The sequence below is a fragment of the Phodopus roborovskii genome, unplaced genomic scaffold (assembly GCF_943737965.1).
Source record: "Phodopus roborovskii unplaced genomic scaffold, PHOROB, whole genome shotgun sequence".
NCBI lineage: Eukaryota > Metazoa > Chordata > Mammalia > Rodentia > Cricetidae > Phodopus > Phodopus roborovskii.
The window spans coordinates 8,594,628-8,666,106 of NW_026125506.1; the positions used below are offsets into that span (position 1 = coordinate 8,594,628).

At 48.3% G+C, this 71,479-nt stretch overlaps 1 protein-coding gene across 2 annotated transcripts; it reads left to right on the plus strand.

Annotated features, from left to right (window-relative positions):
• The first annotated feature begins 2,353 nt into the window (after positions 1-2,353).
• On the plus strand, positions 2,354-44,372 carry Tbx5 (T-box transcription factor 5). Of its 2 annotated transcripts, XM_051176543.1 has the most exons (8): positions 2,354-2,534; positions 4,199-4,293; positions 6,269-6,388; positions 7,167-7,314; positions 10,372-10,524; positions 16,800-16,891; positions 32,158-32,384; positions 42,409-44,372. In XM_051176543.1, exons 1-8 carry the CDS (start codon positions 2,388-2,390, stop codon positions 42,981-42,983), a joined length of 1,557 nt encoding a protein of 518 aa, XP_051032500.1. In that variant the 5' UTR covers positions 2,354-2,387; the 3' UTR covers positions 42,984-44,372. The 2 variants fall into 2 exon arrangements, with proteins under 2 accessions (XP_051032500.1, XP_051032501.1); XM_051176544.1 differs by lacking the exons at positions 2,354-2,534; positions 4,199-4,293 and adding an exon at positions 5,783-5,874.
• The last annotated feature ends 27,107 nt before the right edge of the window (positions 44,373-71,479 follow it).

The window sequence follows — 71,479 nt, forward strand, 5'->3', positions numbered from 1 at the left end:
ACATCTAGAGTGAGGGTCCTGTAGCGTTTGGGGCGGTATCTAGTGGGAACACAGACAGGGTGGTGGAGGAGTGGGGGAGAGAAAGGAGAGAGAGACAGGCAGACACACAGAGTTGGGGAAGCAATGGCTATACTTTGTAAGCATCCCAGCTGAGTTAGATTGGGGGGGAGAAAGGGAGAGAGGGAGGGAGGGGGGAAGGAGGGAGGGAGGGAGAGAGTGAGAGAGAGAGAGAGAGAGAGAGAGAGAGAGAGAGAGAGAGAGAGAGGCTCATACCTCAAATTCTGGAATTCTAACCCCTGAAAGCGTCTCTCTGAAGGCAGCTGGCCAATTCCCAAGGCTCTCCCAGGTCCCCAACTCGCCAATTTTTCTTCTCCGGGGGTGCAAGGGCAGAGCAGGGCCCTGAGATCGTATGGTATGGTTTGGAGTTGCCCCCGGACCTGCTGTTTAGTTTTGTGTTCTTCTGAACCCTTCTGGAGCCTGACAACTTAAAAGCATTTAGGCTAGCGAACAGCCAGCGAGCTGTGGAGGAGGTGTGCGCTAGAGGTGGGCAGTCGCTGGGAGGCTCCCGTGCTGGGTACTTCTTCGTAGCAACAGTAGCAGCTAGCTTGGGCAAGCAAGCAGTCCCCAGCACAAACTCCAGAGTCACCATGCCCACACCCCCACCTGGCCTCCGGCTTTCCTGCTAAGAGGAAGAGGGGTGGTGGTGAATGCATCCCGCTGCAAAGACCGAGGTAACGGTGCAAACAGATGGCCGGGCGGGAGCAGGCGGCTGGGGAAGCGGAGAATGGCGGACTCCAGCCCGGTCTTGCATTCCGTAGAGTCTGGCTTGCAGAGATTTTATTCGGGCCTGGACCTTTCAAGGCGAGAGGGGGCCGGGAGGCTGCCGAGACTGTGGGAGCAGCACTGAGGCTTGCAAGGCACACGGCCTGGTTCTGTCAAACCACATCTTGCTCGCCTCCGCCATCCCCCCCAGCTTCCCGGGATCCTGGCAAGGGCTAGGGTGGGTTTCACCCCATGGCTGGCCGTGAATGGGAGAGCGTGTAGGGCGCCAGTTTTGTTTTCCTTTGTTATGAGAAGACTGTGGGGCTCCCATGGCAGTCTCCCCCAACTCCAACTCAGAGCACTGGGCCTCAGAAGCTGGCCGCGCCCCCATTAATGTCTCAGACCGCTACAACCAAGGTTGGGATCCAGTCTTCTTGCCTAAGAAGCCGTTAAAATTGTGTGTGTGTGTGTGTGTGTGTGTGTGTGTGTGTGTGTGTGTGTGTGTGTGTGTAGCGCGGGGGGGGGGATCACTTTCGTGAACTATTATGGTGTTTTGAGGTGGAGGCCGTGGCAGAAATCTTTCCTGTAGGAAGGAGGCTGATTGAAGAACTTCAACTGCTTCATCTTCCTCGGTTGAACCCCGGGGCTGCCCTAATAACTGCGTTGGTCCCTGGTAGCCCATTCAATGCTTGCAGCCCCGGATTTGTCTGGGACCGATTTTAGACTATCCAACCAGGAGCCAGGCCTGCAGTTTGAGTGAGCCAGCTCTGAGCGAAGCCTTTTGAGTTCCGTTTAGCCCGGCTACTCCACGAAGAAACGCCTTGCCCGCCCAGTTAGCCCCAGCCAGAGGATCTGAAAGAGGGAGGAAGGGTACAGCCCACCGGCTCGCACTGGAGAGCCAGCAGCAGAGCTGCTGGCCCCTCTCCGATCTACCTCCGGTTCTTCCTCGTCTTTTGTTTTAATTTAAAAACAAAACGAAACACAACTGGTCTTGCTTAAGGTCTGGAGAGGGGAAGACTTTATTTTTTTAAAGGTGGTTGCATCTTAAGGCCTGAATGAGACAGCGAGAGGTCCACTATTCTCCTTCATCCCGGTGTATCTCTTCAAGTCCTTCCTCCCCTGCCGTTTCTTATTTTTGCAAGACGCGGGTCATTCTGGGCCTTTTGCCTATTGTGGGAAAATAATGTCTCTTACGGGTTAAAAAAAAAAAAAAAAAAACCTGGTATGACCTCCTGAATTTGACAAAGACCATTTCTCAAAGGGGCTCTGGGATTTTGTTTTCTGTTTTGTTTTGGGTTCCTACCCGATGGCTTCCAAAAATACCGACGCCTTATCTTTATTGGCTCTTCCAGGAGTTCAGACAAATTTGACGGACAGCTCTCTTATCGCTCAGAGCCTGAGCAGGGGAGATGCGGGAGGCCTTGCCGCCTCCTCCCTGTCTGAAACGGGCATTTCGCAAGTGGTGGTTCTGGGTCGGAAAGTGAAATAATAAAAAGACTTTCCGCAGCCTCTTTCAGCTGGGAGTGGAGGGTCAAACGGCTGCCCCCATGTCGCTAGACACTCTCCAACTCTGTCTCTTGTCCTCAGAATAGAACCTCAGGCCGGCACTGGTCCCTGGCCACACCATGGCGGATGCAGACGAGGGCTTCGGCCTTGCGCACACGCCTCTGGAGCCTGACTCCAAAGACAGGTCCTGTGATTCAAAACCCGAGAATGCTCTGGGGGCTCCCAGCAAGTCTCCATCATCCCCGCAAGCCGCCTTCACCCAGCAGGTAAGAAAAGCCTACCCAGAAGCTCACAACGAGGCCTGAGCCAGGCTGGCTCCCAGCTAGAGGTTACTCCTCCTCCTTTCCTGGCTAGTCTCATTCAATCCCCCTCAATTCTACTCTATTCCAACCACTTTATCGAGGCGTTTATCTTTATGGCCTGCGTATTTTAGAAACCTATTTACATTATTGGAGAGCTCTCAATTATCCGACTATTTGGGGTCAGCAAACAATGGCTCAGATAATTCTCTCCCAGCTGCCCTGGGTATACCTTATTAAGGGTCGGGTCAGCGGCCGCTTCAGGCCGGCATGAGCGATGGCTTGACCCCCCTTAGATCTTTCTTAGCCTTCGCCTCCGCCTGCCGGCTCTGCGCAGCCCGCCGTGCCCCTCATGCTGCACCATTTATCTTGCTCTGGGGCCTGGAGGAGCGCCCTGACCCGCCGAGGAGAGAGCACACAGGGGCTGGGACCAGGGCACCGGAGCCCTGAGCTCCGCCTGCCTGGAAGCTGGTACGGAGTAGAGGGAGGGGAATCTCAACCTGTGCTCCGCGCCCTGAAACGGCAAGCGCTTTGGGTGCTCCAGGTGGATTTAAAAGCTAGGTGTCACCAGGCACTGAGCAAGGAGGCTTGACCAGAGAGATGGGTTTGATGCAGAAATCCTTCCTGGGAAGTTCGATCCCCGCCCCCAGGCTCTCTCTTTCGCTTCATGGTTCTAAGAGATTGTGTGTGTGTATGTGTGTGTGTGTGTGTGTGTGTGTGTGTTAATAAAAATCAGAGAGGATTAAGGATAGTTGGGGGAAATTTGCACATTTTTTTAAAAGGAAAAAAGTCCACTTTTCAGTAGATTAATAAATATTTCAAAATGAAGGTTTGTGTCTGACTGCTTTGGTATCAGTTTCTGAAAATAAGTTCCAGTGAAAGGGAAAATGTTAAAGTCTCTGGGGCTGCTCCAAGTCAAGGCTGGGCAGCAGTATGGTGAGGGCCTGCCTGGGAGGATTGCTAATATAGACACTGAAAATTAATCTTTGTGTTTTGGTCTTTGGGGGAAAAAGGAACATTTTAAAATTGAAAATTCCCATATAGTGGCCCACATGTTCTGGAATCTCAGTTCTTGGGAGGGTGAGGCAGGAGGATTGCCATGAGTTTGATACCAGTACATATGCTGTGTAGTTAATTTCAGGCCTACCTGGGCTGCAGAGTGAGACCTTGTCTCAAGTAATAATAATAATAATAAAAAGACTGAAACATCCTTGTATGTTTATATTCACACCCAGGGATGATCAACAGTAATGTATTTGCATAGATGCGTGTTTTGCATTTGGATGACTATACATGAATATCCTTGTGGGTTTTTCTAGACTGATTCCCCCCAAAACCAAATCTCAGCTAAGAAATGGATCAAAATTAGCTGTCCTGGTCCTCTATGGAGGAGACCAGTGGTGGGAGATGATTCCCTGGCCTCTAGCTGATGGAGGAGACAGCAGGTACCTTGAGCAGAGAGGATGCTGGTAGCAATCTCAAATCTGCTTAGTGAATTCTAGGCAGGCAGATGCCTTGGGTTGCTCTGGAGTTTCTATCACTCAGCAGAAGTCAGAACCCCCTTTCTTTGAATTCACAGGCTTGGGGGGGGGTAAGATGTATCACCATTTTTTTTTCTCTCTGTCTCTCAGGGCATGGAAGGAATCAAGGTGTTTCTTCATGAAAGAGAATTGTGGCTGAAGTTCCATGAAGTGGGCACAGAGATGATCATCACAAAAGCAGGGAGGTGAGCTTGCTCCTGACACAGGAGGGCAGTCATTGGAGGGGAGAAAACAGGGAGGCTAGGCAGGGAGAAGAAAATAGAACAGAGATAATAGTTAATCAGAGTCCGTTCTGGCTAAAGAGTCTTCAGCAGGATGGGGACCTAACACTAAGGCTTACCTCTAGGTGGGTTAGATACTCCTTCCCTGTCTTATAGGAAGATGAAAGCACACAGGAGCAGGAGCTATCTGAACAGGTGGGGGGGGGAGAGAAAGAGAGAAAGACGGGGGGGGGGGGGGGGAGAAAGGTGTAGAGAACGAAGAGCTTGAAGAAGGACTTTGAGTTGTTAGATTTAGACTTGATGCCTTGTCCCTATCCTATTCCCACCTTCTCTGACCTAGGATAATTCCAGGGTCCCACCCCAGGATAGCCAAATCCTGAAACTGTTGAATGTATTCACTACCTCTTTCGTTGTTTATAGAGAGCGGGTGAAGCCTTTGAAAGCGAGCAGAGGGCTCTTCGGGGCCCTGTACACAGACAGGGATAAACACAGCCGATCAGCCATTGCGCAGGGCTCGAAATCGCTCACAAGGGGCAGGAGTTTCAGCTAGAAAGGCTAGGCCTGGGGGAAGGGTGACAGAGAGGTGGAAGCCTGCCTTTGTGTTTCCCGGCCTGGGGAACCAACTCTTTGCTTCCCGAACGAACGGCGACCCTGTAGAGATCCCCAGCATCTGAGAGCACCTAAGAGGTCGGGAGTCTGGCTAGAGCCAGCGTGTGAACAGACAGAGGCCAGGCCAGTGGGCCGGAGCTGCCGGGTGTGTAAAGGCAAAGGGTGGAGTTGATTTTTCCAGATTCTGCGGGTTCTCCAGCCCAAGCCGCCCTCAATAAACTGACAACGGTGACGTTTATTATTTCTTGAAATTAAACAATGTCGGCTCCCCCGCTCAGCCCAAGGCCCTAGTGAACTAGAAGGCGGTGGGTCTGTTTATATCTGACATCTGAGGTCCCCTTTCCCATCCTGCCCAGCAAGGAAAGTCCCAGCCGGCTGCTGCCTTTCCCCCCCTCGCTGGAGCCGGGAGGATTTAACTATAAAAGGTTTGCAAAGTCAATTTCTTGCGCCTCTGCCTGCGGGTCAGGCGCTCTTCCTGAGGCAGATAAACACGAGAAGGTTCGGCCTCCTCGCCTCTCTTCTCACGCTGCACCAACCCAGGTCCAACGTCTTTTGCTGATGCACAAATCCTCGGATCCCCTGCTTTCTGAGGCGCTGTCCTCACCAGACCTTAAGGAAAAATTTCTCGTGGGGCCGAGGCATGGGGGGAGCCCTAGGAATCCGCGTTCCGCACCAGTTGTTTGCCATCAGCTTTCTAGTGCAGGCTTCGGCTCTCTCTAAAACCGAATCTGGAAGGCTTTGGAATTTCTTTCCTGAGTGCCTGGGAGTTTAAGCTCCCCAGGGAAACCTGCCAAGCTCCGGGAGGAGAAGTTACGTTACAGGTCATTTCTGAAAATCCCGCACTCTGGCGATGCGGGACTGGTCGCTAACCCAGCGAACTTGAGAATCGCTTTGGCAGCCACAGTTAACCTGCATCTCTAAGGGCAGAGGACTAAAGTTAGTATCTAAGGTGATGTGTTCCCAGGAGGTGCCCAGAGTGAGATGGCCGCTAGCTTTGTACTGAAAGAGCATCCTCCTCGCCCTCGTACCAGGTCCCCCAGAAAGTGAGTCTCTAAACATAGAAATCTATAAGCAGCTCCCCCAAGTCCTATTTTCTTCCTTGGAGCCTACGACCGACCGCGCAGCTGCCTCCCTTCTCTGAGTTCTATTCTCCTCCCAGTAACTTCAGGGGAAACCCGGGGTGGATCTCACCGGGGATGGAGTGGGGCCAGGGCTCTTCATTTCTCCAGGAATTGCTAAAAGATCAGGAGTGGCTCTTCTGAGTGTTGGAATTAACCACCCTCTTCTTTCTCTGTGTGTGTTCCCCTCTCCATCTCCCTCTCTTTCCCAGGCGGATGTTTCCTAGTTACAAAGTGAAGGTGACTGGCCTTAATCCCAAAACGAAGTACATTCTTCTCATGGATATTGTTCCCGCGGACGACCATAGATACAAATTTGCAGATAATAAATGGTAGGCGTTCCAGAGGGCAGGAGAGCTGGGAGGGAAGTGCAAAGTCTATCCCACTCCCTGGGAACTGTTATTACTATTACTATTGTTATTACTATTACATTGTTATCACTATTACTATTATTATTATCTTCTACTAAGGCTCAAGACTTGTGTGCCTATCCTATTGCATAAAAGGGGGCTGCAGCAACCAGCTCCCATTTCACAGGCCTGAACACTGAGGCTGCTGGGGAAAGCGAGGCTGCCCGTGTACTCAACAACCACATGGGCTGCACACTTTATTTTATTTTATTTTTGTAAAAAGAGCATTGTTACCAAATACTGAATATATTTCTGGGGGGCACAAAACCATTTACAGTTATTTTTTATGAGTTACCTGCTTTGAACGTGACTTTTTTTTTTTTTTTTAATGAAACTGCAAAACTGGCCTGAGGCTTTACTGGTGAAGCAGGAAGGTGCAGCGGTAAAGCCAAATCTGGGCTCCACGGCATTGCTCACTGCTAGGAGGCCAGGAGAGGATGGCTCCTTTGAAAGCAGCTTTTCACTTCTCATCAAAAATTTGTGGGCAGCAGGGGCTTCGAGGCCCCATATACTCCTGGCTCTGAGCTGGGGAAGGGATTGAAAGTGTGTGTGGGAGGGGGGAGGGGGGGTCGTTGGTTGGATACAATGTGGAGTGCAGGGTCGGGGACGGGCCCACAACAGTCCCCTTAGAGCAGACCTCTTCAGGCTGGCTACCTCTGGGCCATGGAAAGCCCCACAGCTCCTGGTGTCCTTCACCCAGGTCTGTCACCGGCAAAGCTGAACCTGCCATGCCCGGTCGCCTTTATGTGCACCCAGACTCCCCTGCAACTGGTGCACACTGGATGCGACAACTTGTCTCCTTCCAGAAACTGAAGCTCACCAACAACCACCTGGACCCATTTGGGCATGTAAGTAGCCTTACCCCATCAATGTGTGGGACCCGATCACCCTCGCTCCCCACCCCCTTTCCTTCTCTCTGGGACTCTATCTTTTGGCTTCTAAACATCTGTTTCTGTTTGTTTGTTTTGTTTTGTTTTTGGTCTGCCTCCATACTTCCCTAGTTCTCTCTCCAGGATTCCATTTACATAGCCCCAAGCTGTTCCCCCAACTAGTCGGGACCCTCCCAAAGGCTGAAATTATCAGCAAGAGCTGACAAACCAATCCCACCCTCTATCTTTCTGATCTGGAAATTCCTGTCCCACCTTTCAACCTCTGGTTCTAGGTTCTCCTCTTTGTCACATTCTCAATTCAGTCACACCCCTGGCCTCTTTTCCTTCTATTTCTCTGGCTCCATCACTCCCCAGCTGAGGGGACACTCCTCTATCTTCCTTGTGGTTTATCCCAGGGTCTGTCTTCCCCTTTCCCTGAGTGGTTGGAGATGGGCTTCAGGGTACCCTGTTTCCAAGCCCTGAATTATAATTGAAGGAGAGTTCTGGTCTCCTGCCCCATCTTTTATGGGTGGCAAGTGAAGCCTGACACCAGCACGTCCTTTAAGTTTGTTGTTCTTGGGTAGATAGATTTTCTTTTGTCTTACTATCCAGTCTCCTTTCCATGCTTAGAGGGGCAAAACTAGACCAGAATCCTAAATCTGGAGTCAGTTTAGCTCTAGGAGAGAGCCTGGTGAGTCCCCAGACAATATGGGATATAGTGAGTATGTATAGTGAGTGTGTGCAGTGAGTGTGGATCATTAATGTGGATAGTGAGTGTGTACAGTGAGTGTGAATAGTGAGTGTGGATAGTGTGTACAGTGAGTGTGGATAGTGAGTGTGTACAGTGATAGTGCCTCTCTCTGATGATTCATTGTTTTCAGTGGATTCCCAGCCCAGCCTCACCCTTCTTTACCCAGAACACAACAAAGCACTAGCTTTTGGGGGAGAAATAGCACCAGATCTCTCAATTGCTCTAACTTTGAATTCTGCATTCAGAGCTCTTTGCTACATGGTTCTAATGTGCTCATCTTTGGGAAGCTGGTACTCGAGGTTGCTTTTGCAAGAGGAAGTAGGGGGAGGGGGAGAGGATATGCCCTTCGATATAGTTTGTTTGGGGATAGGGACTCACCAGGGAGGAACTGGGTCTCTAGTTTAGGGAAATGAGGTACTGGGTAGGACAGACTTGGAAGTAAGTTCAAATGTTGAATCTGTTCTTTCTGGGTGGCAGCGACAGAGGCCAATTGGGTCCTGGGGAGGGTCACAGAATGGACCACTGAGGGGTTCTGCATATGGGGAGAAGGCTGGATTGTAACTCCAGTACATAAATGTCCTGGGGCTCTCATGGTGCAAGGTTAGAAGGTTTGGGGTTTCCTGTGGTTACAAACCAGGTACAATAGATTCAGGGTCCCTCGATGCCCTGCCTGTCTCCTTCCTCTGGCTGTACCCTCATGTTATTCTGTACCCCCTGTTATTCTGACAGTGCTTTTTGGGGTCACTCTGGGGTAGATATTCAGGAAAGGTCTTTGGCCCTATCAACAAATAAAGGGCACTTGGCATTTTTGTTTTGTTTCCTTTCAACAATCCAAGGAAAACGAGAAAAGTACTCTACTCCAACTTTTAATCTAGAGTCACCCTGATGGAATTAGAGGCCATTAGATCACCCTCTTTCTGAAGTCTCCACACTGTCCCTAGCTGTCAAAGCAATTTGGTTAAGCCGGGACGATGGCTGTGCTGGCCCAGGGGCTGTGGCATGTGGCAGTCAATCCAGGGGCCCCAGTGTGTCTGTCTCTCTGTCGCCACACCAGCCCAGGTCAGCCATCATCAATATAAGCTTGGGAGGTGTGTGTGTGTGTGTGTTTGTGTTTGTGTGTGTGTGTGTGTGTGTGTGTTATTAGAGATAGATGCACCCAGGCAGGAACCAAGGGGTTACATCTCTGAACCTTCCAAGGGCTTCGTTCAAGGGTTGGGCCAGGGATTCTGCTAGCCAGGGTCAGCAATGCAAATAATCAGAGACACCAAGTGGAATCACACTGCTGCTGGGGCTTGGGATCCTGTGGGGAAAGCAGGCCAGGTTCAGCATTAGAAAAGTTTTGGTGACTATTAAACAGCCACCCCATCCCACCCCCAGCATCAAAATATGGGCATCATCTGGGCGGCAAACTGAGTTTTATTACTATGGATGCTTATGCAGGAGTCCTGACTCCAGCCACAATATGCAACCAGGGATCCTCCTCCATCTCCTAATAATAGTAATGTGATTGTGGCAACAGCCACTGCAGCAGAAGTAAGCCCCACCCAGAGTACCCCTGGAAGGGAGAACACAATACCCCTCCTGTAGATCTTAGAGCCCCAAATGTTAGAGAAAGAAAGCCTCCAGGTTAACCAGCCTGCCTCACTGCCTCAGTCTCTCTCTCTCTCTCTCTCTCTCTCTCTCTCTCTCTCTCTCTCTCTCTCTCTCTGACTCCTTTTCATTTTCAAAACAAAGGGCCTAGGTTTGAGGTCTTTCTGCCTGGAGTTTCATCAGCCCTTGGCCTTCCTCAGGAGTTTGAGGAGGTGTGTGTGTGTGTGTGTGTGTGTGTGTGTGTGTGTATGTATGTGTGTATGCACACATGTTCTTCCTGTCCCTGGCAGCCACACTGCTGTCCGGCTTTCCCAACCCCCTCTGGGTCCCGCCTCCAGACTTGCCAAGCTCCTGTTGGGGCGGGAAGTGCCCTTATACACAGAGTTAATTTATTAAGCAAACTTTATTAAGAATTCTGATTTACTGCCGTGTGTGCTTTGGGTGGGTTCCTGGAATATTACCTTGACTTTCTTATATGGAAATTGTCATTTTTGAAATGTTTCTTTTAAATGAAATCACTGGCCCCTTTTCAAAACAGAAGAAAAAAAAAGGCTTTTTTTTTCCCCTTCCTGAGAGCCTATATAATAAAGCTAATTGGCAGTGCAGATGGGGGAGGAGCAAGGATCTAGCTGGAAACAAAGGGAGTTTTGATTTTCCCCCCTTCGGACAATCTCATTTTCTCTGTTATTTTTTAGATTATCCTGAACTCCATGCACAAATACCAGCCCCGATTACACATCGTGAAAGCAGACGAAAATAATGGATTTGGTTCAAAGAATACTGCGTTCTGCACCCACGTCTTTCCGGAGACCGCGTTTATCGCCGTGACTTCGTACCAGAATCACAAGGTAAGCCCCACTCTCCGGGCGCCTGCATCGGGGGGCGCGCCTGCTGGTTTACATGGACGCATGCGCTGGGGCTTCATCGTCGGAATGTAGTCCTTTAAGGCTGAGGGTGGGTCCACAGTCCTGCTCAGGCCTCAGCTTCTATTCTTTCCTCCAGGGGCTGGGCAGAGGTCGAGGTGGAGCTGCTTGCCTTATATTCATGGTGGGGGAGGGCGTCTCTCACCCACCCTTTTCTAGTTAGAACCAAACTTGTCTCGCACTTAAAATTGGTGCAAGCTTGTGGGAAAAAAAGGTGCTAGGATGCCTGGCTAATGCTACCGTTGGAGGGGATTGCCCTTTCTCTTGAGACTAGTGTCCTGGTTTTTAGAGGCCCCTCACGTGGCAGTGGGGCAGGTGGCTTAGCAGAGGCTAATGGGGGAAGGGGCACTCCATGTGAGCTCAGTGAGGGTCGACCCCCTCTCTCATAGACCCTGCCCCTCCTCATTCTGGGTGAAGTTAACTGTAGGTTTTCAGGCTGGCAAGGCGGGCCAAGGAAGGGTCATAGGCAGGTTTAGTTCCAGGTTGTCCAGTGGAGGTCATTCTGGTGCTCTGGTGCTGGCTGGGTGGTAGAGAATGCCTCAACCAATCCTGTTACAACTCATGGCCTGTAGTCTCTGAATCCAGACTGTAAGTGGCCTCACCGTGATGGATGATTCCTTCCAGATCTAGGGAGAGCTTCCTTCCTCTGCACCAGAAGAAACCCCAGCCCCCTCCCCAATACAATTACTTTTTAAAGGGGAAAGAACAGAGCTGACCCCAGCAACGGCAAATGGTGAGGTCAACTGCTGTGACTTAGCAAAGTCTACCCTGAATCACACTTCCAGAGATAGGCTTCCTCGTGATGCTGCAAACCCAAACCCTTGGTTAACTGTGACCACTATTTGCTTAAAGACTCCCAGACTGGACACAGGGGCACAGATATATCTGCCTCCCACTCAGGCAAGCCTAGGTTCATAGAGGAAGCGTCTCTCTCTCTCTCTCTCTCTCTCTCTCTCTCTCTCTCTCTCTCTCTCTGTGTGTGTGTGTGTGTGTATAAAACAATCTTTCAAAAGTGGGTCCTTGGATCCTTGGCATGTTCCGAGTTCTGTCATGTTAATGTTATGACATATGCACCATGTGCAATCTGTGGACATCTACTGCCCCTTCCTTCCCATCTCTGTCTTTAGGTTCATAGCACTTTATTGTTTATTTGTTTATGTGTATGCTGGTGTGCCAAGCACACATCCTGCCACTGAGTTGCATTTCTGGCTTCTTGAAGACTGCTTTGTCTTGTGTGACATGTGGACATACCCCCGCAGGGTCATATTTCTCTGTGTGTTTGTGGGGTAGTGTAATACATGTGCTATGGTTTGCTTGTCCAGGCCAGAACACAAGAGATGAAAGTCAGCTCTTTCTTTCTACCTTTTTGTGAGTCCTGGGAATTGAACTCAGGTCTTCAGACTTGCAGGCAGGTACCCTTACCTGCTGAGCCATTTTGTTGGCCCACGTGTGAATTTGGAGCCCAGTGTAAAGAACCATGGGCTTAAATGTTCACAGACCTGCTGGTGTGGGTCTCCAGCCACGCATTTGGGCGTGTGTTTGATGTCTGCACAGAAATTGCACCCACAGGGATTGCTTCCTGTCTTAGTTGGGTGTGGGACTCTAGTTGAACTGCACAAGAAGGCCTTTTTAGCCAGGTGGAGAGATTTTGAACACATGGAAGAGGGGTTCACAGGAGACAAGTTTTTGCCCTACCCCCATCTTCCACCGGAATCACTCATTTTCTATGTGAAGAGCCCAAAGTGATACACTTATTTCCCAGCCAAGTTCAAGACCCTAGAAAACATTCCTCGGGTGGATATACGACGTGTGACTTGAATAAGCTGGGCCATGGTTTCTCATGATTTATTGTCCCAGCTGGAAGGGGTGTTGAGAAGGCTGAGGGCATGGGTAAGCCAGCTGAGAGGTTAACACTGTGTGGATTAAGGGGCCTACCCCGTGGAGGGGGGAGGGGGGGCAGGATCTGACCCAGTTTTCCCATCTGTAAAATGGGACTCACAACAGCATCCACTTCTTGAGGACCTTTGGAGGATTTTTGTAAGATAATCCCTGGGAATGGCAATGGCGTGGCTCTAGCTACTGGTTTGTTTTCGGGTTAACTCTGTTCAAATTTATTTATTTAGTGTGTGCGTGTGTGTGCATGTGTGTGTGTGTGTGTGTGTGTGTGTGTGTGTGTGTGTGTATGTGAATACTCTGCCTACCCACCATCACTCTTTGGTTATATTAAAGTCTGAATGACTGGCATTTTAAAATTGGGTCTATCATTGTGGTTAAAAGAAAGTAACTAGGGTCTCTGTGATCTCCTGGGTTCATTGCCAGTGAAGATCTTACTTGCTTCGTTTTGGATGAAAGAGTTTGGGGAAAATATTCTGGGTGAGTGGACAGTCGGGAATACCTGAGGAATGCAAGCTGCTGTTTGGGAAGGGGATCAAAGAATTCAGTGTGCCAGGATGCTTTGTCCAGGTGAGCCAGGTGCAGATAGGGATGGATGGGTGTGTGGCAGGGTTCCTTCCTTAGGCGATAAGGCACACACATAACCATTCAGCACAGGATTCTTAATGGCCAGCCATATTTCCTCAGCCCAGCTGTGATCTTAAACTGGATTTGGGAGTTATTTCCCCAGATGTTTGACAGCCTGAAAAAAAAAAAAAAAGAAAAAAAAAAAAAAGATATTTAAAAGCGCAACTCTTCCCTAGCTAGCTAGGATGGACGTTCACTCCAGGAAACACATTTTTGTTTGGATTTTCATAGCAGTTGTCAGCAGCTCCCAGAACACTGCCTAGAAATATGTAGGTGTTAAACACAAGCCACTCAGGCATTTCATTTCCCGGCGGCTCTTACAACAATGGCTGTGTATGCAAGCATGCTTATCCCCCAATGGTAACTGACTTTTCCATCCTGACATGCTTTGCTCCCGCTCAAGTCCTAGTGTATGCAGTCCATATTTATGAGGTACTAGCTTTCTGGTCGGGACCAGGAAATGAAGCCCCTAATAGAGAGACATAATTAAGATTTTTTTGGCCCTTGTAGGTTGTGTTTTTTTCCCCCCAAAAGCAAGAATTTGCAACAATTATTTTCATTAATTTTTACAACCGCTGTCTCACCAGTTGGAGCCTGCATTTATATTTGCCCCCCACCCTTCCACTCTCTCCCTCCCCGGATATCCGGTTTTATGCTGATTTTGGAAGGGAGTGTATTTGTATGGTAAATAGAAGTAGGTTTCCCTGGAGCTTTTTGGTAGGCTCAGGGCTTCCAGGTGTGTGGATTTGGGGGACTCATAAGCTGATATGCAGCCTATAGTTTATAGACTGGTTTATAGTGTATGAAGCCGTGTGCAGAATAAGATATTTTGCCATCTAGAAGGGTTTCTCAAGGGTGATTCTCTGTGTGTATGCACATGTGTGTGTGTGCACATGTGTGTGTTGTGTATACCTATGGGGGGGTGTGCACATGAGTATGTGTGATTGTATGTGGTATGTGTGTGCATATGTGTGTGTTTGCCTATGAGGTGCATGTGTACAAATATGTGGATGTGTGTGTGTGTATTTGCCTGTGGGATGTGTGTGTACAAATGTGTGTGTGTGTGTGTGTGTGTGTGTGTGTGTGTACTCTGCACACAACTGGGAGTCAGATGATAACTTAAAGGAGTGAATTCTCTCCTTCTCTCCTATCAGCCCTAGGGATAGAGCCTAGATTGCCAGGCTTGGTGACAGACACATTTACCACCTAAGCCACCTCATTGGTGCCACCTTCTCTTTGAGACAGTCACTCAATTGACTAGACTGACTAGCTAGTGTGTTCCTGGGGCTCCCACTATCTCTGCATCCCTGGAGTCTAGTGTTAGAGGCAATCTACCCCTGACCCATCACCCCAACTCTCTACCAGCAATGCATATATCCTGGAGGTAACCCTAAAAGAAGGGAGGCTTGGACGTGGTGCCATGCTGAGCACTGGGAGCAGTGTGTGCAAGGCCCTGAATTCTGTTCCCAGCATTACCGTCTGCTCAGCCCCCATTTATAATTACTGCTATCATGTGTGGTATAAATGTGACCGTGTGTGCCATAGCATGGAGGTCAGAGGACAGTTTCTGGAGGTGGGTTTTCTCTTTCTGCTTTTACCCCGGTTTTAGGAATTGAACTCAGGTCTCCAGGCTTGCTGAGCAGGTAAGCCATCTCATTGGCCCTAAGAGAAGTTTTAGTTTTACCAGAAAAATGTGAGTATGTGTGTGTGTGTATGTGTGTGTGTGTGTGTGTGTGTGTGAGAGAGAGAGAGAGAGAGAGAGAGAAAGAGAGAGAGAGAGAGAGAGAGAGAGGTTGGAGGGAGGGAGAGGGTGCTGCATTGGTTTGGAGGACAGAGGGCAACTTGTGGGAGTCAGTTATCACTTTCCTATTCATATAGGACCCAGGGATTGAACTTGGGTCATCAAGCTTGGAGGCAAGGTTCATCTTTTGAAGTATGAGTGCCGCTGGGTGGATGAGTCACAGACAAATACTCAATCCCATCCATGAACTCTCTAGTTTTCCATGAGGGAGTTTTAGTTCAGGACTAGTTTGTTCTAGAACCTTCTCTCCTTAAAACCAGAAGGTAGACTTTGGTTTCAGAATGCCCTGTGGATGTCAAAAGAGTTTTTCATCTTATTATTAAATACCAAGTGGCTTTGGCATGCCTGGATTCTCTTTGTCATATAGAGTCGTGAGCAATATTTCTGAATAAAATACTTTTAAATAGAAAGGGAGTTGATTTAAAGAAAAAAAATCATCGCTGGGCGTAGGGGCTCATACCTGTGATCCTACAAACCTAGCACTTTGAATTACCTTAGGCTGGAGGCCAGCCTGGGCTACATAGTGAGACTCTATCTCAGGAAAACAAAGTAAATTTTTTAAAAAAACAAATCTTAAAATTGAGCTGGTTCTGCAAAGTAGTTGTTGCCCAAACCTGAGGTCTGGAGTTTGGATCACTGGCAAGCACACAAATGCTGAGCTGGCACATTCAGGTACCTCTAGTCTCATTACTCAGGAGGTGAAGATGGGAGCCTCAGGGCAACTGGATAGCTGGGCTAGTTGAATATGCAAGCTCTGGGCTCTTGGGAGAGATCCTGCCACAGCAGATACTTTGCAGAAAGACACAGGAGGAAACCTAGAGTCAAACTTTGGGCTTTCATGTGCATGCCCCTAAACATGTGACTATGCATGCACACAAGCATGGGTACACACTTATGCACACGAACAAAACAAAACAGACCCCAATTTAAGCAAAGCACCATACAGATGCTCTTAGATGTGGCAGTGGCCCCTAGGGGGATTCCTGAGCCACTGATGGCAGTTATAGTGTCCTGGTGTCCTGGTTGTCTGTCATATGATTCTGTGTGTGACAGTTAAATTCGTACACAGCTTTTAGGATACACTTGTAGCAAATTCCATATGGATGCAGTCTGCCACCTGGATCCACTATTACGTTGACACTAATATAATATGTGTTGATGGCTTAAATTAAAGTGCTGGGCCTTGGACCAAAACATGAAAAACACACACAGTTCTGCTTCAGGGTTGTGACACAGATTTTAAAGACAGAGTTCCCACTTCCTTGCCTAGAAAACCGCAGAGGGTCGGAGCCACGGGACGGCTACCATGTGCGGGAGCCTCGGGTGCTGGTGTTTATTGTACTGGGCAGCCTTTTACACCTGGGCTAGTCAGTGCTGCCTGCAAAATGGTGAAATGGGGCATGACCGGACCTTTGAAAGCAATGATCAAGATGTGTTTTCCATGATCAATCAAGAGATTACTACAGTGTGCGGGGTATACAGCCACCATGTCAACACTCATGGCTTTCTAAGGAAGAACGGCCAAATGTTGAGGCTTCCTTTTTCTTTGAAATGCAAAATGCTCAACACACACATGTGCATGTATGCACACATGCACGCACACACACACACACACACACACACACACACACACACACTGCAGAATATGACTCCAATTAATGAATAAACCAAATCCAGGTTTCCCCCTTCTTTCTAAAACCATCTGACCTAGGGCATTTTTCAAAGCCTCCCCTAAGGGGGAGTCCCGGCACTGTGACACGCTGCATTGTGTCCTCGGGGTTGTCTGGACCCCCTCTTCCACATTTGTTATGTACTCATGTCCCAAGGTCCTCTTGTGGTAATCAAGTGTGAACCAACTTGTTCTCCTTCGTCCTCTCAGATTACACAGCTGAAAATTGAGAACAACCCCTTCGCTAAAGGCTTTCGGGGAAGCGATGACATGGAACTGCACAGGATGTCAAGGATGCAAAGGTAAGAAATGGGGGCCACATGCACCCCACAAATCCCCCCAGCAGCCAACAGAGCCAGAGATGCCTCATTCCCTTCTCTCCGTCTCCGTCTGTCTGTGCTCTCTCTCCTCTCTCTCTCATAGCTCAATCACTTCTCTATTTTTTGAGACACAGTGTCTCCCTGAACCTGGGCTCCCTCATTCAGCCTGGCTGTCTGGCCATTGAGATCCAGGAATCCTCATGTGTCCCCCCTCCCCCAACTGGGATTGCAGGGAAGCCTCACTGCACCTACCTGGATTTTATTTTTGTTTCCATGGGTTCTGGGGATTTGAACTCAGGCTCTCATGCTTGTATGGCAGGCACTTTAAGGAGTGAGCCATCTCCCAGGGCCCCAGCCTTTTTCTGATAAGCTTTGTGATCTGGACGGTTGCTTCCAGGCAGCCCGCAGTGTGAAGGCCTGGGTAGGAGACCAGAACCCAGCTGGCCAGGGGTCTCCTCTTCCTCCTGTCCATCTCCTTTTTCCTCTCATTCATCTCAGAAGTGAACAACTCCATTTCCTGGGGGTGGTGAAACATAGGCCAACATGACACCAGGTGTGGTGTCCAGGGCACCTCATGGGGGAGGGGCGTGGGTGGGTTGAGAGCCGGTGCTAAAAAATCAATTGCTAGTTTTACATATCCTGTGGTTGTAGTCACTGATTTGACAAATAGGAAGGGTTAGAACAAAGGTAGAGAGGGAATTGGGTCTGATTGAAATGTGAACACGCAAGGCAGTTAATCACTTGTTCTCTTAACTTCCGGCTTGACCCACCACGTGAGAAAAGAATTACAAATCACACCTCCATCACACCAAGTGATTGATCAGATGCGTATGCATATGCACATGTGCACGTGTGCGTGTGCACACACATACACACAAATACGTAGGCATGCATACACAGGAACACACACACATGGATACACACATACATACTCTCTCTTTGTCTCTCTTTCCCTCTTGGTGGGTTTAGTGATTCAAAATAAAATAAAATCATTGACGACACTCTGGAAGAGAAGAAAAGGGAACGTCAGTTAGATTTAGGACATGGTCATTCGAAGAAGGGCAAGGGGCCAAAAACAGAAAAAGGGATGAAGGTCCCATGTTCTTAGAGTCAAAATATTAGTCTGAGAATGGTGTGCTGTGAAATTAATTTAATTAAAAATATTACTTGATTTGTATGAGTGTTTTCCCTGCACATGTCCCTATGTACTGTGTATGTTCAGTGTTCATGGGGGCTAGAAGAGGGCGTCAGATCCCCTGGAGCTAGAGTTACAGATGGTTGTGAGCCACTATGTGGGTGCTGGCAATCACATTCAGGTCCCCTGGAAGAGCAACAAATGCTCTCAACAGCTGAGCCATCCCTCCAGGCCCAGGAATATTTATTCAATATTTTCCAAATGCATTTTTAAGTTGGCACTTGCTATAGTTCTGGGGTCAGAGGAGTCTGTGTCAACAAAAATCCTATCTACGCAGTGAAGAATACAACTACCTGAGGCCCCCAGAGAGCCAAGTTCAGAGTCAACATCCCATGCTCATGTTGGCTTTGCTGCAGAGGGAAGCCTTGTTGAGAGCTACGTGAAGGTCCTACCTGGATTACCTTGTAGAAGCACAGGTCACCAAAGGGTCTTAGCTTCACTCACCTCTTCTATCCTTCCCACCAGCGCATGATGGATTGAAGAGGTCAGGAGGCAACCTCCTTCCCCAACCTCTCAATCTTAAGGTATCTCTGTGCTGAGGACCGAATCAAGGGTCTTGCACACAGCAAGTCCATGCTGTACCGCTGGGCTCCCCTCCTGGTCTGACTCTTCCTGACACATCTTAGCATTCAGCATCTGTCTCCTGTCAGACTGAACTCCAGCCATCACCCTTCTTGACAGCTGCAGCCTCTTGACTTACACTGGCTGCAGCCCCCTTCTCCTCTGGAGTCTTCTCTGGACAGTCCCACAGAAAGTCTTGGAAAACACAACCAGACAAGATCACTGTACAAATGAGAATGCTCCAGGTTCCTGTCCTGTGGAGGGAGGTCCCGCAGACCTCTTACCACTGCCCGAACACAGCCTTCCTATCAGGCCCCTCTGCCTCCTGGTTCTGTTTGTTTGGTTCATGGTAAAGGAGGTGCCCTGGAACTGCTTGCTTTTTCTTGTTTGTAGCGCAGGGGCCTGTGTTCAGTTTGCCCCTGATCATCCCCCCCCCCCCCAGCCCTTGCCTGCTCTCTTCCTTCCTTTAATAGACTTCCTTGCTGGATGGTGCTCGTCAGAAGCTCCCAGGAGCAGGTGTCAGAAATGAAAAGAGACACAGGTGTTTGAGAGCGAGGGCATGCGAATGTCCTAACGGGCCCTCCCCACCACCCTGTTCCAGTTTGAGTTGGTCTCTTTCTGTTCAGGTGTCAGTGGGGAGGGGGGGGGCGGAGGGAAGAGGGGACCAGTCACGACTGCTTGTCATGTTGGAGTCAGTCTCCCAGCCTAAGAATCATAGGTGTTTGTGGTGAGGAGTTGGGTCAGGAAGGCTAGACCTCCTGGGGGATTAGGCAGGATGTGCCATTAGCCAGCTCTTTGCAGGTGGCCTTAGGGACAGTGGCGGAGGAAGCAAAGTGGCTGACTTAACAGGGTTTCAAGGTCAGTCAAAGCTGGGGTTGTCCCTTGCTCTGTGCCACTTGCTGTGTGACTCTGGGAAAGTGAGCTGATCCCCCCAGAGACTTGATTTCCCCACTTGTGAAATGGGCACAAGTAAGTGTAGCCTACATATTTTAAGGGTCTTATAAGGATTACTTGGCTGGGAGGTGGTGGTGCGGACCTTTAATCCTAGCACTAGGGAGGTAGAGGCAGGCAGATCTCTGTGAGTTTGAGGTCAGCCTGGTCTACAAAGCCAGTTCCAGGACAGCCAGAGCTGTTAGTTACACAGAGAAACCTGTCTTGAAAAACCAAAATAGCAAACAATCAAACAAACAAATTAATAGAATTACTTGAGAAAATGCAATAGGGAACCTGGGTCCCAGCCCATTCTCAGGGCCCTTTCTCTGATTCCGGGGAGATCTCCCTGGGACTCTCAGTTCTAACTTTGTTCAGGATTTATTTTGGGCTGTTGTCCCAGCCCCCAGGTTGCAGTAGGTAGTGACAAGCGGGCACTGTGGCTCTTGGAGTCAGCTGTGATAAAGGCCGGCTCACTGTTAATCTTGTAATTCTGTTTCCTGTCCCCCACACACTGGTGACAGCTGACTGGAGGAGGAGGGATGAAATCTGGAAGAGAGGGAGGCAGGGTTCTGGAGGGCTCTTCTGGACCAGCTCGGCCAAGGCATAGACACTCACTCCTCTCTACTCCCTCTTTTATGATTGTGTTTGGACAAACAGGACAGTGACTTAACTATTCTCCAGTATTCATTGATGGTGTACAGTTACAGGATCCATCACTGCTTACATTAAACACGAGAGAGCTGGGGGAAAACATGTAAACGGGCCATTTTCAGCTTCCTGTGGCAGTGTGCAGGCACCCTGGTTGTATGGGGGGGGGGGGAAACAGCTTGTTATGGTCAGTGTTCCTCAAAGTCCTAAGAGATGAGTGATGGGCGGCTGATTTTAGAGAGTGCAGACTCACCTGAGGTCTCAGAGATGTTACTGTGTAGAGAATGAGACTAAGTCAACAGGAGGGGAGGAAAGGAAAGGGAGGGGAGGCGAGAGGAGAAAGGGAAGGGAAAGGGTGGAGGGAAGGGAGGGAGGGAGGGAGGAAGAGAAATAATGAGGGAGAGAGTGAGGGAGGGGACAAGGGAGGGAGGAGGAGAGGGAGGGAGGAAACCGGGTGGCTAACTCCCAGGTGATGGACACCTGCAGTGGGGTTGGTATCCAGAGTAGGTGATGCTGTCAAGATAACACGAAGACAGCAGAAATCGTGCACACCAGCTCAGCCCCTAGGAAGGACTGGGATTCCACAGTGGCCAGAGACAACCCTATTCCCTGCTCTCCACTGAGTTGAACTTGGCTTCATTGTCTATGGAGTATGGGAATTGAAAGGTCTGGGGCTGGGGTTCAGGTCAAGGGAGACTTTGTGGAAGGACCACAGTAGCTCCCAGAAGGAAAGATAGGGGTTAAATGTGTTGAAGGAGGCTTTTCTGGGCTGGCAGGGAAGCAGTGGGTAGGGGCTTGATGAGTAGGGTATAATAGATTCCAAAGGTCTCCAGAGACAGCTGGAGAGAAGCAGGGACAGGGGCATTGTGACAGCTGCTCCTGGAGCCTGGATATTGAGATACAAGAGACAGCATCTAGTCCTGTTGCAAAAGGGAAACCGAGACCCAAAGACTCTTTGTGTAAAGGTTTTGATCTGTTGGTTTGTTCATCTTACATGTTTGCTAAGTGCCTGCTGTGTGCCAGGCACTGGGATATGTAAAGATGAGCCAGTGCACGGAGGAACCAGGGCTCAAGTACACTCCCATGCTCTGCATTTGCCGCCACCAGCTTTCTGTGGGTTCCTATTGCCAGAGCACCCACACACAGCTTCTCCAACATGGGCTCTGTCTATAGAAGGGAATTCTTAGTGTCCTTTACTGGCCTAGATGGAGTGACAAGGGACATACTGAGGTTTAAAACTGCCTGGCAGGCACAGAAAGGCACAGCCACAATGATGTCCCATGTTGGTTGCGCTGGGTGATGGTTCATATCTTGGTGAGGTCACATGGCAGGTGGGCCTGTCAGGATGTAGAGCCCTCATTAGGAGCAAGGATGTCCTGGGGATGAGGAGGAACCCCCTTCGATAGAGTGAGGAAGTAGAGAGAAACTCCATCTACAGGATGAGGGAGTGGAGGGGAACCCTTTTCTACACGGTAAGGAATGGGCATTGAATTTGAGGCACCTGCCGAGGCCCTTGGGTTACCCTATGTTCTCTTCTATAGAATGGACTTGAGCTCTGGTGGCCCTTTCTGCCACAGGTGGTCCAGACTGAATGTCACTCACCCAAAACATTTGAACCCAGAGCCCTTCCGGACTTGGGAGTTTTTGGTGAATTTTGAATCACTGCATGTACATAAGCCATTTCAACTCCACACGCTAAGATTCATTTGTGTCTCAATGCCTTGTACATGCAATCTGTGAAAAATACACAGTATTTTTTACAGTGCCTGCCAGTTCTTTGGGTTACTTATATTTTATTCTTGTTTGTTGGCTGGGGACAGACCACAGGGCCTTTGCACATGCCAAGTAAGTGCTCTCTCATTGAGACAGATCCCCAGCCCTACACTTGCATCACCATCACCATCATCACCATCATCATCATCATTGCTATTAGTGTGTGTGTGTGCATCCATACCATGGCATGTTTGTGAGTGTGTGTGCATCCATACCATGGCGTGTTTGTGAGTGTGTGTGCATCCATTCCATGGCATGTTTGTAAGTGGTGGTCAAAGAATAACTTTGTGGAGCTAAGGTTTTTCATTTCACCCTTATGTGGATTCTGGGGATGGAAGTCGTGTTTCCAGGCTTTCGTGATGAACTCCTTTACCTGCTGAGCCATCTTGCTGGTCTTGTACCTGCACTTTGGATTGCAGCAAGCATGCAATTTTCCATTCAGGGGTGGTCTTGTCTGTGCTCAAAAGGCTTCAGGCCTTAGAGCATTTTGGATTTGGGGGTTCGGGATACTCAGCGAGTGTTGATGGAATCTTGCCAGGAGCTAGCCAATTGTGTGGGTCAACACACTTCAGGGCTGTGATGCCTCGGAGAGGAGCCATGCTACCTGGGCTTCTTTGCTCTTTTAATAGGAAGTGGCCCCTAAGGTAGACATGCCTACAGTTCTGAGCTGCCCTCAGCAGACAGAGTGGGGAACTTTGGATCTCAGGACACAGTAGCCAGGTCAGAACCCCCCACCCCCTTCCCAGTGACAGTCTTGGCGGAACTCAGCCTGGCTACATTATATATGACCATTGTCCTTCCATCTGCTTGGCCTTGCTTGTATCACCCTTTCCGATGTGTCCTTCCCCCTTCTTAAAGCCCAGTGAAAGCAGCTGCTGCTGGTCCTGGCCTTTAATCCCGGCATTTGAGAGGCAGAGGCAGGCAGATTTCTGAGTTTAAAGCCAGCCTGGTTTACATAGCAAGATCCAGGCTAGTCAACAGCCAGGACTACATAGAGAAAACCCATCTCTCTCTCTCTCTCTCTCTCTCTCTCTCTCACACACACACACACACACACACACACACACACACACGAGAACCCCTCAGCTCTCATATACACAGGCACATGCACACAATAAATCAGATGAACTCAAGAAAGATCTGAAATGCAGTATATACACAGGGGAAGAATAATCCAACAATTTCAAGGGATTTGTGGGTCTGGGGTCCTTCCAGGGCTATACTTCTCCCATTCCTGCCTCTATTCCTTCTGTTTGTAAATCAGTTTTCAGCCCCTGACCACACATATCTGCCTTTGCATGGAAGGCTCAGTGCTCTTACTTTCTCTTGCTTGTGGTTAAAGGCAACTGAATGCCGGGTGACAGAGAAGTGACTTGAGACTGCCTTGTGTCAGCAAACCAGATGATTCTCCACTCTCCTGTGATTCTGGAATTTGCTCTCCCCCTGGGGGGGGCAGAGGGGGAACACACTTATGTCCAACAAGAGGGAGGTTGACATTGTGAGTGGGAAGCTTAGCCATGAGTGATGTTGTAAAGCTAAGGCTGTCCTTAGAGGCTCCCTCTGGGATGTCAGGTTCGATGCTTGGATAGCTTCCCACTTGTGTCCCCGCAGGTTGACCTCTCCTGCCTTAGGACACTTGCCTTCTAGGAAGAGTGCTGTGAGCCACTCATTCATTCATCCACACTTTCACCGTTTTCACTGTGGTGTAGTTGAGAAAATGTTTATGTGTGAAAAACTGAAAGCTTTGACACACAGAACATGAAATAGTCCAATACGACAGTCAACTCCTCACCTCACCTATTATTTCCTTTCCTCTCCTCCCTCCCCTCTCTTCATGCCCCTTCCCGCCCTTCCCCTAGGAATACCTAGTTCCTACCCCTTCTCACATTTCCAATATCCTGTGTTGTCAACTCTATGGCACACTGGCTACCCAGTGTTTTTCTAGAACTTATTCCTCTTGCGTGCCTGGAGCTCTCTCTTCTTTGTCTCCACGCCTCTTCCATGGAAGCCACCACTCTACTCTCTCTCATGCTGGATGCTGGACCATTTTAGCCCCTACCGAGAAGTGAGGTCCTAGGTTCTGTCTTCCTGTGTCCGCCTTCTTTTCCTTAGCATAACACTCTCCAGGTTCACTCGCAGAAGAGAGAATTTCTTCCTTTTGGAAGGTTGACTCACACTCTACTGCACATACAGTCTTCATTCTCTTTATCCATTCACCTGCAGGCTTAGGTCTTTTCCATTTCTTGCCTCTGATGACCAAGACAACAATGGGCACGGAAACCCAGTCACCAATTCCATCCTTTCTGGATGCTGACCCAGCAAGGGACTGCTGGATCACACAGCACTTCTATTTTTAGCTTTTGAAGGAACTCTGCAACATTTCCCATGATGACTGTGCCAAACTGTATCCCCACCAGCGGTGGAGAGGGTTCCCTTTTCCCCACCTTCTCGCCAACACCTGTTATCTCATGTCATTTGGATAGAGGCCACCCTAGCAGGTGTGAGGTGACAGCCGCTGGAGAGACTGCCTTGTATTTCCTCAGGGAGAGGTGGAGTTGGCTCTTTCTTCCATTGGTGTGCACTCATTGGAGAAATCTGTGCCTAGATCCTTCGTGCAATTAGTATTTTTATTTAGCTAATTATTTTGGGGCACTCAGGGTTTTGATCTTGCTGGTTATGTACCTCACCACTGAGCTACTCTTCCAGGCTCCCACATTTTCCTCATCATCATCACCACCATCATCATCACCATCATCATCATCACCATCATCACCATGTGTCTGTTTCCTTCATCTCTATTTCATCAATATTTACTTTTCTAGCAAGCAATCTTGCTAGAAAACAGTTCTCTACATCTTCCTGGCAGTCTGTAGCTCTGGGGTGGGACAAAAGCTTCCTAGAGCTTTCTGTTCACATGTCTTCTGTATCACACATGCATCCATATATCTGTCCGTCCACTCTTCCAGGCCATCTGTGTACAAAACTTGAATCTTAGTTAATGATGCACACACTGAAGGGCTTGGGTTGAGATGGCTCATTCCTGTGACTTGGTGTAAATTTCCAGAGTGAAATGTTCACATTGTTAGTTTATCTTTCACTTCTTGATAAATGTATATAACTGTGAAACCTAAACCCCCTGACAAAGTCTAGAACATGCCAGAATAATCCCAACTCCCCTTACTTATTAGCATATATAAGTGTGCATGTATGTACATGTGTATGTATATATATGTGTGTGTATGTGTGCATATATATGTGTATATATATGTGTATGTATGTGTGTATGTGTATATGTGTGTATATATATGTATATATGTACATTGTTTATATATGTGTGTGTATTTGTGTATGTGTGTATGTATGTATGTATATGTGTGTGTGTGTGTGTGTGTATATGTGTATGTGTGTATGTATATGTAGCTTCAAGGTTAATGCCAGGTATCTTCCTAGATTGATGTACAGTCCCTCACTTGAACTCAGAGCTCATTGACTTAGCTGGTCAAGACATCCAGTTTGCTCCTGGTATCCCCTGTATCTGCCTCTCTCACACTGGCATTACAGATGGGATGTCAGTCCTACTCAATATTGTGTAGATGCTGGAAGCTCAAAGTCTGGTCCTCAGGCTTGAGCAAGTGGGTTCTCCACTAAGTCATCTCTCCAGCTGGCAAACTTGTCAGTGTTTGAGACTGAACTGTAGGTCTGTGCTGTGCAGTGCAGCGTGCCAGACATGAAGGAAGATGGTATGATGGACAGCCTGAGAGCTCACTAAGGCTCCGCCTCATTCAAGCTCCTCTTCCAGGGCTTCCTTCTTCCTTGTGACTCCCAGATGTCCTGCAGGGTGGGCTTTGGTTTCCCCTTCCAGGAAATGAGACAAAAGGCGATGGGCCCAGATTCCTCCATGGTTTCAGAGCTGTCTCAGGAGCATTTGCTAAGGCCATCTTTGGAGTGCCAGACCCTTTCCAGGTAGATGTGTGCAAGCCCACACCCCTCTCTAGAAAATTGGCAAGCCCGAAGTACTTGATCTTTGAGATGGGGAGGCAGTTCAGAGCCCCTGCTAGGTACAAAGCCCTGTTTCAGAATGTGTGTTGTACAGGATGGAGTCAGGCATTCCTGTCTTCCTAGCATTCAGAAAGCTGAGACAGGAGGACCGGACATTGGAAGCCAACTTGGCTGCATAATGCGATCTTCTAACTACCGTGCTCCTAAAAAATAAAAAGAGAGACTGCGTTAGCCAGGCCCCATGGACATGCCTTTCATCTCAGCACTTGGAAGTAGAGGAAGGAGGATCAGAAGATGAAGGTCAGGACTTCAGAGAGGTCCAGCAGCTAAGATCACTGGCTTCTCTTCCAGAGGATCTAGGTTCAATTCCCAGCACATATATATTGGCTCACAACTGTCTGTAACTCCAGCTTTAGGGGATCCAGGACTCTCTTCTGAACTCCTTGGGCACCAGGATCGCATGTGGTTCACAGACACACATGCAAGAACTCGAATGCACATAAAATAAAATAAACAGACCTAATGTTTAAAATATAAATGAAGAAAAAAAAATGGGTCTGGAGAGCTGGCCCAGTGGTTAAGAACACTTGCTACTCTTTCAGTGGACCTGGGTTTAATTCCCAGAACCCACATAGTGGCTTAAAACTATATATAACTCCAGTTCCTAGGGACCTAGTGCCCTTTTCTGGTCTCCATGGAGACCAGGCACACACATGGTACACAGACACACATTCACACAAAACATCCATACACTCACACATACAAACACACACACACACACACACACACACACACACAAATAAAAAGAAAGAAAGAAAGAAAGAAAGGAAAGAAGAAAGAAAGAAACAAAAGGAAAGAAAAAGAAAAGCTGGAGTTGAAGGCCATCCTTGGGTATATATTGAGTTTGAGGCCAGCCTGGGAGCTCTCCTCCCCCTTCTCTCCTTTTCTCTCTCTCTCTCTCTCTCTCTCTCTCTCTCTCTCTCTCTCTCTCTCTGTCTCTCTCTCTGTCTCTATTTCCCTCTCCCTCCCTCTTTCTCTCTCCCCTTCATCCCTCCTCCTCTCTCCCATGTCCTCCATCCTTTCCCCCCTCCCCCCAGCATCAGAACCAGGAGCCAATTCCTGAGGTTACTCTCTCTAGAGATAGAGCCACGTGACCCCATTGCTGCAAAGCAAGTTTGTCCCCAAGTATGAGGAGGAATCACTGGGAGTCTTGGTCCCTCTCAAACCACACAGCCCTACTGGGAAATTTCCATAAAGCATGTGTGCCTATTCTCCACAGGGGGATGGTCTCTGCCTTTCTGCCATGAGCAGAGAAGCAGGTCTATTTGCTATCTGGGCTGAGCTGCATGTTGCACCTGAGGTGTGCCTTCCTGGTTTCCCTTGGTGCCCACATACGTCAGATCAAAGCACCCTACTCACATAGACTAGAAGGTGAACACACCGGGGAAGCTCCCTAGGAGCTGTATTTGCCCTGTCTGTTTTAATTTGGGTCACAGACGAAAGTGGGAATTTGCCCCACAAGTTGGGGATTTTTACAGCCCTCACCCCACTTTGGTTGTTTAAAAACGCTGCCAGAAACAGGGTAAGCATCTCCTAGAGAAAACAAAACTGAACAAAAGCCCCCCAGCAACCAGCTCCCTGCCACCTGCTCTTGTGAAAAGGCCGATTCAATGGGCGGCAGTGCAGTGGAGACCGGCTTCATTAGCTGGCGGCAGGCTGATGGTGCAGTTTGGTCCTCAGTTTCAATATTTCCTTGTAATGTTTTACAACCCAGACCCAGTGACAATGGCGTCATTCACTCTAGCTCGCGGGGAACAGAATGTCAGGGAGCCTGGGTCAGGGAGGGTCTGCTCTCTGGGTTATGGCACCCAGGGAGAGCTGAGGGATCCGAGGTCTGGCTTGTGTCTGGTGCCTCTGATCAGAGCCTGTTGTGTGGCTGGTGGGACTGGTGGATGGCAAGGGCAGCAGGGTATCATGGCCAGTGGAACTTGCCCAGTTACCTCAATCCTGCCCCACTGTAGCCGGCCCCCAACTCTGTCGTCATCGGCCTGCTTTGCAGAACGATGCTTACCACACATCAGATGCCTCCATATCACCTTGTCCAAGTTTATTCCCAAGAGTTTAGGAGTAGAACGGACTTTGAATGAATCTTCTGTTGGCTCTTTTCAACTGCCTGAACTTCAATTTTCTTATTTGTACGGTAGCTCTTAAGTATTTGCATAAAAGGAGTAATGGTCTAGAACCAAATGAGGGAAGACAATGATGACAATCAGTTTGGTGGCTGAAACGTGGATGAGGAGGCACTTAAAGACTAGTATGGACCATGGTGGAGATGGTGATGATGGTGATGGTGGTAATGGTGATGGTGGTGATGGTGATGGTGGTGATGTGGTAATGATGGTAGTGATGCTGATGATGGTGATGGTGGTGGTAGTAATTATGGTGAAAACTGGCCCTCCACGGCTGCAATACACACACACCCCTTTCAACCTTCACTCTAATTCTGTGATGCTCTGGCTTCTTCATGAGTGTCCTTAAGCTTCAGATGAAAACAACTTACCTCCCCATCCCAGGCACCATGATGATACTAAACAGTTCCTCTGAACTGATGGGTCCTTTGAGCAGTCTACTGAAGAGCTCAGTAGGGACCACCTGCTGTGGTTTACTTTGGACATTTCCTTCCCTGTGTGTCTCTCACCTCACTGAATGGAGGAGGCACCCTGCCTTCCCTTGCCCACAGCCCGACACCGCCAGATGGCCTTGGGACACAGCATCTCAGGCACTAAACGAGATGTTCTTGATACACGCTGGGGATGATGCTTGAGGCTCCTTAGAGGGAAGCAAGCTGTGAGGGACACGCGGTTATTGGGGATAATATCACTTTCCCACTTCTGGAAGCGTTTATAAAACAGGGTTTGGCCTTTCTTGGGGTGAGTAATTCTGCAGTTTGGCAAGGCTGGATGGGAGAATTCCACAGGGCACGCTGGTACGCTCCCTTGTAAATTCCCTCAGCCAATATTTTTGGAGGCTTATTTTCTTTAATTAAAAAAAATAACCATCCCCGTTAAACATATAAAACCCCAAAACGATTTCTCCCTTCCTCCTGGAGTGCCGACAGCCCAGCGCTTGACCTCAGCAGACCCAGGCAGGATTACCGGTGAGAATTGATGGCTTTGGTAGTGTTTTATTATTATGCTTTTCTTTTATTCTTCTTGTTTTTCCATTACATGGCTTGAACCACAAAGCCAGAGCTCTCAAGTTAATGCCATTCTGTTTAGCTTCCTGGCTGATTGGTGGCTGTGTGGAGGACCCCAGCTAGGATCCGAGATGGCACAAGCCCCCAGGGGAAGGAGAGCCAAGAGACTCTTGGGTGTCATGCGTGGTGGGTGTGTAGTGTCATGGAAACTTGGCAGGCTCTTCATGTCCCTTGTGACTGGCCACTGTGATACATTTCTTCATAACAGACAGAGACGGGGCAGAGAGTAGAGAAGGCTATATCTCTAGTGCGTGGACCTTGGTCCCAGGTCTCTGCTTTAGATATTGAAAAAAAGTGTTTGGGTAGTAGTGGTTGGGCTAGAATTCTGGTTGTATCTTTTAACCAGTTCTTGGTCCTTGGGCAAGTTGTCTCTTCTCTCTGAGCTTCAGCTTCCTAATTTGTAAAATGGGCACAGTGGTCATAACATCATCCCAGCTCATGAGAAGGGTGCCATGGATTGATGCCTGTGGCATTCTCCAGTACCTTTAGTGCATGAGGGACTTGCTCTTAAGATTGTAGAGTATACGCTTTGTATTTTATTTCTAATTGCTTTTGTAGTTCAGTTGTTAAAACTCAGGGTCTTGTACAACCCACATGAATACCCTACCACTGAGCTACATCCCTGGTCTTTTATTAATTAACTAATCAATACATTGTGGTGTTTAAAACTGAACTCAGTGCCTCAAGCTTGTTAGGCAAGTACTCAACCAATGAGCTGCATCTCCAGTTATGTATGCATGTATGTATGTATATATGTATGTATGCATATATGTATGTATGTATGTATGGTGGTCCTGGGAATTGAGCTTCATGCATGCCATGCCAGGTGAGTACTGTGCCTCTGAGATGCACCTCCAATTCCAAATGCATACTTTAATTTTCACAATTTCTTTCAGCTGCATAAGAGAAGCTGAGTTAGTACCCCAAGCACATACTTTCACACATGCAATTATTTTTCATAGTGAGGCTAAACCTATTTTGGATCAAAAATTACCTTCAAAAATTCCTAAAGAAATACTTGATTCCAGGTTATGACAAGAAAAAAAAAAAAGTCCTGACATTTGGGATTTTTTGGTTCATATGTGTTTTGCATCTGAATATGTTCCTAGTGCCCGAGGTCTCTGGCTGACTGTTGAAACCTATAAGTTTCTCAAGATACTGTGATTTACGTCACAAAACACACATGCTAGGAAGGAGACTAATCATGCTGAGATAGTTATCAAATTATCATCATTGCTATTGTTTTATTTTGCACTCCCAATCCTCCTGCCTCTAACTCCCAAGTGTTGGGATTGTAGATGCAATCTACGATGCCAGGTTTATTTGGTGTTGGAGATCAAATGCAGAGCTTTGTGTACTCTCTACCAACTGAGTGATGCCCTCAGCTTGGGAGGGACTGGATTCTGAGAACCTGGGAGGATGCTGAGCAGGAAGCCACAGGGTGGATGCTGAGGCTCAGCAGGGTGTGTGGGTGTTGCGAGGGGGACCTGAATTTCATTGTGCTTCATCTCTTTCTGTGATTTCTTCTTCTTCCCATCGCTTCCCCCTCCCATCTGTCCTCTCTTTACTTAAAACAATAACCACAATGATAAGCACTCATTGAGTCCTTCTCAACCCTTCCTTCAACAGCCCTTTGAACTGGGAATTTTTTTTTAAAGTGGGGCACTTTCATAGTCTCATGAATATATATGTAAAATCTTAATTTTAATTATGCATATATGTGTGTGGGATGGGGATTATATGTACAGGCATCTACAAACTCCACAAGAGGGTATTGGCTCTCCTGGAACTGGAATTACAGGTGGTTGTGAGCTGCTGAATATGGATGCTGGGAACCGAACTTAACTACTGAGCCATCTCTCTAGCTCTCGAGGATTCTTTGTTTAATTATTATTATTATCGGTGTGTGTGTCCATGCATATGTCCATGTGATATGTATTTGGGGCATGCACATGCCATGGTATGTGTGTGGAGTTCAGAGCACAGCTTTGTGGAATTGGTTCTCTCCTTACACCTTTACCCTGGGTTCCAGGGATAGAATCCAAATTGCTAAGCTTGTGTAGCAAGTCCTTTTTAAAATATTTACTTATTTACTTAATGCCCATTGGGGTTTTGCCTGCATGTATGTCTGTATAAGGGTGTAAGATCCCCTGAACTTATCAACAGTTGTGAGCTGTCATGTGGGTGCTGGGAATTGAACCTGGGTCCTTTAGAAGAGCAGTCAGTGCTCTTAACCACTGAGCCATCTCTCTCTAGACCCAGCACAACAAATTCTTTACCCTCTTCCAAGCCATCTTTCCTATCTGTGAACTAGGGATGTTTATTGCCCCCAATTTATGGATGGGAAAAACCAAGCCATAGAGCAGTTAGGTATAGCAGTATGACAAAGATGGCAACTTAAAAGGAATTCAAAGTTACAATCAGCAATTTGTCCATTGCAGAAAGACCTAAGACCGCACTTAACTGTCCAGGGTGGTCTGCTTTACTTGAGCAAAGATTCGCCTTTTAAAAAATAAACACATATTTACAAGTGAGGCCCAAATGTCTAGGCAGCACACTCAGCTTTTGAATTGAACAATTCAAAGGCACGTGGATGAACTGAAGTAGTTCCAATGCCCTGATGTTGGGGAAGGGTCTCAGGTGTACCCCTGGCTGTTTTAAAACCCATTCACCAAATATACAAGACATGGAAAGTGTGTGCCTGAACATATATTCATGGTATGGGTTGCCAGGAGTCACTGGGCCATCTTGATCATCAAAGACCCCTTAGTTTCTCATCCGTTGACATTCCTAGTGGATTCCTTGACATGTGGCTCAGCAAGGGGGTGACTACAACAGAACAGTGATGAACATAATGTTTTTTTTTCTTCTTCTTCCTTCCAGTAAAGAGTATCCCGTGGTTCCCAGGAGCACAGTGAGGCACAAAGTGGCCTCCAACCACAGTCCCTTCAGCAGTGAGACCCGAGCTCTCTCCACCTCATCCAATTTAGGGTCCCAGTACCAGTGTGAGAATGGTGTCTCTGGCCCCTCCCAGGACCTTCTGCCCCCGCCCAACCCATACCCACTGGCCCAGGAGCACAGCCAAATTTACCACTGCACCAAGAGGAAAGGTGAGTGTGACAGGCCAGCTAGTGCCTCCTTCCTTCCTGCATTCTTCCTTAGGGTGGAGTGCACAATGACATTCATTGATGACTGTTACCTTTTAAATAACAGTACACATAATAATAATAATCATCATCATACAGAAACAGAAGTGATAGCTGATTGGAACCATGCAGGAAAAAGCAAGTTTCATTTAGTATGTTTCTCTGTTCAGCCTCCTCTTGAAGAAGATGGAAAATGTCTAGATTGACTTTATAAAGGCCACGTGCGCATACACAAGCACACACGTGCATTTGTGTGTGTGTAGCACATGCATGCACACATATAAATGCGTAGACATACACACATACATAACATATACACATGTACATACACTTACATGCATACATACAAATACACACAGAGACACACATCAACACATTACACATGCATAACATGTACCTTACAAACAGCACACACACACCTTCTCTCTTTCACACACACACCCTCTCTCTCATTTACACCCTAACCGCACACATAAACACAGAGTCACAGCTGATTTCCACCTGGCACTTTATTTACACCTATGCAGGCATGCCATAGTTTCCTTATCAAGTGAGAACTCAATGACTTTTTCCTAAGCCAAAGAGCCTGTGTCAAGAAAGGAAACTCCATCAGCCCCTCCTGGGAGCCAGAGCCATCATGGTTAATACGCGCAGTGTGGTTGCGTTTAGCTTATCTGAACATTTGTTTGTTTCTCTGTGTTTTGCTTGCTCTGTAGCTGAGGCTGGGCTAGAACTTGCAGTCCTCCTGAGTTCTTATCCTCTCTGGATTTCTCTCTTTGTAAATGGGGACAGGTGTCCCAGAGCACTGGAGGCCTGGTCAGCATCCAGCAGGCTGTGGCTATCCCCAATAGGTGGCATGTAGTCACTGTAGATACTGAGTCCCAGGAAGATGTGAAGAGATGGTTGCTGTCACACAGAGGGGACAGGGTGACCTTCAACCCATGCTCTTCAGGGTCAGACACCAGGGGTGCAGCCCACCTCGGTCTCCTCTTTTAAATGATACTGCACTTCAGGCTCCTGGTTGGATGCGTCTTTGGGGGTTTGGCGTGAAGGTACAGTCTTGTGCGCATGTTGTGTGCTTGTCTCGGGGTGGGCTCAGTCAGCGGCAATTGTTTTGTTCTAGAACACCTAAGTTACAGTCTGGCTTGCTGCCCCTCACTCCAGCAGTGTTTGTTCAGCACCAGCAGAAGTTCAGTGATCTTCTCTGGCCCGTTGGTTAAGTCGTTGTCCTCAGGCACCACTGGGAAGGCTACTGTAGCAGCACTCTTAGGAGCCAGGCTTCCCCGAGACTAGTTCAGGATGCCCCATCCTTGTATCTGGAAAGGAGAGATGCGCTGGTGTTGGTCCTTGGCTGGGGGGTGGGTGTTGCCAGATGGACCCAAACCGTTCAACTCCTTGGATTTCCAAGGCCTGAACAATGTCACCCCAACAACCCCCAGCCTGGCTCTCCACACATCCAATGCTGGGTGGGCTGGATACCAGATGCGGCAAGCATGCCTGTTTCCTCAGCCCTCAAAGAAGGAAAGAGTATCCAAGGAGGGGTTCCTGTTCAAACATCCTGCCTAGTGTCATGGCTGAGAGGGTTCTTGGTTGTCTTGGCCCCTGAGTAAGTCTTTTCCCAATGTAGGTACGGGGAACTCTCTTTACAGGTGGTAAACTATAAGGGCTGGTGGGTTTTTCTTCTTATTCTAAGACAGGGTCTTACCATATATCTCAGGTTGACCTCAAATTTTCTATAGAACCCAGGCCGGTCTGAAACTCGCTGTGAATCCCAGGATGGCCTCGGACTCAGATTGGCTCTGAACTCCCAGTCATCTGCCTCAGCTTCCCAAGTAGTGAGATTGTAGGCAAACCCCACCGCACCTGGTTGGCCAGTCATTCATGAAGGTGGAATTGGATGCTAAGCATGGCTTGCACACTCACTATCCCGCGTCTCTTAGCGCCACACTCTCTTGTCAGTGTTAGCATCAACCACACTTTCAAAATGTCATCTCTGGAGGGAGACTGCACGGGAGACTTGGTCATACATGGCGATAAAGAGCTCAGCAGGTTTGCATTAGGGAGCTCTGTCGATTAAATTAATGCCAGACCAAAAGAAAAGAGAGAGTAGGAAGAAGTTTGAAAAGAATCAAAGCCCGTTTAGGGTCAATGGTCACAACAGAGCCTTTAGCCACGCCTTCTGCACGGATGTGGTGGGGAGCCTGCAAATGCCAGAGTCAACCTCTTCGGTTAGACGCACTCAGAACCAATGTAGCGGGGCTGAAGTAGGGGTCTGCCTGCTGTAGAAAGGGTTGCAACTGCTGTCAGTTTGCAGCTGGGTAGCCCGGGGTAAATCATTTCTCCTTTCTGGGCTTTGAGTAACTCTGAAACAGGGTGAGTCCTACCAGTTAGCTTGGTGAGGGGATGAGATGAGAGAATACATGGGAAGTGCCTGGTCTGCTACAGGCATGGCTGAGTACCTGAAGGGACAGCCCAGGCTGTCCCCTGGTCTCCATGGACAAGGGTATGCACACGCGTACCTGCAAACATGAACGCCACACACACACACACACACACACACACACACACACACACACACACACGTGCTAATGAATATCAAAGGAAATACAGGTTTGGCATGGGATCAGGGAAGTGGGAGGTGTCTAGGTGAAGGGTAAGGGTGGGTGAGGATGTGGGTGCCCAGAGCAAAGGGTAAAAAGTGGAGAATGAAGACTAGAGAGAAAGGCGGGGCCAGCTGCATGCCGCCTAAGCCATTCCCATCTCTGACCCAAGTGTTATCTGAGCACCAGTGGGAGGCTATCAGGGGGTCAGCAGCCTGCAAGTGTCGTGGCTAGATGTTGTGTTTAGCGGCATCACTTTGCTGTGATAGGAGGGGACAGGAATGATACCAGACACCTGTTGAGAGGTGACTGTGGGCTGTGAGGCCTGCCATGGTGGCTCAGAGCTGGAGAAGTGAGTGGAACCAGGACTTTGGGACTGGCTGGAGATAAGAATGTGAAAATGTGTCCCCTCAGCCTCTTCAGATTGGATACTAGAGCTCAGACAGATGGAGAAATGTTCCCAAGGTCTCTAAGTTAGTGAGAAGCCTGGCCTGGCACCCCCAGTGAAGCCAGTGGGCGTGGGCTATGGGAGCACAGTTTATACTCTGCAGTCTCAGGTCTTCCCAGAAACCTCTGCCCTCTTTGCCACCTTCCACACTCCCAGCCCCCAAAGGGAGCTTCGGGTGACAGGGAAGCCAATGGGGTCACAAGGCAATTCATCATCAGTCCCCACGGTGTGAGGAGATAACGAATCAGGGAGGCTTCCTTCCAGTTTGGGACTCCCTAGGAGTGATAACTCTGTGGGTGGTTTCCCCCCTGGCCCCAGCCTGGCCCTGCTATCTGACTTCCCCTCATTGTCTGTCTGCCCTCCAGCCAGCTCAGGAGCCAGGCCCCATGCAATGTCAAAGGGCCCCACTGGCCAGCAGCCTTTCCTTGTGTTTGGATCCGGCTGTCTCCAGCCTATCTCTCCCAATGGATGGAGTCAAAAAAGCTGGGAAGGTCTTTTATCAATGCCATTCCATCAAATCCAGGATCTGAGGGTCCTAGAGAGTACTTGTCTGCCATTCTTTCCTCTGAGTACCCTGACTCTCACCATCCTCTCATTAGCAACCAAAATGACCAAAATCAAGATGTAGCAAAGGCATTTACAGCACTGGCTATCAAAGGGAAGTCAGCAGCAGAGTGGGGAGGAAATGGTTCTTATTTCTCATGCTATGATGTTTGTTAGGTATTTTACATTTGTGTGTGTGTGTGTGCGTGTCTGTATGTATAGGTGCGTGGGTACACATTTACCATGGTAAGCATGTAGAGTCCAGAGGACAACTTGTGGGAGTTGATCCCAGCCTTCCCTTGTGTGGGCCTTGGGGATCGAACTCAGGTGGCTGGGTTATTTAGCAGGGGCCTTTACTGGCTGAACCATCATGCCAGCTAGATGCTGTGTGTTTTAAAATGCAACTTGAGAGTTTTCTCTTAACTGAATTGTTCAAGGCAGCCTGTGCTGGAGAAATGCTCAATCTTCATCCCTCCGAGGGAAAATGTCTCAGTGTACACTAATATCAAATTCTAGGGACAGATGACTGATGATGAGTGATGGATGAATGGCAGAGCTGGGATGAAGTCATCAAAGACATAATTATTGAGGACTTAGTATTTTCTGGGCCTTATAAATGGAGAGCAAGCTGGAGAGAGATCTGCTGTCATGAAACATGTATTCTTGTGCGGGAGACAGTGGGTAAACTCATGCTGGCAGCTTGGGTTCTGAGCCAGGTGTTTTTATTTTTACTTGAGATCTACCCATGATGTCATTCCAATGTCTCCATTTTAACCATAACCTGAGTACTGAGAGTTTGGATCATATTTTTTGTTTTTTGTTTTTTTGAGACAGGGTTTCCCTGTGGCTTTGGAGCCTGTCCTGGAACTTGCTCTGTAGATCAGGCTGGCCTCGAACTCACAGAGATCTGCCTGCCTCTGCCTCCCAAGTGCTGGGATTAAAGGCATGCACCACCAATGTCCAGCTTCATTTATTTTTTTTATCTAACCATCTATCCATCTGACCACCCACCCATCTATTTATTCATTCATCCATCTATTCACACCACCTATCCATTTGCCCACCCATCTATCCATCAATCCACCCATTCATCCATCAACCCACCCCATCAACCCATCTATCCATCTATCCATCCATTTATCTATCTACGCATTCATCAACGTCTCCATCCATTTATCTATCTGTCCATTTATCCCTCCATCCATCTGTGTAAGGTGTTACACCTTTCTGTGTTGGCTGAGCCCGTTGAGTTACATTAATAATAGAAAGTCGAAGGTCATCTGTCCTCAATGTTCTGTAACTCTAAAGGTCTGAATTAGAGCCATCTTCTGACTCCCTGCAGATCCCTGAGCTGAGAGTCCCATCCACTGGGTTCCAGGGTCTCTGTCTGTGGAGATGCCACAACATTTCCCTATATGAACTCAGCCAGCAAGGGATATGACCCACTTGGGAACTGTGACCATATTTGCTCAATGGGATCAGTGACATGAAAAGTGGCCCTGGGAAGCTTCCAGCTCTGGAATCCACCCAAATACCTCTGAGCACTGAATGACCTTCAAGAGAGCCATCTGCCTAGTCAGCTAAGAGAGAAAATTAGAGAAAGAGAGTAGGCATGGGTTATACAGAGAGGAAAGATTTGAAGTAAGAGATTTCTTACTTCAAGTGCTGAGCTGACTCACCATGTAAGCCAGACTGGGTATTTCCTTAATTAAATCTAACAAAGAGTTTGGGTATTGTCCCCATGTACAGTCAGGGACTGAGCTTGGACCAGTTCAGGCCTGCATCGATGGCTACTTCGAACATAAGCATTGGAGCCATGGTTTTGCTTTAAAGCCAGTATTCTGAGTTCATCACTAAAACCACTTTATCCCAAATTAAAAACAAACAAACAAACAAACAAAAAAACATGCTTCTAGAAAACACTAAGGGAGCAGGGTTTCCCACAATACTATACCGCAATTGGGTGGTCAGACTCAGGAAGAACTTCCTTGTTACACAAAAGAATTAGCTGGATTCATGGGGTTGTAAGCATCCTTGGGCATTCTTCCTGCGCACACTCAGAAGCAGAATCGTCAGGTCTTCGGCTAGTCCCGTTAAAACACTTGACACCTGGTTATGGCTCATTCTACAACCAGGGAAGCTAACCTGACCCAGACGCTAAAAAGAATGAAACCAGGTCTTCCCCCAGACAAACACTGAGGTTGCAGGCAGTGTGTTGATCATGCCTGGCCTGAAGCCTGACCCCTCTGGTAGAATTCCTTTCCAGTATGAGGAAGCCTGGGAGGAATTTGAGGCTCTTCAGGTCCAGCATTCATCAGCAACCCAGCTTGGAGTTTTTCTGCTCATTCTGCACCAGATCTTTCTGAGCATTAAAGACTGGAATGTATAATTTTACGATTTTCCAAACTGTGTTCCGACTTTTTCTTATTATTCTTCCTCCCCCTCCCACCCCTTTTAAAAACTTGTAATGAATCTGGAAGGGATCAAAACCTAAAAAATGGTTCCTTTTTGCCTTTTTTTTTCTCTTGCCAAGGGTACCCTGCAGCTGTACTCTCTGTTATTGAAAGGGGGAACGCCCTAGTTAATAATAATAATAAAAAATCCAAGGCTGTGAGCCAGCAACAGTGAGATCTTTGGGTTTAAGGTTTGGTGGGCTGAAGGAAGATTGGAAGGAAGGGATCAAGAGAGGAGGTGTCAGGCATGGAAATGAGCTGAGGATGGCAATGTCAAGAGCCCAAAAGCCCTAGCTAGTCGAAAGGTTGAAAAAAAAAAAAAAAAAAAAAACAGAAAGAAAGTAAACAGTGTAAAACATCTGGATGTCTTCAAACATCTGTGTGGTTGGCGTTGTGTACACAGGACACCTGCAAGAGTGACTGCAGTTTTCTTGGGGGTGTGTTTTGATTTTTTTTTTTGGTACCAATGTTTGGGAACCCTATGGTTCCCAGATGTGTTGCAAAATGTCTAGCTAAAAATAAATGTGCGTGCTGTGCCGTTAGGCAGGCACAACCCACAGTGAGTGTGTGAGGAGGCTTCCGAGCTGCCTGCTGGTGTCACCCAGGGATCGAGGTTACCAGTGATGCTGTGTGGCTGAAGCCAGATCTACATTTATCTATCCATTTGAGGGGCTGTTTAATAAACCAACCCAAAGGCTTCACTGGCATGTGGATGCTTACTTGAAGCTTTATGTTCCAGTACTTTTTCTGAGTGACAAGGTAGTTAGCTTTCTAAACTTGCTGTCTCCTGTTGGATGGAGTGGAACTGGGAGGACATATGTCTGCCTGGCTCATCGCTCCATCCAAAGCACCTGGTCCACTATCTGGCATTTGGCAGAGCTCAGGAAACACCTGCAGATTGGCTAGATGGATGACATTGGCTATTAGAAAACTGGAAAGCACAGAGACAGGTCATCATAAGTGCAGGGTGTCAGCGCCCATTTTGGTTTCTGTCCCTGCCAATTCTCTGAGGTTCTCTTCCCATCTCTGAGACATGGGAGCAAAGACAGACACTTTGAGGGGCTTCTGTAAGATGGTGCAGTGCCACATCATAGGTGTTTAGTAAGTAGTTTCTTCCTCATGTTGTTTAGTCTAACATCAGCTTCATGACTACTAACCATCCAAGAAAGATGCATGGACAAGACAATACTTCATTCTTTTTCTTTGTACTTTTCAAAGACAGCCATGTTTTCCTTCCCTCCCCATCCTTCCTTTCCCTTTCCCCTCCTTTCCCTTTCTCCTTCCTTCCATCTTTCCTCCCTCCCACCATCCTTTCTGGAACTAAACAATTGCCATTGACTGAGCCCACCCCAGACAAGCACACAACACACACACAAGCCTGTACCTTCACACAAAACCCCCAAAGACACATCCCACCAGGAGCCTGAAGTACAGTCTCATTTAAGAGAGGAGACTGAGGTTAAGTTAGCTCATATTCACAAAAACACTTCTGGCTCCCAAAGGTAGGCTGCACCCCTGGTGTCTGACCCTGAAGAGCATGGATTGAAGGTCACCCTGTCCCCTCTGTGTGACAGCAACTGTCTCTTCACATCTTCCTGGGACTCAGTATCTACAGTGACTACATGCCACCTATTGGGGATAGCCACAGCCTGCTGGATGCTGACCAGGCCTCCAGTGCTCTGGGACACCTGTCCCATTTACAAAGTGAGAAATCCAGAGAGGATAAGCACTTAGGAAGCCAAGGCAGGAGGATTGCAAGTTTCAGACCAGTCTGGGCTACAGAGTAAGACCTTGTGCCAAAACACACAGGAAAAATAAAAAGGTTCAGATAAGCTAAACTCAATCACACTGTACATGTTAACCACGATGGCTCTGGCTCCCAGAAGGGGCTGATAGAGTTTCCTTTCTTGACACAGACTCTTTGGCTCCACACCTTTCTTTCTCTCCTCTCATTTCACACACACACACACACACACACACACACACACACACACACACACACACGATCAAATCTGGAGCAAGAATTCTGTCACTGGGCTGTAATCCCAGCAACCCAGCTCCATATGTAATTTGTGAGCATATGTTGATTTGAAAGAGATCAGAAGATAAGAAACGATAATCTCCAATCAGCAGGGTCAGATTCTGCCCCCTTTCCCCCAGGAATGGGTGTGTTTGAGGTGACAGCTTGGCAGATACATCCAGGTATGACCCCCCTGAAGGAAGCAGCTGGCAGCAGTTAGAGACCAGCTCTTCAGTGAGAATGATGTGCCATGCTGTCCTAGCTATGAGAGATTCTCTTTAGGTTATCAGGGCATTTGGGATGTCAATGTCAATCCTTCTTCCTCTTCTCCTCTTCCTCCTTCCTTTTATTTGTTGAGAGTTTTGGAATGCATACATGTGATATATTTTGACCAAATCCACTTCCCCATTCTGCCCCCAATTCAATCTTATCATAGAGTGAGGGCCACACCACTAGCCTGCATCAGAAGTGATGAGATGGTTGTTGGAAGGCGGACCCCCCCCCCAGCAACACACTAAGAGAAGAATCAGATTATTTTTGCCCAAATGTGTCCGGGACTCTTAGTCTGGGAACTGGGTCTTAGTAAGTTTTTGCCTCCCCACTCCCCACCTCCCCCTCCCCAGCCAATGTTGTAGAAAACTGTATGCATGCAATTTTCAAAACATGCCATTTCTGGGAATTCTTTTAGAAAATGACCCACCCCAGCACAATGTTAGCTCCCAAGAGGGCCAAAAGCCTCAAAGTGCTTGATGGAGACTCTTCTGAAGATGAAGGTATCTCCATTACCCTGTATCGAGACTAACTAATACACAGAAAAGGGACATGATCCAATTCACAAGACACAGAGACACAGAGATTGGAATTGACTAAACAACTACGAAAGACGACTTGTTTAAATTACATCCATCTACCCACCCGTCCATCCATCTATCCATACATTATCCTGTCATCCATCCATCCATCCATCCATCCATCCATCCATCCAACACCATTCATCCATGCATCCATCTAGCCATCCATCCATTTATCTCTCATTTATCCATCCACTCATCTATCCAGCCACTATCCAGCTACCCATCCATCTATCTACCATTCTTATCCACCCATTGACCCACTTATCAACCCACCCTCTGTCTACCTATCCATTGCATGGACTATTTATTGTTTCCTTCATGCACTGTGACATTGACGAGCAGATATTTTATAGCACGGCAGCCAGATCACTAGTCATAGATCCATTTTCAGCCACTGTGTAAGGCCTTGGGCAAGCTTCTTAACCTCTGTGGTCTTTCTCTCTCATGTATAAAACAGGACTAAACCACATCGTAAGGCTGCTATGAGGATTGAGTGGGTCACCTCGTGGGAAGTGGTTAGGATACAGTCAGGCATCGTCGGTACTATGTGTGTTAGTTTTTATTGTTGTTGCTTGTACTACCGTTATTAATAATATTGCTGCATATATGCTGGGTTTGGGATGATGGAGAGAATGTACAAGAGGGATGAAACAGTGGCACCTACTGTTAATTATTAAGCTTAATAATAAGGATGCTGATGATGATGGTGGTGATAGTGATGATGATAGTGTGTATTGTGGCACTTTGCTTTGTACCAGTCTCTGGATTGATTGCTTAGTGGACACATTTTCCCATTTAATTCTTTCTCTATGCTCCTCTCTGTGGGAAGAGCTACAGAAGACTTCATTACATTTTTGCATATGGAGAAATTTAAAGTCATAGTCCAAACTGTGTGGCCAGGATGCTCCACCCACTCTTTCTTTCTTTCTTTCTTTCTTTTTTTTTCTTTCTTTCTTTTTTTTTTGGTCAGAATGGAGGTTGGAGCTGATAGCCTCTAGTCTCAGACCCCTGGGGCTATCTCTGGTCCTGGCTGTGGTGTGGGGTGACTAATTTCTTCCCTGTCTTTGCAGATGAAGAATGCTCCAGCACTGAGCACCCCTATAAAAAGCCGTACATGGAGACCTCCCCCAGCGAGGAGGATGCCTTCTACCGCCCGGGCTACTCCCAGCAGCAGGGCCTGAGTGCCTCTTACAGGACAGAGTCCGCCCAGCGGCAGGCCTGCATGTATGCCAGCTCCGCACCACCCAGCGAGCCCGTGCCCAGCCTGGAGGACATCAGCTGTAACACATGGCCCAGCATGCCCTCCTACAGCAGTTGCACGGTCACGGCAGTGCAGCCTATGGACCGACTACCCTATCAGCACTTCTCTGCTCATTTCACTTCCGGGCCCTTGGTCCCTCGGCTAGCTGGCATGGCCAACCACGGGTCTCCTCAGCTCGGCGAGGGGATGTTCCAGCACCAGACATCCGTGGCCCATCAGCCTGTCGTCAGGCAATGCGGGCCTCAGACTGGCCTTCAATCTCCAGGTGGCCTCCAGCCCCCCGAGTTCCTCTACTCTCACGGCGTGCCCAGGACCCTGTCCCCACACCAGTATCACTCCGTACACGGTGTTGGCATGGTGCCGGAGTGGAGTGAGAACAGTTAAAGGCAGACCTTTGCCAGAGAGAGGGGGGAAGATAAAGAGAGAGAGAGAGAGGAGCGAGAGATGAGGACAGTAGCAATGAGAACCCCACAGATGAGACACTCATGTCACCTGTCCTCACCTCTGGGCCTGAGGCTCCCACGGCCATTGTGATCTGATCAGTGAAGTCACCGTTCTGAAACTGTGGCTCTGTTGTTTTGTTTCAAAACCTACAAAACAGGACAAGAGAGGAGTCCCAGCCCCACAACCTCCACTGTCATCAACCAGGCGCACTCACAGCACCCTAGACACACTCCCCCATTGTTTCTTTTGGGTTCCAGAACATACTGCCTCATTGAGTGTTTGACCCCGGTGCATGGTGAGAGACATCCTCTGTCTCGGTGTTAATGTTGACTTTGTTATATAATAAATAATAATATATTTTTTTTTCTTTGAATTTTCTTACGGGGACCCAGTCCCTTAATGGAGGGAGAGCAGAGGCAAATATGTCTCAAAACAAGTACTTTAGGGGCTTCCCTCCAATAAATGAGCTAAAATGTACATCCGACACCCTCCTCTAACAAAAATACCTACCTCCGTCCTGTGAGAAGTCTACGAAGGTCCCAGAGGTACCTGCTAGCTGTTTTTGGATTGGGTTTTGCTTTTTTCCTTTCGGGTTTGACCTGCCCTCCCCAGCTTCATGGCATTCAAAGCTGCCTTCTACGGAGCGGATGGAGTTAGGATGTTGGACTCCATCTGCCACCTCGCCTTCTCAGCCAGCACCATTTCTCCCCAGCTCCAGGTCTCTCCAGCCGTCTGTGGCTAGAACGGGGCCTATCACTTCTCAGCCGGAAATCTTGCTTCAACCAACTGAAAGAGCCCTGGGTGATGCAGGGGAACAGAACTGTGATTCAGAAAAGGGGACAAGCTCCCTGCTTCCAAGTTGTAGAGGGAAGAAAAAAGCCAGAGGATAAATACACTTTGTGATTAAAAAGCAAAGAAGACAACCAGGAAGTCAGCCTCGGGCTGGCTCAGACCTCCTCTGTGACCCGGAAGGGATGCACAGCTCCTGGTGCTGAAAGAGAGGGAGCCATATTAGCGGTGCCTCTGCCTGCAAGAAGTCACCCCAGCACCAACCACCTGGGACACAAAACTACACGCATCAAAAGCAGAAAAACAGTGTTAAAAAAAAAGTGTGTAAGTACTACATTATTGTAGGGTTTCTCAGATGTAATATTTTACTGGTACTATTTATTTATAAATAGGAATTCTAATTAAGTAGTAACATGAAACCCAGCCTGGGGGCTGACCAAGACCTTTTAATTTTATTGGAACTCAAAACTGGGTTTGTGTTTTCCCCCCCTCTCTTGCTTTTGAATGTGTTTTCCTTTCTTGCTCTTTAAAAAAGAAAAATTTGTGTCTCTTTTCTTCCTTCCTTTCTTCTTCTTCTTCTTCTTTTTTTAACTGACCCTAATAAACAGAACAGGGTAATCTGTGTGGGTGAGGATGTGGAAATCGGTGAACGAGTGACTGTTTGCACGTGAGTGTCCTATGCAGTTTTTGTCCTTTGGTGTCTCTAAGGGGGTGGGTGGGTGAGAATCAAGTACTCGTTTCTTACATTTGTGTGCCCATTAATGCCTAATAAATACCATGTGCTTAAGAGTACACGAGACGTGGACACCCGTTTTTTTGTTTGTTTGTTTGTTTGCTTGTTTGTTTCTGTTTTCTGCTGACCAAAAGAAGGGATGGATGGCTGCTGGGCAGAGAGAACAGGGAGGCTTGCCGCTGACGTTTACCTGCCATCCACTCTTAGAGGTATTTCAGACCCACTGCTCCCAAGCAGGGTGGACTGGGATACTTTATTCATGGGATTAGAACCCTGGGATATGATGTGTTTAAAACTGAATTTACCTGGGCATTAGAACCAAGGGCCTTCAGGAATCATCCTGGTAACATTTCATAACTGAACTATAATGCCAGCTGGTCTAAAAGTGGATCCTATCCAACAATAGGTACCGCCTTGGCCTGGGTTTTCTGGAGGGTCTTTTCCTGAACTATTTTTTAGATTGGCTGCATTGAGAGGTTCTCTATGTAGACAACTTATGGACCAGTATTTTTTGTTGTTGTTTTGCTTGATCCAGAGTCTCTCTATTATGTAGGTCTGTCTGTCCTGAAACTAGCTCTGTAGACTAGGCTGGCTTTGAACTCACAGAGATCCTCCTACCTCTGCCTCCCGAGTGCTGGAATTAAATATGTGCACCACCTCCATCCAGCTGAACCAGTATTGTTTTCTCTTTTCTTTAAACCCAGGAATTTCAAATTTGTGAAACTTTGGGCATCTGTCACAACAGATGTAGTGCTGGCAGGGGGCTGGGGAGCTGTCTTGGTAGGGACAGTGACTGCTATGCAAATGTGGCCTGGCTTCCATCTTCAGCCAGCATCTATATTTAAAGCCAGGTATAGGGTGCACACCTATAATCCCATTGGTGGAAAATGGAGACAGGAGGATCCTGGGAGCTTGTCTGCCAGGTCCACCTCAATCAGTGAGCTCCAGGTTCAGTGAGAGACCCTGACTGGAAAAAGTATGGTGGGAAATGATCGTGGAAGACATCTGATGCTGACCTCTGGCTTCCATGGTACATGCATGCATGAACACACCCAAGCACAGGTGCACACACAAACATGAGCATAACACAATGATTTAAAAAACATGTTTCATTTTGTCTTTGTTTTTGAGAGAGGGTTTCTCTGTGTAGTACTGAAACTGGCTCTGTGGACCACGCTGGCCTCAAACTCACAGTGATTTGCGCGCTTCTGCCTCCTGAGTTCTGGGATTGAAGACAGGTGCCACAACTGACCAGCTTGTTTTGTTTCTATAATTAGTTTTTGTTTTGTTTTGTTAATGCTGGAGATGGACCCCAGAACCTCATGAATATTAGGGACATTTTCACTGTGGCCCTGAGCCATGCCCCAAGTCTATTGTTGTAATTGTTTTGATCCCCACGCCCCTCAGATGAGCAAAACATCCATGTGTGTCTCATCCACTCAGGAAAAAAAAAAGCAATTGGCTTGTTGATTACACATTATTTATTTAATCAGGGCCACCAGATACCTTCCCTGGGCACAGAGTTCCTGGGAAGTGTGAATTAATCATGAAGAAACAACATACACAATCCAACTTCTTTCATGTACGATAGAGAAACTAGGTCAATGGCTTTGCTGTCCCCGAGGGTGTGAATTAGGAAGGTCACACCAAATAAATACTGAATGCCGTTATGCATTTATTCTTCTTTGTTAATCTGAGAAAAAAGTTTGCCTTTGAAGAGATGACCCCCCCCCAAAAAAAGTCTAATTTAACAAACTGAACTCAAAACACAGACCCAAACACTTTGGGGTTTCAAAAAGCTCAGTGGCTCTCCAAACACAGGAGGGGCACCCTTTACTGTAAATGCTTGGGACTAGACTCTAGAAATTTGATTTTGGGGGGGTAGTTGCCATTACATGCATAATGAGGTGTCTTGTGGGGATGGGACTCAGGTGTGAACATGAAGTTTATCCACGCTTATGTATACTTTCTAGGCAAAGTATGGAGGTAATTTTGTGTACTGTTTTTAGCACACCTGAGTTTTGGCATTAACCATTGCCCAAGTGTATTTAAGTCAGGGGTAGAATTTTCTACTCAGAGTCAAAGGTTGGTGCTCACGAGATTTTAGATTTTGAAACATTTTACGCATCAGCACTTTGGGTCATGGAGTGATTTGATTCCCATCTCTATTCCTCAAACACTTGCTGCCGCCCCAAGATCATTAAGGCTTTTAATTAGGAGCATGTTGGCAAGCTTCGTTAATCTGAAAGGGCAGGATCGCAATCTGTCTTTTTACTTCAACGGTGGCTACCATGGAGTTTTTCATTGAACCAGCAGGGCTAGTGTGTAGGGCAACATGCTCAAGTCTCCTCACCATGACTGTCAAGGAGTACAGCAGCCATTGCTCCATTCTCAGTGTGTGTAGGGTGAGCTCACTCTGACCTGGACTCATCATAAGGGCTGGGGAATGCTGGAAGAAACTAGGTGATAGGAACTCAGTACTCCTGGATGCTTGTACCTTAATGAAAGCAAAGGTCTTTAGTCTTGTGGATGAAACTGGTCCCCAAGGCTCATAAGGAGTGGCACTGTTGGGAGGTGTGGCCTTGTTGGAGTAGGTGTGTCACTGGAGGTGGGCTTTGGAGTTTCAGAAGCCCAAGCCAGGCCCAGCAGCCTTCTCTCTTCCTGCTGCCTGCTGATGCAGATGTGGAACTCCCAGCTCCTTCTCCAGCACCGTGTCTGCCTGCATGCTGCCAGGCTTCCAGCCATGGTGAGAATGGACTAAACCCCTGATTTCCTTACAAGAGTTGCTGTGGTCATGGTGTCTCTTCACAGCAACAGAATCCGAAGGCTCCGGGGATGAAGTAGTGTTGGGGAACTGTGAAGACAGAGTTCACAGTGTCATTGAGGGATAGGTAAAGGGGACCTAACCTGATCTGTGGTGGTGTGCGTGAATGCATGAGTGGATTGTGATGTGTGTGAAAAAGTGTGTGTGCATGTGTATGTGTGTATGTGTGTGTGAATGTATGTGTGATGGTGTGTATATGTGAATTTGTATATGTGAGTGTGTTTGTGTGTGAATTTGAGCATGTATGTGTGTGTGTGTGTGTGTGAATGTGAACGTGTGTGTATGGATGTAAGTGTATATGTGTGTAAGTGTGTATGCACCTGTGTATGAGAGAGTGGTGTGTGTGTGTGTGTGTGTGTGTGTGTGTGTGTGATTTGAGTTGTGTCTAGTGATAAATGGAAACTAAGTGGGTAAACAATTGCCAGAATCAACATTTCAAGCAGGAAGGTGGACAGCAGAGGGAGGCTGAGGAACAGGTGGACAGCAGTAGCCATGCACCCACATTCTTCTGCTCTACCAACAGACACATTAACACCGCATTGCCCGTGGTAGAGCTCCTCACTTGTGGCAATGTTGTCCTGAGCAGTGACAGAGCTGCAATCAGTGCCAGCTGGCCAGCTGTTAATCACAGAATGTTCTGTTTCAAAGTCAAGGAGATGCCTGGATATTTATGTCTCCACTTCCCAGTGTGACTGTTGGTGCAGGGAGGCTGTTGTCCTGGGCTGAGCTCCATGTTCCTTGTTAACAAGCATAATACTCACACGCTCTCTCTCACACACACTCACACACATTCACATCCCTTCACATCCCCTCACACACAGACACACACAGTCACAACACTCATACACACTCACATCTCTCCCACCCCACACTCACACTCACACTCACATCCCTTCACAGCCCCCACACTCACACACACACTCACACTCTTTCACACATACTCACATTCCTTCACACACACTCATATATTCATGCCCCCACACCGCCATACACTCAACACACTCACATACTCACACTCTCTTATAAACTCACACTCTCTCTTGCACACTATCATACACACTCATACACACAGTCACTCACTCACTCTGTTTTGTGGCCTGGATTGGTACATTCACTTTACCCCTCACTGTCCCCGTGGCCTTGGGTAAGCCACTTAACCTCTTCCATTTAATCATCCTTGGGATGGAATATTCCATCATTTATCGCAGGGACTGTTGGTTGTAGTGAGGAGTCAGGGAAGCTAAAATCATAGGCTGCAGACGCCTGGCATAGAGGAAACACCTGGGAGCCCTCAGCTGGTAAAAGCGGCAATCAGTATCTGCCGTTGCTTCTTATTCTCCTCCTTTCTCTTCCCTGACTTTCTCTTCCCCAGAAAGCCACCCCACGGTCTTTTATTATTTTCACAGTAGATTTAAGCTGAGTTGGGGTGAGGAAAGCACCACACTTACTACAGTTACCACTGCTACTTTCACCATCCTCACCACTGACATTATTGGCATCATCATCATCATCATCACCACAATCTCCATGACCACCACCATGACCACCATCATTATCCCCACCATCACTATCACCATCACCACCATTAAGATCGTCACCATCCCCACCACCATCACTCTCATCACCACGATAATCACCATCGCCATCGCCACCACATTCACCACTGTCATTATCATCTCCGTCACCAAGATCACCATCCCCACTACCATCGCTGTCATCACCATTGTCTCCATCATCGCCAGGGTTATCACAGCCACCACTTCATTTCCCTGAGGCAGTTTGGAGAACCTTCTTTCCTTGCTGGCTCTTTTTATTTCCAGAACTGCAGGAGTCAAGGGACAGGAGGGCTCTGCAGGGGCAGGGACATCCCAACTGCTCACACAACAGATGTGCCCATCAGAGGACACGTTCCACCTCTTCAGAAGGGTTCTGTCTGTTATAGGATATAGCTATTGTCATATGACCTGTGTGTGTGCATGTGTGTGTGTGTGTGCACGTGTGTGTGTGTGTGTGTAGACATATCTGCTCTCTCCAGATAGAGCACCACCAGTAAGAATAACCTCACCCAAGCCTAGCTTAGGGACCCACTGAGTTTGCTGGAAATACCTACAGAAACATGGGTGACTCTATTATCTACATACTATGATGAGCTACAAAACCAAAGCCTGCCACTCACATGTGGGGATCCGTGTTCAGCTCCCTAGCACCCACACAGTAACCTAGCATGGTGATGCATCCATCCCTAATGCTAGAGGCAGAACCAGGGAGATCCTGGAGACTCACAGGATAGTCATTTTTTCATTTGAAATAAACATCTGTAAGCCCAGCTGTAAATGATATCTTTCTCCAGCTTTCTTTGCTAACTGCCTCTTTTCCTTGAATGAAAGTAAAGTTGAAGAAAGAGGATGGAGCAGATGGGAGAGAGGACAGCACTTGAGGCAAGGTAGCAGCTTCTACCTTGTTCTAACTTCACACACATAGAAGCTGTTTTTGGCAAATAACACTCTTCCCCCTGCGCCAGACCCATGGCATTAAGGATAGAGAAACCCCTAGGAAAATATTTTTCAAATCCTGTCTGATCAAAGATCTATATAAAAGCCCTCCCTCTTTTTTCCCTCCAAAGGAGAGCAAAAAAAAAAAAAAAAAAAAAACCCAGCCCCCCCACTGGAGTTCCAAATGAACCAACAATACATTTGTGGACTGTCAGCTAAACGAGGGCCATCCCCATCATATCCTTTGCTGGGACAGAACCAGAAGGAAGCAATTCTGTGCCCACTGAGCGTCCAAGCTGGGGGTATGTTAGTGATTAAGGGGATCTTGGCCTGGGGGAGGCAGAGAGATATGGCTCAGATTCACAAAAGCACCATAAATCTCCCGTTTTATTCAAAATGTGTGTTTTATAGTCATTTCCTGGCCAATGGCTGCCTTGGATAAATATATGACATATCTGGAATTAGCTTTTAGGCTCCGAGCTGGGGCTTGACTGGAGGGCCAGGCATTCTGAGTATTTCCAAGAGTAGCGAAAGAGTGGATAACAAAGCTGTTTGTCTTCTGGAGTCACCCACATCCTTCATCAAAAACAGAAACAAGTTGGCGCCCACTGGATCAACAGAGATACAAGTCCACCTGCTCTTCCATCGGGCCTCCATTTCCTACCGTCACCCTTACCCAGCACCCATTCATGAGGGGTGTCTCCCAAGGTTTCAGCCACCGAGCTCCGTGAACTGCATTTGGTTAGACCTGCCAACTCCAACATTTGGCCAAAAGACCTTGGCTAGGCGGATCAAAGGTTGGCAAAAATAGCTTTTTAAAGAGGAGTGTGTGTGTGTGTGTGTGTGTGTGTGTGTGTGTGTGTTGTGTGTGTGTGTGTGTGTGTGTGTGTGTGTGTGTGTGCGCGCACATGCGCGCACTAGGAATTGAATCCTAGGGCTTTGTGCATGCTAGGCAAAATGTTCTACACTGTACTGCACCCCCAAACCTCTTTTTACTTTTTATTTTGAAACAGAGTCTTCTTATGTAGCCCAGGTTAGCCTCAAACTTGTCATTTTTCTGCCTTAGCCTCCTGAGTAGCTGAACTTACAGGAGTCTGCCACTGTGCCCAGTTTATGCAACAGGGCTGGGATTTGAACCCAGGGCTTCATACATATTAGGCAGGTGGTCAACCAACCGAGTCACATTCTAAGCCCCCATTTTTCATCCTTGCATGGCATACTTCCAGCATGATGAGCTGTGGAGCCAAGGCCCACGGTCCTCCCCATGAAGAGACCTCAGTCTAGCACGGCATTGGGTGTCATGTGCCTGGGTACCCACCTCTTGTCTCAGTTATCTGAGGTTGCTTGTAAAAATGCATACAACTATACCAGAAGTGTTGGTGCAATCCTTTAACCCAAGCACTGGGGAGGCAAAGGCAGAAGGAGCTGGAGTCCAAGGTCACCCAGAGTCACAAAGGGTACCCAGTCTATAAAGAACAAACAATGGGAAGGTGAAAAAGACAGCTTTTTGAAACATGGGAACGCCAGAGGTGACTGACGCATGCCAAGGCATTCCTTTTATTCGCTGATGACTTTGCATTTCCCCAAAAGGCTCCAAGCCTCTTGCAGTCTCTCACACTTTTCCAGAGTTTCTCTGGTGTGGGGTTCCATTGTTGCCTCGACTGTGGCATTGGTTGCAGAGACTTTCTTCAGACAAAGTGTGGCTGAGCTCCAGGACTACGGGCTCAGCCAAAAGCAGTTCCCACAGGGGGTGGGTTAGCTAGGCACTGAAGATGGAACACACACCCTCAACTCCCTTTTAAAAAAATGGAGGCTTCTTTATATTACTATTCTCTACAGGATGGACTCATTCATTCCAAGCCATGCTCTGTTTTATTTAAGATTTATTTTTATTTATCTATGTGTGTGTATGTGGGTGTCTATGAGGACAGTTACCTGTGGCAGTCAGAAGAGGGCGCCAGATACCCCAGAGCTGGTGTTAGAGGCACTTGTGAGCCACTATGGAAATGCTGGGGACTGAACCAGGGTCTTCTACAAGAGCAGCAAGCACTTTTAAGCACTGAGCTATCTCTCTAACCTGCCCCACACACATTTCTTGACACCCAGCCCCCATGCTGGGAGGAAGCATAGCCCCAGCCCAGCGAGGCCCACAGGGCTAAGAGTTGAGACCCTGGCCTAGAGGCAATGCTGTTTACTCATCTCTGGAGCCAAGAGCTTCCACATTGCTGCAGGGCTTCTTATGGCACTAAGTCAAGCTACCCTTGTCCTGCTCTATCCCCCTCCACATGCTAGACTCTTGGAGCATCATAGTGGCGGTTTTACAACTCTGCGTTTTAGGAGAGCTGGCTTCTCAGCCTTCCATCTGGCACACCCTGTGTAAGTGAGAGAAATCCATCTGTCCCTGGGCCTGATGTCTATACAAGGAATTAGAGTTAGCTGCTGCAAGCCAGCATGTTGACCAGAGGCAGACACATGGAGGAGTCTGCTAAAGGTTGGGGGTGGGCATCTCTTGGGGTCTTGGAAAGATGATGTAGAAAAGATGGCTCAGTGGTTAGGAGCACTCACTGCTCCTACAGAGGACCTGAGTTTGGTTCCCATCACCCTCACAACTGCTTGTCACTCCAGTTCCAGGGAACCCTATAGTGTCTTCTGGCCTCCACAGGCACCTGCACTCACATGCGTATACTCCCACCCAGGAATACGCAAGTACACTGAACTTCATATTAAAAAAACAAATAAGAGGCAGAGACAGGAGGATCTCCATGAGTTCGAGGCCAGCCTCGTCTACAAAGCAAGTTCCAGGATAGCCAGGGCAAAAAATAATAATACATTTGTTTTACTGATTCTCTGAGTCTCTGCAACCCAGGCTGGTCTCCAAACTTGTCATCCTCCTGCCTAAGCCTTCCAAGTGCAGGAATGGTAGGCATGAGCTTTAGCCTGGTCATTCAGTTGAACCCAACAGCAAACACTGTAGGACAGTGTCTCCTAGGGCCCCTCACTGTAGGACAGTGTCTCTTAAGGTCCCTTACTATAGGACAGTGTCTTCTAGGATATCTCACTGTACTAAAATACCCAAGTGAAGATTTAGAGATTTCAAATATCAGGTAGCCCACATGGTGACCCTGGGTCATCATGGTCTTCACAGGTTTGGCTTGGATCTAATAAGACATTTTTTTTAGAAGCCATAGAAAGCAGTTTGGTGAGTTCCCAGCCCCCAGTGTCCAGGGCTGTTGGATGCAAGGTCCAGAACTCTTCCTGGCATGAGCAGAGGACAAACAGCTGTAAGTTGTTAAAAGGGATCCATCAGCATGATGGCTCATTTAAGTGCTTGCCTTGCAAGAGTGAGGATCTGAGTTCAATCCCCAGGAGCCACTTTTTGAAAAAAGCCTGGATGTGGAGACAAGTGGGTGCTTGGAGTGCACTGGCCAGGTAGTCTAGCTGAACAGGTGAGTCCCAGGTTCCAGAGAATGACCGGACCCCGGCTCAAATAAAACAAAAGCAACAATAAATGGGAGAGATGGCTTCTGAAGAATGGCAGCTGATGTTCTCTGGCCTCCTTTCTCTCCTTCCCCCTCCCTCACTCTTCCCCCCCCAACTGTCTTAGTTAGGTTTTCTATTGCTGTGTAGAGAGACCATGCATGATCACAGCAACTCTTATAAGGAAAACACTTCATTGTGGTGGCTTGCTTACAGGTTCAGAGGTTCAGTCAATTATCATTATGGCAGGAAGCAGGATGCCATGCAGGCAGACTTGGTGCTGGAGAAATAACTAAGAGTCTTACATTTTGCAGGCAACAGGAAGTCAACCGAGACACTGGACAGTATCCTGAGCATAGGAGACCTCAAAGCCCACCCCCACAGTGATGCACTTCCTCCAACAAGGCCACACCCACTCCACCAAAGCCACACCTCCTACTAGTATCATTCCCTATGCGATTATGGGGGGGCCAATTGCATTCAAATCATCACACACACACACACACACACACACACGAAAAGGGAAAAATAGCCACGGTATTTTAAAAGGCTGGCCTTGCAGGCTCTATTCAAAGCAATAGTGACAGACTAGGAAGTTCTCAATTGGATCAGGCAATGGGGATGGGGTGAGAGATCAAACTCACCTTTTCGGGGCTCAGTGTGGGCAAGGGAGGGGTAGTCAGCCCAGGGGTGGCAGCATCTGTGAGCAGACATGGCTAAATCACTGGCTACATACACACCGGGATGCGGGCTGGGGAAAAGGGAAGACCATAAACGATGGAATGATGACCGGATGTTGAAGGTGGGGAGATGATGGAATGAGTGACTGTCACTCAGCTGACTTAGCAGGGAGAAGCTTCAGGAAGCTGACTCGAATTTGGTGTAGGGCCTTTGATTAATTCTGCCTTTCCCCAGAGGCCTGTTTTTTCTGGCCTGTGAAGTCCTCTGAGTGAGCCCAGGCGAGTCACCTAACTTCTCTGAGTCTCTACTTTGTCATCTGAGACAGGAAGCACAGCCTGCTCACTTCACAGTAAGTATGGCCACGGTGCATCCGGGAAGGTCTGGAGATCACTGGAGTGGCTGCACTATGCCCTCCGTCTCCCTCACTTTCTCTTTCTGGATCTCTCCCCTTCCCTGTCACTTGAGAGAGACAGACAAGCTGCAGTTTCAAGTGGTTCCAGTCTGCTGGAGGAGATTCAGAGAAAGACTGCATCTCCACTCAGACTAGACAAGACTGCATCTCCACTGAGAACCCAGCACCAGGGTCAGGCCAAGGAGGGCTGAGCGAAGGGCATGGTCCTCTCAGATTGGAAATCCCTTTCTTGGGGGAAGCAGTCCAGCCAGGGCATCCTGTCCCTAAAGTCCTGCCTCTCCCCTCCCCCAGGAGGAGACAGTCAGTCCTGCAGATAGTGTCAGGAAGGATGGATGGGGCAGGCTTATCTTGCTGAGAGAGACATGGCTTCTCCCTCTTCCTTCCCAGCCTGGGAATTAGGACTGTAGGCTCACAGCGGCATGTATTCCTTATGCTCATGTCCTAGGAGGTTTCTTTCTGTCAGCCAGAGTGGCTCACCTGGCTTTCTCTCCACTGCTCACAAAACAGGACACAGCCCTGACCTCAAAGAGGCTGAGAGTAGATTCTGGAAACTTGGATAAAAAGGAAGGGGAGGGAGAAGAAGAGGGGAGGGAGAGAGGAGAGATGAAGGGGAGCAGGGGGAGAGTGAAGAGGAAGTGTTAAGGATAGGAAGAAGAAAAGAGACAAAGGAGGAGGAGAGGGAGGAGGGAGAGGAGGAGGGAGAAGAAGAGAGGGGGAAGAGGTGGAGGGGAAGAAGGAGAGAAGGAGGGGAGAGAGTAGGAGGAAGAAAAGAGACAGAGAGAAAGGAGGAGGGTGGAGAGGAGAGGGAGAGATCAACCTCTCTCCTTGCTGGCCAGCCTCACTTTGACTCTAGAGCAGTGGTTCTCAACCTTCTTAATGCTGCAACCCTTTAACACAGTTCTCATGTTGTGGTGACCCCCCCACACCATAAAATTATTTTCACTGCTACTTCACAACTGTGATGTTGCTAGTAATGTGAAAATCTGATATGCAGGATATCTAATATATGACCCCAAAGGGATCTTGACCAGCAGGTTAAGAAGTACTATTTAGACCCAGAACTGCACTCCAGAGCCGGGCACTCTTCCTGGATTTGGGGCATAGAGCTGGCAAGGAAGTGGAGGGGCACAGTTTCAGACTGAACCCTAAACCCAGCCCTGCAGGGATAAAGAGGCAGACCATTTCCCAACAGGATGGATACCCTTACGAAATTCTTAGGGCGTTGACGTTCCTTGGTGGTAGAGAATTATCAGTGGCGACTTCTTAGAAGGTGTTGAGGGGACCAAGAGGGGCCTGTGGCTTTTTCTAGAAATCCAATTTTGATTTCTCTCTCTCCCCTCCCCTCTCCTTCCCTTCTCTCCTTTCTTCTTCCATCTCCCAATTCCTCCATGTCCGTCTTTCTCTCTTTCCTATGTATAGCACTGGAGATAAAATTTGGACGACAGTGAGGATGGAGACCCAGAGACTAACTCATCCAGTGTCCATATTTGACAGAGGCTCAGAGAAGGGAAGGAGCTAGCACTAAGAAAGACACATAGCAGGTCAAAGTCCCTGGCATATCCAAAGGGACCCTAGCCTGATAGTATCACCTGTGCTCCAAGGGGACGGTGGCAGCAGGTGACAGGCACATATGGCAATTGTGTTCTGCTGCTCCTATTCAACAGGACATCGGGCACGTTACAGGAAGAGCCAGAGCAGTCTCCTGCCTCATGCTGCCCTTGACTTAAGGCTCACAAAATGTCCTCATTGATCAGGGGTGTGAGCTAAGGTCTGCAGGTCAGGGCTGGAGAGTCACCCGATGGGTGTGTGTGTGCGTGGGGACATCAGGAAGCAAGGAGGGAAGTGTTGCCATCCACCCACCCACTCACCCATTTACCCCTCCACTCATCCACTTGTTTCCTATCTTTCCACACAGCAGTCCATCCTTCCATCCTCCATTCCCCTATTGCCCATCCACTCCAACCCCTCACTTATTCATCTGTCTACCATGAATCCAAAATCCCTCATTCCCCTGTCTACCCATCCACTCGCCCATTCTACAATCCATTCACCCTCCATTCACCCATCAGCCATCCAATCGCCCACCCAGCTACTCACCCATCCATCTACACATCCAGGCATTCACGCAACCATCCATCCACCTACTCCTATAACCAACCATCCATGCATCCATCCATTCACGCTCCATGCATTTGCCCATTCATTCACTCACCCACCTCACCCATTGACCTGAAGACTAGGACCTGTCTCTCTGGAATAAGAAAGTCAAATAATCTACTGGTTTATCCTCAAAACAGAAAAGGGAATATGTAAGTACTGGATATGTCTCATTTGGCCTCTCCAGAAAGTAGACACTGAGACAATTTAGTTCTGAGAGGTTTATTGGGGGCATTCTTGGGACTAACACATGGGGTACAAAGGAGAGAATGAAGGAGTAGACAGGAGGAGGAGGACACTGTGGCAAGGCCTTCTTGGAGCAGACCCCACAGACAGCCCTGGGTAAGTTGTCTATTCTTGTACCTGGTACAAATTTGGCATGTGTTCAGCATTTTGCAGCTTGTGAGGGTCAGGCGTCCCGACATGACTCTTGTGATTCACAGTCCCATGATTCAGGTTCTGACAATCCTGAGTGTAGGTCCCAATTAAGGATGGGCTGTGGAAAGGCCCGCCTCTAAAACCCCAGGGCTCTTGGGAGAATTCAGTTTCCTTCAGGCTATAGGACTGTGACTGTTGCTGGAAGCCATACTTGGTTTCCTGCCCATGGGTGTCCTCTGCATGGTCATTAGCTTCATCAAAGCCAACAAGGCACCCCAGAGAAAGCTGGTGCCCCAGTCTTGTAAGATTGGTTGCCAGAGTGACAGCGCGATTCTCTCCTGCATTATAAGTTTTAATACATGCATGTGTGCACATATAGCACAAGCCACAGCTGACCTTGATTTTCGTTCCTCAGGTACTGTCCGCCTTGGTTTTTTGAGACAGGATTTTTTTTTTGCTAGCCTAGAGCTTCAAATAGGCTCAGTCGACCAAATGAGGAGCCCAGGGATCTGTGTGTCTTAGCCTCTCTGGAGTCACAAGCATGTGTCACCATTCCTGGCTATTCTTTTCTTTTTTAAACCTGGCTCCTGGGGATCACGTCAGGCACTTTCTCCAGCCCCTCTTGTGCATGCTAGAAACTAGACACAGGTCCTACCTACATTCATGAGGAGGGGAGTCTGCAAGGATGCGAGAATAATAGCAAAGGGACAACGAGTGGCCCCCTCAGGATCTATCAACCACCATCTTTGAGACTGGAATGGCTAATCTAAGCTGTTCCATGTTGGAGACAGGACCAGAGTCATTTTTACACCTCCCCATAAAACTATCATTGGATGTGAGCCACTGCAGGAAAAGACGGTGACCTTGGCAGAGGTGGCTTTCTGCTGATGAGGCCATCTCTGACAGCTTGACAGCTGAGGGCTGTGAGCTGACAATGTTTTTAGTGGGGACTCATCTCTTCATTCCCTTTCCTAAAGGGGAAGTCCACAAGTAACTCGGGCACACTGCCATCACAGAGCTATGCAGCCAACATTAGACTCGACAGAAGCCACCCTTCTATGAGAAACTGGAAAATGAAGACACATCCATGTCCAGATTCCAGCACCCAAATTCTGCATCCATGTTCTCTGATTTCCTGGTGGGATTTAAACTCTTGATGCAGTGAAAAGGTGGCTTGATTTGTGATAAACTGATTATAATATATCCAATTCGATAGATGGCTGGGTTAATGGGTGAGTGGAGAGGTAGGTAGATTGATGGATAGGTGAGTGGGCGGATGGTAGATAAATGAGATGGCGGATGGGTAGGCGGATTCAGTGCATGGATGTCTTGCCAGCAGACATATCACTCCCCATGCTGCCATGACTTTACGCATGGCATTTAGAAGCAGATAGTAGACTGTAGTCTCCTAGGGGAGGTGAGACCACACTGCATTGATGTCCATAGAACTCTGTAGCTTCAACCAGAGTCTTTCAGTGTAGACCAGCAGAGGTTGGGCAGGCCTGCCTGGCAGTTCCACACTGGGAATAGACCGACTCAAACTTCCTATGCAAAAGGTACAGTCCCTGCAGTAACCAAAGGAAGGTCACAGAAGGTCATAGGTGATCTGTAACTCCACACAAGGATGAAGAATAAACTTTGGGGTCCAACTTTAAGAAATGGTTTGTTTTAGGGGTGACATGCCACTGCATGCCTACCATGAATTCCAGATTTATTTCTGTCACCAAAGCACCGGACAGATCCTGGGGATGGCCCACCTGAAATGACTCTCTGAAATGAATCTATTCACAGTTGGCCTATACCCAATCCTTTCATTAAATGCCTCTGTGGGATTAGATCATCCCTGGGAAGCATGTGCTTTGGAAGCCATGGGGTATCAAATGTTGGCTGTGTTAATCAAGCCTTGGAGTGGGCTAGCCTGCCCATCTACCGTCCCAGAATCTGTCCAACCACATCGGGAGATTTTCTAAGTCTCTCTACGGTTTGCAAAGGCTTGGGGGGAGGGGGTGTTGGGCTTGAACCAAGAGATTCAGAGAGAGAGAAGAGACAGGATCTGGCTTTAAACTGCTCCCAGACAGCAGGCTCTTAGCGCCTAAGCCTCGAGGGGCGAGACACTCTCTTTGAGAGACATCGGAGCCAACACCTGGAAGAGATTGATTGTAAGACAGCCAATGCATCTGTGTGATTTATGAACCAGAGTTATTGTGACCAAGGTGTGCGGGCTGTCAGGGAGGAGTGGGTGAGGCTAGGGACTTACTTGGGGTTCCACCCTGGAAGGAGGGGGAGGAACCCACAGAGGGGAGTGGGAGCTGGCTCCAAGGCCAAGTGGAGAGGGGTTGTGGGAGCTTGTTTCTAGGGATCCAGGAGCCCACGCCTCACATTCATCATGCAGATGAATGGCCTCTTGTGAGACATCACATCTGTCAGGAGGCCTCTGAGTTTGCCTCAGTCCATCCCTCTGGCCTCAGCAACTGTCAATCCAGCTTCAGATCTGTGCCAAGGGCTTAATTCACACATGCATTGTTGAGAGATCAAGGCTTGGACTTGGGGCTCTCTGCACTCTCCTTTCCAAGTGCCTTTTGGTTTTTTTTTTTTTTTTTTTTTTTTTTTTGTCTTTTTCAGACAAGGTCTCACTATGTAGCTCAGACTGGCCTTGAACCCAGGATACTCTCCTGCTTTAGCCTCCCATGCTGTAGAATTATGGGCATGAGATCCCCAATTCTTTCTTCTTCTTCTCCTCCTCCTCCTTGACATAGGGGTTCTCTGTGTGTAGGCTTGGCTGTCCTGAATCTTACTTTAGACCAGGGTGGCCTCGAACTCACAGAGGTCTTCCTGCCTCTGTTTCCTGAATGCTGGGATTATGGGCGTGCACCACCACCACCCAGCTGAGCAACACAATTCTTTTGTGGGAGCTTTGATGGTCCCTGTAGTCTCTTGGGCATATTGGTAACTTCTGATGGATTTCTTTGTAACTCTCTTCTGTAGGTCCTGTGTGGGAAACAACAACCAAGTTTTCTGTCTTGCCTTCACAACTGAGAGGCGAGGCACCATGGGGTTTTTAATCAGGTAAATGAAAATCAAAACTACATGAAGAGTGTTCCTCTTCAGAGAGCATGTAAGCACCAGAGTGGGTGATGGCTTCAAGGAAAGTGTCTTCCAGACCCAGCAGGACTGACATACAAATGAGCCCACAGAGACTGTGGCAAAACACACACATGGCTGCACACACACACGGCTGCACACACACACACACACACACACACACACACACGGCTGCACAGGTCCAAGCCAGACACTGTCCCAGCACTGGGGTAGGGGCATCAAAGTGAACACAAGCCAACTAAGACCCTACTGTAATTGATACCCATTGACAAGAGAAAAATTCGAGTCTCACTGGATATACAAATCATACGTCAGGGCAGGCCTGATGCCCAGGAGTGGTTGGTCAATACAAAACAAACTCAGTGGCATTTTTTTTTTTTTTGTAGGTGTTTGGCCTCAGTTTGCATTGTTTGGGCTTTTTTTTTTTTTTTTTTTGGTCTTGTTAGTCTTTTACTTGTATATTGTGTGTGTGTGTATTTTTATGTGTTTTGCTTCTTTCTTTAGAGAGAGAGGAAGACAGAGGGGAAAGGAGATGGGGAGTTGGGGAAGATCTAGGAGAAGTTGAGGAAAGGGAAAGGCATGATCAGAATACATTGTCTAAACTTTTTTTCAATGAAAGGAAAGGAAAAATAAAGCCTCCACCTCACCCCAGTGGAAATGGCTGACATCAAGGATGAAGGTAAGGAAGGCACAAGAGGAAGAAGCCTTTTCTGTTGATGAGGGTGCAAATCAATCCAACCACCTTGGAAATAACCGTGAAAATCTCTAAAAGACACTACCATGGGATCCAGCTGTCTGCCTCCAGAGTTTACACCCACAGAGGCCTCTACACTGCCCTTCCAGAGACCTGCACATCCATGTAACATATAACAATGCCCACAATAGCTGAGATGCAGAACCAGCCCTGATGCCCATCAGCGGATGTGTGGACAAAGAAAAGCCAGTACAGATGCACAACAGAGTGTTACTCGGTCAAAAAGAAGAACAAAGCCATGCAGTTTGATAGGGAGGGAGGGGACTTCAGATTGTGTTAAATGAAATGAGCAAGATTCAGGAGGACAAATGTCTGTTTTCACTCAAGAGCAGAATCTAGATAAAAAAAAGGAAGACAAGAGAGTAGAAGGGGAAACTTTGGGGAGAGGAATCCTAGTAGAAGGGGAAAGAGAGGATGAGAGAGGACCATGGAGGAATAATATGCTAACATAGAAAAAGATCAAGGGTCTTTGAACCCAAGAGATAGAGTCTGTGTCCTGGCTATACAGCCTTAAGCAAGTCACTTAACCTCTCTGAGAGTCTCTTATTCATCCATGACTCCACATCCAGTTCTGGGTTATAGGTGTGCATCACCACACCCAGCTTTCAGAGGGATGTTAAGGATGAGAGCTCTGGTCTCGAGAGTCTTGGTGTGGTTTGGATTTGCATTTCCCCAATGGACATTATTCATTTGAAAATTGTATTTATTCAGAAAACATTAAAGAAAGACACTTAAAGCCTGAAGCCATTTCCTTGTAAGATTTTGGAATATTTTTTAAGACATGAAAACTTTAATAAAAGTGGGTAATAACAACGATGCAGTTAAACTCTGAGCCATCTGGCAACACATTTAAACCATGAACATCATGTGACTCCACATTAAGCTACTCAGTAATCATGCATTTAAGGCATTAAAACATCTAATGGAAGCTTTTCACTTGATTTCTTTTCCAAGGCAGGGTCTCACTATGTAGTCCTTACTGTCCTGCAACTCATTATTTGCCAACCAGGCTGGCCTTGACCCCACAGTGGTCCTCCTGCCTCTGCCTCCTGAGTGCTGAGATGAAAGGCGTGTGCCTCTATGCCTGGCTTCTACCCATGATTGTAATGACACATCTGGATCCAGACTGTACATGGCCATCACATTTAGTCTGCATTTGACTCTAGGAGTGAGGGTCTAGCCTGATCTCTACTTTTTGGTGAAGAAGCTGGGTTTTAGAAAGTGAAGTCACATGCCACTACCACACTCAAATGAGTGGAGCTTAGACTCATGCCCCCAGCCTGCCCGTGCTTGGCTCTGTCCTTGACTTAGGGATTTACAAAGAGCACACAGGGCTGAGGGTATGGCTCAGAGGAAAAAGTGCTTGACATACAAGCATGAGGACCTGAGTTCAGATCCCTAGAGCACCTGTAACGACTGTGCCGGGGAGGCAGAGCCAAAAGGTCCCTGGGGCTCACTGACCAGCCAGACTTTCCAATCAGTGAGCTCTGCTGACCCATCCATTGCTCTGCCCTCCTCTTCCTGCCCTGATAGAAGCAGGTCTCTTCACCTGCCTTTCACCTCCTCAGTTACTCATTTTTTTGCATTGGTTCATTCAACAGTTCCAGTCAGCAAGTCGAGCTTGATTCTGGATTCTGGAAATACAGGTGAGGAAGGAGACAAGGACTCTCCTCTTTTTGTGAATTATTTCAAGTGAGGAGGACACCAGGCATGAGCCATCAAACATCCAAATGAATGTTGCAAAGGAAATAAGCAGGGAGAAGTAATGGAGTATCTTATCCCCAGGTTGGATTCTGGTTGGGTTCCTGGGTCAGGTGACGTTAAGGAAAGCTTGGAGAAGAAGATAACTGAGTTTAGGTTGGCGGTTTTGAAGCAGGCATCCATGGGAGCCTTCTGGCCTGGGCCTACTCACTTGCCATGTCTTCTTTGTAGAGGGGGGAAGGAGAAGGAGCCAGGCCCATGAAGGCTGGAGACTCAGTAGGGTAACAAAGGCAAAGAAACTGTGCCCAGTTAGTTTTATATCAACTTGACACAAGCTAGAGTTATCTCAAAGGAGGGGACTTCAACTGAGAAAATGCCTTGATAAGATCCTTCATGATTGATGGGGGAGGGCCCAGCTCATGATGAGTGGTGTCATCTCTTGGCTGGTGGTCCTGGGCTGAGCAAGCCATGGAAAGCAAGCCAGTAAGCAGCACCTCTCCATGGCCTCTGCATCAGCACCAGCCTCCAGGATCCTGCCCTGGCCTCCTTTCATGATGAACTGCTGCATGGAACTGTGAGTAAAGAAACCCTTTCCTTCCCGAGTTGCTTTTGGGCATGGTGTTTCATCACAGTCATAGTAACTGTGACTAAGGCAGGAGACATCTTCATAAGTCAGTTGCTGTGGACGGGTAGGAGCCTCTTATTGGTTGGAACAGTCAGGAAAACTTCCTATCGTGGTAACTAAGGATCAGGATAAACAAATAGGCCGAACAGATGTTTATTCAGGGAGAAATAACTTACAACCTAGACAGATGAACACCAGGAAATTCAACCCGATCCTCTTCTGTCCGAGTCACGCCAGAAAGAGAGCGCCTTTCCTGGCCCCCTCCGACCTCCTTCCACAGGTCACTTCCGCCCATGGCTCCACCCCCCAATGGGTGTGGTCAGTGCCAGAGAAGGACTATCTCACTACACCTTCCAGCTAGGCGCTTGAGACTTCCCATCTCTTTTTCCTGAGGTCTGCTTATAGCTTCCAGGAGACAGTGGGGACAGATCCTCTCAGGAACAGACTTCAGGAGGCGGCCACACCCTTTCTCCCTGGAATTAGAGGATTAAGCCATCCATTACCAAGTCAGGCTGGACATCCCGGCAAATCATTGATGCTGCCCCCTTGTCAACACAACAAAGATAGTGGTCAGTGGTGTCCTCCCAGTTTGACTTCCAAGTTTTCTTTTTCCTCCCTTCCTCCCTCCCTCCCTTCCTAAGGGAATTGAGCCCAGGTCTCTCCTAGCCCTACTCCTGCATGTAGGCTTGAGGTGTGACAGACTCTTTTACTTTCTTTCAATCTAACCACCCACTCAGACTGAAATGAGGATACTCATTATGACTTTGAGGACAGCCTGGGTAACTTAGTGAGACTTTGTTCCAAAATAAATAGCTAAAAAGGGGACACTTGCCTAGGATGCTTGAGGGCCTAGGTTCCAATTCTCAAGAAAAAAAAAAAGGAAAGAAAATAAAAGAAAAAAAGGTGAATGGGGAGGAAAAAGGTAATGATGAGGAAGATGGGTGTCTAGCTTTATGTGGATTCTGGTGATTTCAGCTCAAGGTCTTCATCCTTGTACATCAAGTTCCTTACCCATGGAGCCATCTCCCCAGCTGGAACCCTGGACCATAGACCTCTTTGCCCATCCTCTGACTCCTCCCTGTTCACTCCAGGGTTGCTAGTGTTTTGCTATTTCTCTCTCTCTCTCTCTCTCTCTCTCTCTCTCTCTCTCTCTCTCTCTCTCTCTGTTAAATGCATCTAGCACACTTGGGAGCTAGCTGGATCCATCTGGATTCTACAAAGCCTGCCCTGGCATGGCCCACCCCACACAAGGCTCAATGAATATTTCCATTCAGCCTTCCCACAACAGTGCCATCCAGGCTGTAGATGTTGTCATTGAAAGGGTTCCTCCCAGCAATTCCATCAAATGTTTTCAGAACGACGACTCATCCATTTCTTTTCTTTCCTTCTTATTTTTTTTAACTTAAGAGAGAGAGAAAAAAAAAGCTAACAAAACCAATCCATAGCCGTTCTTGAAGTGGACTCATTTGGAAATAAAATCTTTCCACAAAGTGAGTTTTGGCCACACTTCTTCATTTTGGGTCCAAAAATGACTTTCTGAGAGCATGTTAGCAAAACTCTGGCAGCCCTGAAGCTGGAGACGGAGGTGGCTCCATCGCCAGGGAGGTGTGCTCACAGCCGGGCGCACAAACACTTGCTTTTAATTCTGAGAGTCCAGGCATCTCATTAGACAATTCATCAAACTCCACACAGGAAAAGGGCTTGGGTTTAGCTGCCCTGGCATTGCCTAAAGGTCAGCTCTAGCTTGTAGACTCTGGTGATTTGGGTCAGAGCCAAGCCAGGCCTAGAGGACATAGGGATCGGGTAGGAGGCTGGGTAGGGGTCTGTTGGCCTGGCCACTGGCCAAGCTGACTACTGTAAATGGGTGATGTGGGGGTTCACGTGGCTATGCAAGTAGGAAGACCTGAGTTTGATTTTCCAGCATTCATGTAAAGTGCCAGACACAGTGAGGGTATGCTTGAAATCCCAGCGCTGTTAAGGGAGGGAGAGACCAGTGATCCCTGGTGATTCCTGGCTAATCAGTCTAGGCAATCACCAAGCCCTGTGTCCTAACAAGTAAGCAGCAACTCTATATCAAAAAACAAAAACAAAACCAAAGAAACAGAACAAGATGGCCCACACCCGAACAACCACATCTAGTTGTACACAGACATGTACAGATGTGCACACACGAGAATGTGACATGGACTTCCAGCCCAGTGTGGGTGGGGCCATCCCCAGGCTGGTGGTCCTGGGTTCTATAAGAAAGCAAGCTGATCAAGCCATGGGTAGCAGACCTGTAAGCAGCACCCTCCATGGCCTCTGCATCGGCTCCTGCCTCCAGGTTCCTGCCCTGCTTGAGTTCCTGTCCTGACTTCCTTCAATGATGTGGAAGTTCTTCCCCAACTCTCTTCGGTCATGGTATTTCACCACAGCGGTGGAGGCTGTGTTGCTGGGGGGAGGGAAGGCAGGTAAAGGAAGGGCTGGATCAAGGAGAAGCAGGAAGGTGCCAGAGAAGGACTCTGGGCTTGAGTGAATGGCAAGTCAAAGGTGGATCCCCGGCTGCGGTGCCCTGTGGAGAGGGAGGCAAGCGTGGGCTGTTCTTGCTTCTTACAGTCCATCATCCACACTGCAGCCAGAGAATGAGAAGCCATGGAAAGACAAGGCAGGAATGGCTATTGGAAGCTAGACAAAAAAGGGATTTAAGTTAGGGTGCAAGCCAACACTGGAAGGTTCACCCCAGGCCTGTGCTACCAACCAGCCAGGATCATCAGTCACCCGGCTATCATGCGAGATGATCCATGGCTCTTGACTCGATTAGTACCGGCTGTCTCTGAGTCTGAGTTCTAACCTCTGCCTGGCCAAGTCAGGGAGGGCAGGGCACAAGGTCTCTAGAGATGAAGGAAATTGAGGGTCCCTCCCAGAGAGAGAATGAAGTGCCACTGAGGTCCAATCAAACCAGCTGGGCCAGGGGGAGGGCAGGGGGAGGGTAGGGGTAGGGCAGGGGGCAGGGGGAGGGTGGGGGAGGACAGGGGGAGGGCGGGGGGAGGGAAGGGGACGGGGAAGGGCGGGGGGAGGGCAGGGGGAAAACAGGGGGAGGGCAGGGGGAGGGAAGGGGACGGGGAAGGGCGGGGGGAGGGCAGGGGGGAAACAGGGGGAGGGTGGGGGCAGGGGGAGGGCGGGGGAGGGCAGGCTTCCCTGGGGCACAAGGGACACTGGGTTGACAGCAGGATTCAGGGGTTTGTTTGGTGTTGGGAAAGACACTGAAGGCAGAGGGAACAGTGGATGCCAAGAGTCACAGGCAAGCAGACCCCGTGGACTCAAGGAAAGGCTGGCGTGAGGGGACGCGGTGCAGTCTCTCCGTCCATTCCTTGTGTCTCTGTTATCAACACTGGGGTGAGCATGGCCCTTTCAGGGTGTTTTCTTCGACATCCATGTGGAGGTGGACATCTAATGCCTGGCCCTGGTGGGCTGCAGTCACTGGGATTAGTCACAGAATCATTCCCAAGAAGTCATTTCCCAGCCCATCCAATGAATGACGTCAAATGCCCCAACTTGATCTAGACAGGCAGAGTTCTATTTGCCCTCCAGGCTCAGCTGGTAGAGTGCTTGCCTGGCATGTACAAGGCCCTGGGTTCAACCCTCACCCAGCAATGTGTCAACTGGGCAGGGCGGCACATGCCTCCCATGATCCCTGCATTGAGGAGATGGAAGGAGTTAGGGTTATCCTTGGCTACATAGTGAGTCAAGGCTAACCTGGGCTCTGTGAGACCTTAACTCAAGAAAAGAAAAAGAGAAGGAAGGAAAGGAAGTAGGGAGGGGAAGCAGGAAGGAGGGGGAGAGGAAGGAGGAAGGAAGGACCCAGTTTGCTTCAGAGAGAGGCAGATCTATTTGGCCAAGTCCCCTGTACCCGAAGGATCTTCCTCATCCCAGACACCAGACCCTGTTATTGGAGTCATCGGCTCATTGCATCCAGCTCATCCAATTGGATCTGCTTGGTTTCAAAATCCACATGGTGTCAGCTGATACCAAAGAGACCACACAACCCTCCCTGGGCTGGTGGTGTTCAGCCTGTTCTAAACAGACTCCAGTGGGACTTGGAGCCCAGCACAGAGTCTCCCTCATTCATCACGGGTGGCAGCGTTTTATATTTTTTTATTTCATTTCCAGTCTCAGCTCTTTCAATTTCAGTGACAGAGGTGATCACTCATTCATCCAACAGGCACATGAAGTTCTTAGCACATCAAGTACTTACTGTGTTCTGAGTGCTGCGCTAGGTACTGCAGGGCTGTGAGTCATGGCTCTGACCTTGGTGAAATTCAGTGGATCTGCAGCCTATCTAGGGGGAGAGACCATCAAGTATAACCCAAAGGCATATAATCATCCATGGGATGCTTTAAACAACTGTTTATTGAGTAGCTATTTGATGCCATCCTGGACGCAGGACTTGCTCCAGCAAAAATGATATGCCCAAACCGGGTATTTATATTTCTTTACAAAATTACATGAGTGAGTGGTAGGGGTTACAAAGGGTGCCATTGCTAGGTGGGCCAGGTTGATCTGCTTGCCGATAACTGTGTCCCCTGAGCCACACGATGCTCCTGCCTGGTCCTTGTGTCCCCTGAGTATTCAGAATATAACAACCCCACCTTCCCAGGGCAGCATCCTGGAGGTGCCTTGGGGACTATAAGGGTTAAACAGCCTCTGGGTTACAGGGAGACTCAGGGGAGGTGGTCCTATTTCTGATCAGATGTGAAAGGGGAGCAGCTGGTTCCATGTGGGCCTGTGAGATGGGCAGGGAGGAGCCACAGACGCATCCATGGATGGCTGATGGGCCAGGGTGGGTAGATAGGGCCTCCACTTGAAGGGACAGGGAGATGGGTATGAGCTGGAGACAGGGAGCAGAGCCTTGCAGGAAGCCATCCTATTACTCATGTGGGTGGCATGGAGACCTCACACTTCCATCCAGGCTGTGCCTTCCACTGAGGGCATGGTTTCCCCCTGGCTTTTGGGTTTTGCTGTTTTGGAGACAGGGTCTCATGTAGCCCAGGCTGGCTTGGAGCTGACTATGTAGTTGAGGATGATCTTGAACTTTGGACCCTCCAGCCTCCAGAGTACAGGGACCGTAGGTGTGTACCGCTAGGGAAACGCTCCATTAACAGAGACATCCTCAGATCTCATAGGATGAACTTGCACATACTTTGGGAGGCCTGTCTCCTAGCTGTAACATTCTAGAACATTATCCTTCATACTCCTCCCAGTAAGAGTATGTGCTATTTTTGTTTTCAGTTGGTTGAACCAATGGGAGCTCAAGTCTGACAGGTGGAGTGGTCTCAGGTGGGGAGCGCTGGGCAGGAGCTTCTGCCTGGTGGTTCATTTCTAGCCAGGCAAGTTCAAAGCAGGGTGAGACTGTCCAGGCTGTTCTCCAGCAGAGCTTGGGACCACAGTGGCAGTTCTTCCTGGGGGCATCTGCCCAGGACTTGCCTGGCTCCTGGTATGATCATCCTTCCTAGTCCCTTCCTCCACCTTCCATCATCACAGTCACCTCCCACCCTCCCAGGACTCTTGTGAGCCATGTGATAGGCTGAGCTCTGGAGGGTGGGATTGGCCCGCTGTGTGTTCTGGGTAGGGCAGCCAAGGTCAAGCTCAAGTTCACCACACTGGGGCTGGAAAGAGATACCACAGTCCCCACGCTCTGACTCTCTGGAGTTGGCACAAATGTTCCTCTTTCCAGAAGCCTGCAGTGATTCTCCCAGACAGCCACCAGTGTCCCCTCCCATGAGAGAGACATCAGCAGCAGTGATTTCCCATGTCTGTGCATGACTAGCCCTCTCTCTCGGGCACAGCAAGTGACTCTGAGGTTTGCCTCACAACTCTGGGGCCCTTGTCTAGCCCAGGCTAGCCTTGCCTCCTCTCATGTCCATAATGAAGTCCCCATGACTCTGGTTGTCCCTCTAGGCTCTTATTGGCAAATAGAATGCCTGACTTTTCTTAGAGATGGGGCAATAATTGGCCCAGGTCAGCTCAGTGGGAGCAGGGAAAAGACCACCTGAGCCACAGCAATGAACTCCAGAGCTGGGACTTGTTCAGGTGAGGGTAAGCCATGAAGACCCCCAACCTGTCTCCCTGTTCTCCCCACTGCGCGTGGCCCTCAGCCAATTTGGAAAGTCCAGCCTCCTTCCACTTGACTTGTATTTCACTACGATGAGATTCCTGCTCACTTAACTGGCTTTGGAGTCTTGTAAAAAGCCTCTCTGCCGGAGTCACAAATCCTTCACAGGCCATCCCAGTGCAGAGAGCATCATGGCTTGCTTTCAACATGGGCCCTGGGTGGGCAGTAAATCAGGTTCTTCCCATTCCCTCCACCAAAAGGCAGAGATGATTGCCAGAGCACCAGGCTCTTTGGAGATGAAGCTCCAGCCCACAGAAATGTGTAATGTGAGGGGGCGTCCTGGGAAGCCCTTGAGACTCTACTTGATGCAAAGGCAGGGTGACTCTAGCCCCTAACAAGTTCAAGGGTGAGGAGGAAATGAAGCAGACTCTGGAGCCCCCATCCTGGCAGCATTGGTGGGGGCAATGTCCAGGCTCAGAGCAGTGTAGTTGAGGCTAGCTAAGGAGCCACTGGTGGGGAGGGGCTTCTCCAAAACAGATGTCATAGTTACATATTTCAAGAGTAATGAATGTTTTTCAAACCAAATATCCATATATATTTATATACACACACCCGCACTCACCCACCCAGCCATCTATGCCCATCCCCAACACACACAGAGAGGGGATGGTGGACAGAAAAAGAATAACTAGAAGAAATTCAAGTGCCCAGGTATCTTATAGCCCTTTTTCTAGCTGTAGCAGTGACAGGTATGTACCACCATGCCCAGCTCTGTGGTTATTTTCCTTTTACATAATAAAGAGGAATGTCTAAGCCAAAGATCATGTACTTCTGAGATTATGAGTTTATGCCATCCAAATGCTCTTCCGAAAATTTGCATCAAGTAAATTCTCTGGTGGGGGGGGGATGCCTTAAAAATTGTTTTAGAGCTGGAGTGGAGTTCAGGGGGTGGAGTGCTTGCCTAGGAGGATCAGGAGTTCAAGGTCATTTTTTAGCTTCATAGAAACTTTGAGGCTAGCCTGAACTATTTTTGAAAAAGAAAATCAGACAACACAGAAAAACAAAGTTCTTTCAACCCAATGGCTGAGCGCATGGCCCTGATTAAACTAAATGGGTCAGAATGCAAACCCCCAAATTATGAACCCGAGAGAGGGAGTGGGACATTGATGGGAATAGGAGAGAGATAAGAGAGAGAGTGTTCGGGGAGATTAACCAGAATATCTGCACACATGCTGCTAAACAACAGAATTCGTCAGTAAAAGCATCTTGGAAGTATTTGTTTTCACTCTCCCGAGACCAGTCCACTTCTACTCATGTTATGGTCGGGTTTCACCGCCACACTGAGGCTAGATGTGAAGAAAAGAGGCTTGCTTTGCACAGAGGTCCAGAGGGCTGAGGTTGATAGGCCAGATCTGGTGGTCAGCGTTTGGCATTAGAGAGCGCCTGAGGTAGGAAGGGAACGATTCTCTCTCTCTCTCTCTCTCTCTCTCTCTCTCTCTCTCTCTCTCTCTCTGTGTGTGTGTGTGTGTGTGTGTGTGTGTGTGTATGTGTGTGCATACGCTCTTCTCCCTCTTGTGACATAACCAGTAATTATCTTCAGGGCTCCGCCTCGATGACCTCATCCAGTCCTAATCAGTTTTCGGCCTTCCCCACAACGCCATGTGAGGGCATGAGGAGCATGAGTTGTGGGGCTTACACCACTGATGGTCTATTTCAATTTGCATCAGATCTTGACCCTACACTCTATCCTCTATCCTCTATCCTCTCCACCAGATTTGCTCCTGGGCCCTAAGCTCTGGAAGACAGCATCCTCTAGTACTGATGTTTGTCCAGTTTCATGTGCTGGTGCCTACTTCAGGACCTGGTACACATGAGCGTTCACAGTATCAGTTAGCAGTGGCTGCATAACAAATGAGCCCCACATTTGGCAGCCCAAGCAATGAGCATTGATGACTTTGATCTCTATGGGAAAAATCTGGGACTGGTTTGCCTGGGCAGCTCTGGCTTAGGGTCTCTTAAGAGGACACTGGGGCTTTGCTCTCATCTGAAGACTTGCCTTGCAGGGGACCCTTATCCCTGACCAGACATCCCGATCCACAGGAGTGCTTAAGTGTTGCCATAGCTTGGTAGCTGGTGTTCCTGAGAGAAGTGACCCAAAGGTGAGGAGAGAATGGTGGCTGTAGTCTCATTTGTGACCTGGGACCAGAAGCCACATTTTGT

Excerpts from the sequence above, each read along its gene's own strand:
- Tbx5 (XM_051176543.1), top strand. The coding sequence starts at position 2,388 with ATGGCGGATGCAGACGAGGGCTTCGGCCTTGCGCACACGCCTCTGGAG. Across the intron at positions 7,315-10,371 it reads ACCTGGACCCATTTGGGCAT|ATTATCCTGAACTCCATGCA; the intron begins GTAAGTAGCCTT and ends GTTATTTTTTAG. Across the intron at positions 32,385-42,408 it reads CCACTGCACCAAGAGGAAAG|ATGAAGAATGCTCCAGCACT; the intron begins GTGAGTGTGACA and ends CTGTCTTTGCAG.